The 72,089-nt window shown below is 37.4% G+C and overlaps 2 protein-coding genes across 2 annotated transcripts; both read left to right on the top strand.

Annotated features, from left to right (window-relative positions):
- Positions 1-49,188: 49,188 nt before the first annotated feature.
- LOC141700927 (uncharacterized) lies at positions 49,189-50,280 on the top strand. The gene has a single exon (XM_074504577.1). It carries the CDS (start codon positions 49,189-49,191, stop codon positions 50,278-50,280), a length of 1,092 nt encoding a protein of 363 aa, XP_074360678.1.
- A 3-nt stretch (positions 50,281-50,283) lies between these two features.
- On the top strand, positions 50,284-51,264 carry LOC141700924 (uncharacterized). The gene has a single exon (XM_074504573.1). It carries the CDS (start codon positions 50,284-50,286, stop codon positions 51,262-51,264), a length of 981 nt encoding a protein of 326 aa, XP_074360674.1.
- The last annotated feature ends 20,825 nt before the right edge of the window (positions 51,265-72,089 follow it).

The following is a 72,089-nucleotide window of genomic DNA, read 5'->3' as shown; positions in this document are numbered from 1 at the left end:
ATCCCAGCTCATTATGCTCCAAAAGGCCCTTTTGAGTATACTGAGCCTGAAAAAGAGAAAGTTTCCCTGGATAGTGGCTTGCAATTAATATTGATTGAGTCACTTGACAATTTGATGTACAATAACATTGTCAACTGTGACACTGCCAAGCAAATATGGGAAAAGATTGAGATACTCTGTGAGGGAACTGAGAAAGTTAGATCAAATCAGAGAAGGATACTGATTTCACAGTATAAGGGTTTTATGGCTAAGCCAAAGGAAAGTATTACTGAAGTGTTTGAAAGGTTTAACAAGCTGATAAATGACTTGCAACTTCATGATAAATATTATGAAGCTGAAGAAATGAACTTAAAGTTCTTGCTTACTCTCCCTGATCATTTGGAACAGAAAATCTCAGCAATCAGGGAATGAAGAGACTTGAGTAGGATAACACTGGAAGTTTTATATGGGATTCTTAAAACATATGAACTTGAAATGATTCAGAGAAAATCATTGAGATATGGCCAAGGACATGTTGAAGATGGTTCAAGTGCTTTAATTGTCAATGAAAGCCAAACATCTCCTGATGAGCCAAGATCTCAAATTTCAGTTGCCTCAACAAGTGAGCAAAGAACAAATGATTCACAGGAATAAGTCATTCTGGAATTGGAAGAAGATGAGTTCTACACTCTTGATGAACTGGATGAGCTAGATCATTCAATGGCTTATTTGGGTAGAAAATTCTCTAACATTAGAGTAAAGAAGCCAAGATTTTTCAAGGGTAAATGACAGTCTTTCAACAAAGATAACAGCTGGAAAGGAAAAGAGAAGTACACTTCTGATAGCAAGAATGGTTAAAAACTGGATCTGTTGACAAATCTAAAATAAGGTGCTACAACTGTGATGAGTTGGGCCATCTTACCATAGAATGCAGGAAACCCAAGAAAGAAAAGAAGGATAAATCTTATCTTGAATTGGAAGTAAAGTATGAAGCTTTTCTGAAGAAACAGTAAAGCAACGCTTATATTATAGAGGGTAAAAGTTGGGATGACTCTGAAAATGATGAAGATGAAGAATTTGGAAATTATGCACTCATGGCCTTGGAGCAAGGAGAATTATCCTTATCTAAATCACAGGTACCAACTCTTACCACCATTGATTAAAATGTGAGTCAATATAAGGAAACTGTAGAGAAGATGAGCACAGAAATGTTTCACATTCACACAAGCATGGTTGCTACTAATGAAGAAGTTTGCAGATTAACAAAGATAAATAAGAAGCTTGAAAGTGAGAAGCAAGAAACTGAATTGTTGTTGGTAGAGCTTGAAGCTATAAAGCAAGAGAATACTTATCTCAAGAACAAGCTCAAGTGTGCAAATGAAATTGAAGCAGTGCTAAGGGAGAAGCTGGAAAAGAATGAGGTGAAGTTGAAGTCTTTCAAGAACGCATCTGAATTAATTGGACAGTATCATGAGAAAAACAAACCATGTACAAACATTGCTATTGGTCTTGACATGATGCCTTGAACAACAAGAAGAAAGAGACAGGTGACAAAGGAAAAGCAACAATCAATGAAAATGTTCCAGCTATGTTGAAAAAGGTTGCATAATTTATGTTCAAGGAATGTAAAGTCAACTTCAGTGAAGAAAAATTAATTATCAAGCAAGAAATTGCTGATGAGGACAAAGCGAAGAAAACTGCAGAATCAACTCAATCTTCTAATACTGAAGAAAAGCTCATGGACAAGCAAAGTCCCAAGACACCTATCAAAGAGACAAAAAATGAAGATGCAAGAAAGAAAAAGAAAAATAGAAATGGAAAAATAGGGATAAACAAAAGCAACAATTTTTTTTATGTTGCAGATGCTCCAAGAAGGAAATGTGAAAAATGTGGCTCTGTGAATCACCTAACTCATCTTTGTAAAAAGGCAGTTAGCAAGCCAACTGAAGGATTCTATAAATACAATGAAGTAAATGCAAATGATCCCTACTCTTTATGTGACAAGTTTGACTGCATTCCTTGCAACCTAAAAGTGATGAAAAGTTGTCACAAACTGAGAGTAGACCTCAAAGAAACAAGAATTGGGTCTACAACAGAAAGGGAAAATGCTCAACAGTCAGTGAACTCTATTTTATCTGAAACTACTCATTCTACTTCTGCTAAATCAGTTAACAAGAAGAAAGTACCCAACACTGCTTGGGTTGCTAAACACACTTAAAACTCATTGTGTGCAGGGCAAAGTGAAGAAAGTCATCTGGATCATAGATAGTGGATGTTCCAGGCATATGACAGGTGATAAAGCCCTGCTATCACAGTTTGAGGAGAAATCTGGCCCTTTGGAGACAACAACAAAGGATTCAGAATGGGATATGGCAAGATTGTTTCTGAAAATGTTGTCATTGATGATGTAGCACTGTTAGCTGGTCTTGAAGTAAATCTTCTCAGTGTTAGCCAATTTGTAAACAAAGGCTTTAAAGTTTTATTCAACAAAGAAGAATACACTTTTATCAGCAAGAAAACTGGTGAAATTGCTCTGAAAGGAGCAAGGAAAGGAAGTTGTTTGTTGCAGACCTGGACTCAACAAATAAGGATGATATTTATTGCTTCTACACCAAGGCATCAGAAGAACAAAACAAGCTTTGGCATAAAAAGCCGTCTCACTTGAATTTCAAGGCAATTAACACCTTGGTCAAAAAGGAATTAGTAAGAGACATGCCTAAACTGGAGTTTTCTCAAGTTGAAGTCTGTGAAGCTTGTCAGAAAGAAAAAATGAAGAGATCAAGTCACAAGTCAAAAACTGTGAATTCTATAAGTGCACCATTACAACTTATTCACATGGACTTGTTTAGGCCAGTAAATGTCTTATCAATTTCAAGAAATAAATATACACTTGTGATGGTGGATGATTTCTCAAGATATACTTGGATAGAGTTCATGCACTCTAAAGATGAAACTCCACACATCATAATTAAGCACATCAAGAAGATAGAAAAACAGACTAAAGATTATAATTGTGTGAAAAGATTGAGAAGTGATAATGGAACATAATTCAGAAATGCAATATTAAGTGAATTTTGCAAAGGCAAATGCATTGTTCAAGAATTCTCAGCTGCTAGAACACCTCAACAAAATAGAATAGCTGAAAGAAAGAACAGAACAATAGTTGAAGCTGCTAGGACAATGCTGCAAGATGCCAAGTTGCCAACAAGTTCCTGGGAAGAGGCTGTTAACACTGCTCAATCATGTCTAAAAGGAAGCCTACTATAAAGCATCTTCATATGTTTGGAAGTAAGTGTTATATTTTGAAAGACAACTCTGAATATGTGGGAAAATTTGACTCAAAAGTCTTTGAAGCAATTTTTCTGGGATATTTATTGGAAAGAACAGCCTACAAAGTTTATGTGATTGATCAAAAGAAGATTATGGAAAGCACATATGTGACTTTTGTTGATGACAAGTGTCCAGGCTTGAAGTGCCTTGATGATAATGAAGCTGAAGCCCTTGCATTTGAAAACCTCAATATTGATAGTGATTCTGATGGAGAAAATGAAGTTGATGCATAACAGATGATAAATGAAGAGACTACTCAATAGGAAAATCATGGAAATGAAAGCTCATCTCAAACACCTGAATTTGATAGGACAAACTCAGGGGGTGAAAGAGAAGAAGGATCTAGTAGTCATACTAACAATGAGGAAAATGATGAAGGCACAAGTCAATAAACTCATATAAGGAAGTGGGATAGAAGTCACACTAGAGAAGCAAATATTGGTGATCCTACTGCTGGTGTGAGGACTAGAAGTGCAACTGCTAATGAGTGCCTACATGCATATTTTCTGTCTCAAGTAGAGCCTAAGAAAATTGATGAAGCTCTACTTGATCCTGATTGGATATCTGCCATGCAGGAAGAGATGAATTAGTTTGAAAGGAACAAGGTTTGGGAATTGGTTCCTGCACCAAAGATTAGAAGCATTATTGGAACAAAATGGGTGTTCAGGAACAAGATGGATGAAAATGGTATAGTCACCAGAAATAAAGTAAGGTTGGTTGCAAAAGGCTACTCACAAGAAGAAGAAATTGATTATGATGAAACTTTTACTCCAGTTGCAAGACTTGAAGTAATAAGGATTTTTCTAGCATTTGCTGCACACTCAAATTTCAAAGTGTATCAAATGGATGTCAAGAGTGACATCTGAATGGTGAGCTAGAATAAGAATTTTATGTGCAACAACCACCTGGCTTTGAAGATCCAGAATTTCCAAATTTTGTGTACAAGTTACTCAAGGCTCTATATGGACTAAAATAGGCACCTAGAGCTTGGTATGTCACACTGTTAGAATTCCTCCTGAAGTATGGTTTTACTAAAGGTACCATAGATAAGACTCTCTTTTATAAGAAATATGGTGAAGATATGATCCTAGTTCATATCAATGTGGATGATATCATCTTTGGTTCTACTAATGAGAAGCTTTGCCAAAGATTCTCTAAGCTTATGCAAAGTGAATATGAAATGAGTAGGATGGGGGAACTGAGTTACTTTCTTGGACTTCAAGTCAGTCAAAGAAGTGATGGTATCTTCATCAGCCAAACTAAGTATGTCAAGGATCTATTGAAAAAGTTTGGTATGGTTGATTGTTCACCTGCATCTACACCTATGTCTACTACAACAAAGTTGGATGAAGATAAGAAGGGCAAGAGTGTAGATATCTCAAGCTATAGAGGGATGATTGGATCATTTCTTTACTTAACTGCTAGAAAATCAGACATCATGTTTGCTACATGTCTGTGTGCAAGATTTCAAGCAAATCCAAAAGAATCACATTTGATGGTTGTAAAGAGGATTTTTAGATATTTGAAGGAACTCCAAACTTGGGATTATGGTATCCTAAGAGAACTGTTTTTGAAGCTGTTGGTTACACAGATGCAGATTTTACTTGATGCAGGGTTGATAGGAAGAGTACTAGTGGAAGTTGGTCAATTTCTTGGACAAAGACTTGTATCCTGGTATAGCAAGAAACAACAATTTGTATCAACTTCTACAGCTGAGGATGAATACATAGCTGCAGGAAGTTGTTATGCTCAAGTGCTTTGGATTAGAAATCAGCTAATGGATTATGGCCTAGTGTTACACAAAATTCCTATTATGTGTGACAATACTAGTGCTATATCTATAGTAGCTAATCTAGTTAACCATTCTAGAATAAAGCACATTGATGTAAGGTGCCATTTTATTAGAGAACATGCTACGAATGGTACCATTGAGCTCATTTTTGTTCCAACTGAAAAACAATTAGCTGACATTTTTACTAAACCTTTGGATGAAGCAACTTTCACTAGACTTGTTGGTGAAATTGGAATGCTTAAGTCTTCATCCTAAGGCAAAAACTCAGGTAATATTTTGCAGCAGATTAACTTCTAGTAAATCAAAATTAATTTGATTTAATTGGAAATTAACTGAAATATGAATTATAAATATTTCAGAAATCTATGAAGAATTTTTTCAAAATTCAAAATTCAACTTGGAATTTTTCAAATTCTAAGTAAATTGCTCAGTGTTAATTTACATTTTTAATCTGTAAAATTAACACAAGGCAGAATTAAAATGATCAAAAGTATATAGAGAATTGAGTTCTTGATAAGTATAATTGACTTCTCGACAAGTCATTTTAGGACTTCTCGAGTGAGTTCTCGATAAGTCAATATTTTGACTTCTCGAGTGACTTCTCGATAGGCTTAAATATGACTTATCGATAAGTCCTTATAGAGTTCTCTAATATTGTTAATTCACAAAGTTCTCTACAAGTATAATTTTTGACTTATCAATAACTCATAACTGAAATAATTTAATTTAATAAATTATTTTGGTAAAATACTTTTGGAAAATTTATTCTAATTTTATTTTGAATTTATTCAAATAAAAGGTGGAATTAATTCAGTCCATTTTTGGACAAACTGGGTTTTTATTTGAAATCTCGATAAGTCAACTTTTATTTCTCTATAAGACTAATTTAAAATGACTTCTCGATATGTACTTCATTTCTTAAAATGATTTCTCGATAGACGAATTTCAAACGTCTATTCTTGTGTTCTCGACAAGTCATTCACTTTTACTATAAATACCCAGACTTCTTGATACATATACATACTTACAATTTTCGAGATCTCAAGTGACCTAGCCTTTCAAGCAAAAACTGATTTCTCTCTCAGTTTCACTCATTTCTTAAAAATTCTTCTTTCCCATTCTTACTCACTAAACTACAATGGAACAAAACACTGTCAGAGAAACTATCCCAGAAAAAAGGAATAAACTATTTGGCTTTTACTGATGCTAACCAAGTCCCTGACAGTTTCAAGGGGTTTGTGAAATTTCTGTCTGAATCTTACATTGTAGGAGCCTTGACTGCTAATCCAGTGTTGTACCTGAATGTGTTGCATGCATTTTGGACTACAGCTGTGGCGAGGACTGTAATGAATGATAATTCTATATCAATGGTGGTGACTTGCTCGGTTGGAGGATAATAAATTGATTTTAATGAGCATAATATGAACCTAGCTTTGGGATTGCCCACTGCAAATCTGATGGAGGTGCCAACTCCTGATGAGTTGATTGAGTTTTTGGACTTCATCAACTATGGTGGAAGAATCAACTTATCAAGTCTGAACAGAACTAATCTAAGGAAGGAGTGGTCATTCATTTTTGATTCAGTGGTGAGAGCCTTCACATGCAGGAAGACAGGATATGACAACATTTCAAGTGTGGTGCAAAAGTTGGTGTATTCAATTGCCCACAACAAACACTTGAATGTTGGTCTCTTGATCCTGGAAGAACTTGCAACCAGGATAACTGTGCCCCTGTCAGCTAGAGGTAAGGAAATTTTCTTCCCTAGATTTATTATGTCCACTTTAAATAATAAAGTAGCAGACATACACTTATTGAATTGTATAGATAGTACTAAAATAGGCAATTGTAAGTAAGTGTCCAAAATAATATTTGGCTCACTTACTACAAAGAATAAGGTAAATATAGGTCTGAAAATCACTCCATTTATGTTGGAGAGGTTTAGGACTTACCCTTACCCTATGCCTGACATGAGATCTAATATACAATCTAGCACAACTATGATCCCTGAACCTGTGGAAGAACAAGCACAGGAACACCAACAGGGATCTTCCCAAGCTACAACCATTCTTTCAAAACCCTTAGAAGCTAGGGAACCAACCACATCATCTTCTCCAAAGGATGAGGTGAGTAAAAAGAAGAGAATGGGGGAAACCTTAACTGTGGTAACTAAAAGTTATGAGGAGATAGCTGAAAAAGAATCACCTCTGGTCAAAAGATCCAAAAAGAGTAAGCAAACTGAGCTGACCACTCTAGCCTCCTCTGATTCCTCCCAACAAGATGCAGTTGTAAAAGAAACCAGTAGTGAGTCTGCATAGCCTGCACAAGAAGCAATTCAAGTGTATGCTAGGAGAAATAAGGAATGCAAACACTGTGAGGACACATCACTTGAAGCTCCCTCATTAATTCAGGGGGAGCTGCCAATACTCACAACTGAGAAACAAATTCTTATGACTAAAATTTCTTCTATTCCAATTCCACTTGAATCCACTTCTCAAGTGCAAAAAAATTAAGTGACTTAGCTCAAGAAGCTTTGCTCATCACCCAGACACTACATTTAGATGGTGAGAGGCTATATGCTGGGGTAGACCTTGATGACACCATCAAAACCATGGGGGTTTCATCAGTTTTTACTAAAGAACCCATGGATATTTCTAATGCACCTTTATGTGCAAAATAGTCTTCACAGACTACAAGGTTTGAGGGTATTACTCCTGAGGAGGAGCTATCTAAACCCTCTCCAATTCAATTGGAGGTTCCTCATGTAGGGACAACTCCCCTCACAACCCTAGCATAAATTGCCTTGGCAGTTGAAGCTAGGAGTACAATTTCCCATGATCCTATCATAGGGGAGGCAAGTATAGCACATTCAAGTGCCAGTGTGTTGCAAGATATACAAGGGTTTGAGGCTGGTGTACATGACAGTAACCCAGTCAAATCCCCTCCAATTCTATTGGAGGTTCCCACCACAAGTGGAGGACAACACACTGTCAAAACCACAGAGTAATTTTTGAGTCAAACTGTGACTTCAGTCACAGGTGTTTCTGAACCTTCAACCTCACAACCTCAACAACCTCACATTCTCACCAACTGGCTGCAAGAATCTGTCTCTCAACCCACATCTGTAGATGATCTCTTAGTGGAGCAGATTTCTGGATTGGCAAACATCTCTCAACATCTACTCACTTCTGATATGAGCAATTAGGACTATCAAGCCATCATGCTCACCTACAATGAAGATGTGGAGAAACAGAAGGAGAAGATTATAAATGATGAAGAACATGATGGCAATGTGGATGCATGGCTATCTCAAGACTTTGTGTTGGAGATGGATCAAGTCTTGGCCAGATTCAGCAAAGAGTATGTGTTGAGTGGCATTTATGATACTTTATAATGCTCTAATAAGCTTTGGATTGGTGCATTTGTACTCAAGTTGCTAAGTGTTTTAACGTGTTTTTGAGTGTTTTTGCATTTCAGGCGATATATAGGTAATCAGGTGAATTAGCATTGTTTTGGTGCTAATATAGTGTCTAGGTGGTGTTGGAATAAAAGCTCGCGAAGACCGGCTCGAATCTGCAAGAAAAATGGAATAAGTCAGTTTTGGGAGAAAGCCAGCGCGCCCGCACTAAACAAGCATGCGGCCGTGCCGAAGTACAGAAAGCCAGCGCGCTCGCGCTGATGAAGCGCGCGGCCACGCCTGTCGGGATAATAAAATTCGGATTATATTACAATTCTATTTTCTGGACTCCTGGGTGGATTGGACTGCTATATATTGATAACTCAAGATCATTTTTTAAGAAGGGGACTTACCAGAGCATAAGGAGAAGACGACAAGAGACCTATAGCACAATTCAACAAAGGCGAAGACGATCTAGTTTATTCTTGTGAATCTTTATTTTGAGTTATAATCTTGGATGCTCGTTTCTTGTTTTGTTGAACCTATACTCTTGTTTGTACTTGGTTTTAATTATTCGTTATAAAGACTATATTTTATATACCATGCTTTCATCAGAACCCACATTGATGATGAGTCCGATTATGGGCTAATCGTTATTGTGGGGTTTTAGCAAATTTATTTATGGATTTCTTTAGTTAAATTGTTTGATGCCTTAGTATGTGGTGATTATATGATATCCTAGTATTGGTTGTGCGTATTCGTCTTATGAGCGTCGCGAACTTATAAGATAGTGTGTTAATTCTTAATGAAGCGAAAGTGAGTTTAAGGATTTAGAACTTGCCATGCTACCATAGGTTCATATATTATCATGCATGATTCGTAGGTAATTTTAACTATCTTACTTGCCCTGTGTAATCAAGATAGATAACTTGTGCTTAAACCGTTCTGTTGTAAAATTCTATAGACATATAGGGTCTCAATATGATAGGTGTCTATTCAGCTTCTATCTCTTTTGTGGATGTCTGGTAGTATGGTATTCGCGCAACAAAAGTTGGCGTTTATTCGTTTCGTGTTATCTGATTAGTGTCATCACCATTGCATGCTAAGGTTAAGAATAATAAGGCTATTGAATGAAGTATTTAATGAAGTTAGAATCCCATGTTTGTCATACTTATTAATTCAATCCATCTTATTCTCGTAATTATAATTATTAGGTTAATTCTTAGTTATAAACAACCTCACTTTGTTATCGTCTTAGCATTGAATAATAACCATACATTGTTGCTTAAGTGCGTGAATTAATTAGTTAACCAATACAGTCTCTGTGGGAATGAACTAGAAAAGATTCTATACTACTTGCGAACTCGTATACTTGCGTGTATTATTAGCGCGTGTTTAGCGACTAACATTACTATCCTTGGAAGCAATGCACAGGCCTTGACTCCACAAGAAATATATGATGCAGTCACAGAAGTGAACAAAGCTCAACTCAAGGCTTTTCACCTTTTTGGTAAAGCTCTTGAAGTCAAATTGACTGGTCATGAAGATAGGATCAGGAAGATGGTGAGGGAAAAGATGGATAAAATTATTGCCTCTCAAACTGAGATCAAAAATCAATTCAAACACTTCTCAGACCAAATGTCCAGATATGATCTCAGTGGTGTGGATAAAAGCATGACACAAATCAAGGACTCCTTTGTTGCCTTGCACAATCAAGTTCAAAATCATATCACCAACTCTAATGACACAAGGTTGAAGTTAGATCAGATGCACACTGCAAGATACACTCCTTCTCCTTTGGTCATGGATGAAATTCAGAAATTTGTGTAAGCTACATTTGAGTCATCTACTGCCGCCTCTACATCAAACTCTCATCAACCTGCATGTACTTCAACAAATCTACAGATTCAATCTCTACAAGGTCAAGTCACAACATTCCAAGACTTCAACTCTTCTCTCACTGCACAAGTCCAGGCCTTAACTTCTCTAGTCAAGAGTCAACAGACTGACATCCAGACCCTGGTAGACTCTCACAGGCGTCTTTAAATGCAAAACTCAGTTTCCTTGGGTGCCATCATGGGGAAGCTCAACATTGTACTGCCTGCCTTACCTGAACAGATTAGACCAGAAATTCCATCTCCTCTTCTCATGCCTGTTTCCAAGACAAAGGGGGAGATTGAGGCTAGGATTGCACAATCCAGGGATGCTACACAATCTTAAAAGTCTGTTCAGGAGGGATAAAGCTGACATACTCAGGTTGATGTTGGCAAATAAAGACTACTGAGAGCTGTAGAAGGACCTAATCAAGATCAGGAATTCAATGATCTTCTAGCAGCACTAAGACTATCTATCAAACAAAACTACATGAGTTGGAAGAAATCTTTAGGAAAGAATATAAATTTTGTAAGAGCAGTGGTGGTGAAGATTGACAATTTTCTACAGAAGAGAATTGTGATGAACATCAATGATGGTGGGGTAGACAGATGTCTTCAGTTTACTTTGGAATGCCTTCAGACATTGAGGGCATCTGAATTGGATGTTATGATTGACAAGGTCTGCCAAGTAATTCCTGAAGACACTCAACTTTTACATGAGCTTAAAAAGGCACATATAGCAGCTTTTCCAGAAGCATATCTATCTCCAAACAAGGGAATTGTTTATGTCTGCCCATCCACCAAGCAAGCTAATCATCTCTATATTCCTAAGCATTGTGTCAGATCAAATTTAAGGCTGCTCATGACTCTACAATCTGATTTGAAGATCAAGAAGAACAAGAAAGATAAAGATGTTATGATAAAAATCTTGGAAAGATACCTGAGAGATTATGACAACATATTGCCATCTACTAAGTACAATCTGAGAAAAGATGAGGATGATGATGAGCAGAATGATGATCAAAAACCTTATGGCTCAAATCCAAGTCAATACAAGGCAACTGACAGCGAGGTCAAGAAGCTGGAGGAGAAGAAGAATGATGAGAAGAAAAAGGGAAGTGAGAGTAGAACCAAAAAGGCTCATGATAGCTCAGAACCACATCAATCCCTAAAAATACAAGCACAATTAGCTCAAACCTCAGCTCAACCTTTAACACTAACTATCTCAAACATCAAACCACCTCCAATCTCAAAGCCAAAATTTCTGTACAAACAAACAGCCAACTCTTTCCTAAAAATCCCAATCACCACAAGCCAGACAAATCTCAAGAAAATCACAACCCTACCCTTAACCAAGCCTTCACTTAAAGTCAATCTCAAATCTGTTGGAAGAAAGCCTAAGAAAGTCAAGCCTACAAAGAAAGGAGAAGTCACTAAAAGGGCCATCTGGAATTGCTTCAAGCAATCTGACTTTCTACCTCAAAATTGGTGCATCTCAGATGAAGACCATTTTCAACAACTTGCTGAGGAAATAGTCAAAGTCTAGATTGTATCTCTTAGGGAAGTTAGAAATTTCTATGAAGATCGTTCATTCACCTTTCTTGGCAGCAAATTAATGGACTCTCTTTCAACCACATAAATTAAGAGAATAATAAGCTTGCTAAAGGACAAGAATACTGCTATAAGGGCATGGAGATCAGTTCTAGATGAATGGTTGATTGAAAGGGAGGAAACAAAGAAAAGAGATGAGGCTTAAACTGAAGAGAGAAGACGGAAATATTATGAAGAAATAGAGATGTACATAAAAATATCAGAAGAGCTAAAGGCCAAATGAATGAGCAGAATCTCTAAAGATGGGAAATTTCTAAACATTAAAGCTGGTGGATTCTCAAGGTTCAGAATAGATTTTCTAGGCAGTGGTTATCCCAAGGTAGCTAGACAAAAAATTGTAGAAGCTCTAAGTGGAACACCTATCATAGAAGAACATGAAATTCTAGATCACTTGAAGGATGCTCTTAGGGAAGAAGCAGGTACAAAAACTGTCTTTACTTGACACTTGTAACCATTGAACCTTGTAAATCTTATGTTGTACAAAATTTGTAATTCTATCAAGCTTTGTGTATTAATTTATTTTCCATCATTTTAAACTTGGGGTTAGTCTTGTTAACAGGCATGAATTTGTGTTAAACAATCTTCTCACAAATTGGGGGAGATTGTTGTATAAGACATGCCTGTACTTTAACAAGACTAAAACATTTTGTCAACCCTAAGTAAGTTGTATTGCTATCTTAATTTGTATTTTGTACTTGCAACTCTTAAAGTCTGTAAAAATGTCAAAGGAGCAGACTGGAGTCTTTTTCTATAAACAGTATCAAGCCTAAGAATTCTATCTGGAAGAAGATCAAGAAGATCATGCCTCAGAAGAATTATGAAGAAGCCTGGAGTTGAATAAATCGGTTTTAGGAAAAATATTCTAAGTCAAGATCTCTACAAGTCACATATTTAGTGTTACAGAGAAGTCATTCGAAAACTCAAAATGACTTATCGAGAAGTTAGGAAAGGCACTAGAGAACTCACAAAGATATCGACAAGCCAAATTGAAGACATGGAGTTTGGAGATATTGACAAGTCATTTCTTCACTAGAAAACTCAGAGTTATCGACAAGTCAACATTTATTAGAGAACTCTGAGTTATCGATAAGTTAAATTTCACTAGAGAACTCAGAGATATCGATAAACCAAAATTCACTAGAGAACTCTGAGTTGTCGATAAGTCAAATTTGACTAGAGAACTCTGAGTTATCGATAAGTCAGTAAACCATTAGAGAACTCAGAGATATCGATAAGTCAAAGTGAAGAAATGAAGACTAGAGATCTCTACAAGCCAAATTCTCTTATAGAGAACTCAGATACCTCTACAAGCCAAATTCCCTATGGAGTATTAGAGATCTCGATAAGCCAATATACTTATCGAGATATCAAGTTCCCTATAGACCAAATGGAGATCTCGAGGTAAAATCTCAAAGTACAAAATTGCAGATCAGTTCAATATCCAAGATTAACAATCAACAAACAATCCGAACAGCTGGATTGACAAGTCTACAAAAAGCAGCTTGAAGGTTGTGCAAGATCAACGGTGAAGATTAACTGATAAAGGAAGATCAAGATAATCACAGGATACTAAAGATATGCTAAGCCAGAAATATAAGATATACTTTTCTATAAATGAAAATGACAAGTGACAGTTTAGTAAAGTTAATAGCATGTCTTATTGTACACTGTGTAAACCAGTGGTTAACTGAGTTATAAAGTTAACGCTGGTCCTTTAGTTAGTTGTAACAATTTAGATAGAAAATCTTGTAACACTCTCAAGAAGAAGCTAAGCTCTTTATCAATAAAGAACCTAGGATTTTTTTAGCAAAACATTCTCAATTTTAATATAAAATTAAGTGAGTTTTGAAGATTTGTATTCTTTAGTTTCTGCAAGCTTAATTTCTGCATGAACACATTACTACAAGATTTAATTTACTTTGTTTAACCACAAAAGGTCAAGAATACCTCAAAAATAGTAAAACACATTCACCCCCATCTGTGTGTTATTCATTTCCTAACATTATACCTTCTTAGTTTCGCCAGGGCTTGTGACGATCGAGAATTTTGCGACGTAATTAAGTCAATAAAATATGATTTATGTGAAGTGATTATGATTATGTGATTAAGTGATGGTTAATTGTCGTTACTGTATATTAGAATCTAGGAGCGTAAGTAAAAGCATTCCAATTTAAAGAGTCAGCTTAGGAGTTAAGCTGTATTGTCGGGCCGTCAGGTAGAACGGAACCCGTCCTAATAAGGGTTTAAAGTATATAAAATGTGAACTATGTGTTATTATGTGAAATAAATTTGTAAGTAAAGGATTTCGTCCTAGTGACGTGTCGGTCGATAATGATATTGAGAAGCGTAATTGAAACACTGAGCGTCGGTCTGTCAGGCAGAACGTGACCCGGAACGCGTAAAAAGGGAATAATATTAAAAAGGACAATTTCTATGATCAGACATGAGTTTTGATGTGCTCGTATATGTGTTTGCTTGTCCGTATGCATGATTACGTGATCTGTCGATATTTTATGGATTTAAGGGAATTAATTCATTTAAATAAGGTGTATTTAACCTTCGCGTATTTTTATAAAATTATCTGAGTAAGATAACTGCATGAGATTTATTCTGTTATCTTCGTAATAATCCTGTAGACTTTCTAAAAATGATGGAGGGATTTATTTGGTGATCGTTGCATTTTAAATTGATTTTTATGGGATAAAATGTTATTATTAGCACAAACTTGTAAAAATCATATAAAATCAACCGTACGCTCAAAATCTTGTTATGAGTAATGGTTGGAAAGCTAATTTCGAGATCTATGTTTTAAAATTATCATTCATATCAAATTCATCTTTTCTGAGAGAGACATTTGCAAATCAAATTCGTTTTCTTTTAAGAATAAAAAGTGAATCAGAAATGAGATACCTAATTACCATACTACCCCTCCCTTGGTAGTATATAATCTCACCCACCTCCTCTTTTCTTTCTTTTTACCCGAGCTTCTCTCTTCTCTTTCTTTTTCTCTCATTTCTTCATTCCTCTCGGGATTTCTCTCTCTCTCTCTCTCTCTCTCTCTCTCTCTCTCTCTCTCTCTCTCTCTCTCTCTCTCTCTCTCTCTCTCTCTCTCTCTCACTCTCGGTACACTCTCTCTTCAATCTCTCACTTGTTCTTCACTCTATTTCGATTATAGAACCATGAATGTGTGAGATTTTGTGATATTTACCTATATACATACATGCATGTCACTATCTTCAAGTTTTTTAGAAAAACCAAAGTTGGATTTGGTGGTTTTGAATTCGATCTTCATGAAAACAAAAGGGTTTTGGTTCTTAAATGATTAAAGTGAAGATGAGTGCTTGCATGTGTGTAATCACTTGAGAAAATCGGTGGTTGAAGGTTGGAAACCCCCGGATGGGGGCACCACCGTGATGCCACCGCCACCGGTGATGAACTCCGGTGAACCGGTGGTGAGCAATGATGTTAAACACTGAGCTCTAGTATTTAATCAATTATTTTGTGTTTGCATGTGGTTTCTTTTGAAAGGCTGAATGGTTTTGTAGTTTACAAGTTGATGAGTTTATTCTTGTTGATTATGAATGTTAATCTAGCTTAATGTTAAGAGATTAGTGTGATTAAAGATGCAAAAGTTTGAAATTGAGTTTGCATGTGAGGATTCTTAGAAGAGGCCAAATGGTTCTTGTTTTTTTGGAAAATCATGTTGATTTGTTGGTGTAAATGATCTATTGATGATTGTTTTATAAATTGTAGAGTAATTAGAATGAGTTATAGTCCAAATTGATGCATGCATGTTGTGATTCTTGGAAATTTCGAATGTTTCTACTCGATTAAGTTGAATTAAGTGTTAAATTGAGTGATCATCCATGATTACGTTTGAATTATGAGTCTAAATGAGTTGTAAGAATGAAATTAAACTAGTTTGGGATGATATACTTGATGCATGTCAAATAAGGGCTTTGCATGTTTGATTCTTGATTGTGATAAGTGTTAAGGCCGAATAGGCCATAGGAAATAAAGGTCAAAACTTGATTTTTGGTAATTTAAAGAATGATTGAGTGTTTATATGTGAAAATCTTTGATTTTGCTTGTTGGATTGTTGTTTTGGTTCGAATTAAGGATAAAAGAAAAAGGGAAATTGAGTTGATTGATTTTAAAAGCTATAAGTGATAGCCATCGTCGTAAGTAATTAGCTATGAATGAAATTGTGTGTTCGTATGAGTTATAAATGTTTGATTTGGAGAATAGTCAAAATTTAGCGAGTATAAGTTGGTGATCGAGTATATATATATAGAGATATAAAGGCTATGAGAAAAGAATGTGTTATGTGCTATGTGCATGTATGTATATAAGCTATACTCGTATAGTTCGAGTCAGAAGTATAATCAAGCTATCATATTGAGTGAACGTTCCGGGAATGAGAGTTGTGAAACTAATTAAGGATTTGGTTTTGATTGTAGATTCGGAACGTGAGGGCATTCAGGCTAGGAAAGGGAAAGGTATACTAGGTGGCAGTAGTTCAACCTTTGTGAAACAGGAAAGCGAATTCAGGCAAGTAACTCTAATTACTTGTGTAAATGGTTATAGAGAGAATGTTGTTCATACCATGTAGAGTATTGAACTGTTAAAATGATGAACCCATGATATCGATTTGAGATACCCTGTCTTTGATCTTGTAAAACTGTTACTGATAAGCTTATTGATTCAACCCTTTGGTAACCTATCTTTTCTGTTCAACTTATTTGTTATGCCATGAACTGTTATAAACCCTATAATTAACTTTACGAACCCCTTGTAATGATTCCATATTCTTTGATCACCATATCCCCTATTGATCCTTGGAATAGTCTGAACTTAAGTACCTTGTTATCATTGATTCAAAACCCCTAGAATTTCATCTTGTTTATCCTTGATTCATTTCCTTAACTTTGAATTCTTGAAATTGAATCTAAGAATGCGTTTCGACTTGAAAGAATCCGAATGATTTCATATTCTTGGTAATGATAAAATGAATTTAGAAAACCTACTTTTTCCAACTCAAGGTTTTCCAAACGAATTCCTGACGGATTGATTGGACGTAAGAGGCTAGTGGGACTCGTCCAGTCATTGTAAGAGGCTAGCGGGGCTAGTCCAGTTTAAGGCTGAAATTATGTCGTATGGTACCCTAAAGACCGGATGGAGGTCGGTACGGGCTGATCACCCGTATTATAATGAAATGAAAAGATAAAGTGGTCCAATAAAGGGTTCTATATTGATTTTAAAAAGGAATTGAAACTTCCTACTCAGTAGTTGATTCTTTGAAAAAAAATGAAAATGGTTTATATTGCTTTGAAAAGAGTTGATTGTGATATTGTGAAGCTTAAAGCTCGTGAACCCTGATTTTAATCTGTTGATCATATAATTGGTTCCATATAGTGAAATATTGTTGCTTTCCTTTCTGAAAGATCTGTTTTGATCCTTTAATGATTTGTGATGAATGTCGGCTTTCACCCTGCTTCGAGCCTTGTTCCTTGAAAGCCCCACATTTTTCCTTCATAACCCTTTTATAACCCGAAAGATGGAAATCTGCCACCTAGAACAAATAAAGTAGAATGCCCTGAGATTGGTAAAATATATTGTGGATTTTATATCGTAGAACTGCTTTATGGTTACTTGCTGAGTTTTATACTCATATGTTTTATTTTAGTTTAACCATGGCAGTTAAGCAAGAAGATGGCCAGGCTTAGACGCACTGCTCGTAAGAGCGTACCTGGTGGTCCCTACCGTGTTGAGGGCTTCCGGTTGCCAGAGCAGGTAGTGGTGTTTTTTAGAGAGAAAGCGCTTAGCCAGATGGTTGTAAAGATACAATGGGTTATCTGTCGGTTTCAAGACGGAATCGATTATGTTTATTTAATATTATTTTGGGGTTGTAAGTTATATTTTATGGTTGGTAGTTGTAATCTTGTCTCATACTTTATCCTGTTTGATCCTGTTAGTAGTTAATCGGGGTTTATGCTTATTTAATTATTAGATTAAAGGTGTGTGGGTCCTCATTTCCTAACCCCGAGATTGAGGGCGTCACAATTTGGTATCAGAGCTACAGGATCTAGTCCCTGAGATAAGTTAGGATTAAAAAGGGGTATTTTGGGTATATTTATATCGCGAGAGAGTTCGACTCATACAGAGTTGAGTTAGACTATTAGGTATAGTCTAAGGAAAGTGTATATTAGTTAAAGTGGAAACCAAAGTTAGGGTGTGAGTTAGCTGGAAGCTTTATTTAACCCTAACGTTATTTCTTGGTTGCTGTTTTGTGTTTTCTCTCAGGATCCCAGTAGTGGTAGTGATTCAGATTCTGAGATTAGTTTGATCGGTACCCCAGTTGACCCCATTCCACCCTCTCCATAGGAGCCTGTGTATGTTAGTTCAGACCCAGAGGAGGATCCCTCTGAGACTAGTGAGATCCCTATGCAGATTTTACCCTTAAGGCCAGATTCAGAGACCCCTGCCCCTGAGCCAGAGTCTGAGATGCCTAAGACTGTACCTGTCAGTGTTGGTGGCAAGTTAGCCCATGACCGAGACTTTGTTTACTCCCGTATTCCTGAGTTGGGAGCTTTGGTGGATAGGCTAGCTCGAGAGACTAGGCAGAGCACTTCAGTTATGGATGATGAGTGGCGAGTTCGGGTTAAGATGGTGGAGCAGGTTGCCCAGAGGAGATTGGATGAGGGACCATCCATTAGTGATGCTGATGCTAAGGCCCAGAGGCTGCATAAGATCATTCGCTGGATGTTGGTTGTGTTGAGAGAGATTCTGGATGACTAGCTGTTAGGTGGGACTGTTGGTTGAGCCCGTAGTTGTTATTTTTTAGCGCCGGTAGGCTTTGGGATACTTGGTCAGATGCCAGGATCCCTTTTTCATTTGTTATGTTGTATTTCGGAACATTGTAGCAGTAGTTGTTAGAAGTTAGGGGTAGATAGGGGGTATTTTCCAGTTTTTCCTCTGTTTAACCCTGCTATATTATTGTACCTTATTTCAGAACTTGTGGTAACCAAACTTTTCTTTATGTACCATTTGTTTAAATAAATCCATTATCCTGTTTTCCATTGTGCACCCTAAATATCTCATAAACTGTTCTAAATATCATGTTTCCGTACAACCATGTTTAAAATTCGTAATACCCTATTCTGTGCCATGATAAAATAACATTAATATGAGAATTATGTAGTAATAGGATTGCATGTGCAAAACTGGGTAAAGCTTAAAACCCGCAAAAAGATTTCATAATAAAATGTAATTGTATATATGCCCTGTTATCGTATTGCTAAATAATTGCTCGATCAGTTTTGTAAGAAATGGCCAATTCACCAGATCACCAAGAAGAAGAAATACCAACCCAAGACCCAGAAGTAAACCCAGAAAGCACCATGATGAGCAGACTTGCTCAGCTTTTGCAACAACATGTGGCCGTTAAAGTTGGAAACTTTAAACACTTTCAATCTGTTCATCCCCCAGAATTCTTAGGTTTGTCAGACCCGATTAAAGCACAGTCGTGGTTAAGAGAAATGAAAAAAGCTTTTGAGTTAGCAGAAGTTAAAGACGACAAGAAAGCTCAGTATGCGAGTTATTACCTTAAAGATGAAGCAAGTTTCTGGTGGGAGTCTTCAAAAGCGTTGTTGGAAGGGAAGGACTTAACATGGGAGAAGTTCACTGAGATGTTTCTGGAGAAGTATTTGCCAAGTTATATGCAAGATCAGTTGGAGATGAAATTTCTGGACCTTAGGCAAGAAGATATGTCGGTAGCAGAGTATGAAGTAAAATTTTCAGAGCTGTCTAGGTTCGTACCTGAGTATGTAAATACGGAGACAAAGAAGGCTAAGAGGGTCCAACAGGGACTTAAGCCATGGATTAGGAGTCAAGTAGCATTGTTGGAGATCAAGAATTATGCTGCCTTGGTGCAAAAGGCAATGATAGTAGAAGGTGAGCGTGAAGCTGCGAGGAGAGAAAATGAAGGAAAGAAAAGAAAATTTGAAAGCTCAGAGCAAGAGCAAGGAAGTTCAAAGTTTAGAGGAAAGTTTGGCAAGAATGGTGGAGGTCAGAACCAAAAGTTTCAGAAGTTTAAACCCGGTAACGGAGCTCAGAAGAACCGTTTCCAGAAAGCAGGACAACCGGGGAAGGATAACAGACCTCAGATTCAAGAATGCAAGAATTATGGAAAGAGACACCCGGTAAGGTCTAATAAGTTGGATGTGACCTGTTTTAAGTGCAACCAAAAAGGGTATTATTCTTCAGAATGTCCGAATGGAGCAAGAAAGCCTGACTTGGCTTGTTTCAAGTGTGGAAAGGTGGGCCATATGGCCAGAAATTACAAGGAGCCTGTTCAAAAGGCCAATATTCTTAGGATTGCTGGACCGCCGTCTCTCCCAACACCATCAGCTCAACCCAGAGCTAGAACCTTTAATATGACAATGAAAGATGCGGTGCAAGATGTGGACGTGGTAGCAGGTATGCTTGTTATTAACTCAGTAGAAGTAAAAGTGTTGATGGATTCTGGAGCAACTAGATCTTTTATCTCTGAAAGTATTCTTGATAAGTTAAATTGTGTTGCGTACCCTCTGGAACCTAATTTGATTATAGAGGTAGCAAATCAAGAGAAAGTTATTGTTAATAAGATTTGTCCCGATTGTGATGTGACTATAGAAGGTCGACACTTTTCTGCTGACTTAATTCCCTTTAAGTTAGGAGAATTTGAGGTTATACTAGGAATGGATTGGTTGTCAAACCATGAGGCACAAATAGAATGTAAAAGTAAGAAGGTGAAGTTAAGGACCAAGGATGGTGAGGAAGTGATATTCAAAGGAAAGAGGCAAGAGAAGAAATTCCTAACGGCTATTGAGACAAGGAGATTATTACATCAAGGATGCAAAATTTATTTGGCTCATGTTGTGGATGTGGAGAGAGAATCCGTGAGGATTGAGGATATCCCAATAGTAAGAGATTTTCTAGATGTATTTTCTGATGAATTGCCTAGACTACCTCCAGATAGAGAGATCGAGTTTACGATTGATTTAGCTCCTGGAATGGAACTAGTATCGAAAGCTCCCTATCGTATGGCGTAAGTCGAGATGAAGGAATTGGCCACTCAGTTGCAAGAATTGTTGGATAAATGAGTAATTCGGCCGAGTGTATCCCCGTGGGGCGCACCAGTGTTGTTTGTAAAGAAAAAGGATGGAAGTATGAGGTTGTGCATTGATTATCGCGAATTGAATAAGTTGACGATTAAGAATAAGTACCCTCTACCGCAAATCGATGACTAGTTTGATCAGCTAAAAGGAGCTTCATTAATTTACTCTCTTTTTCTCTCTTTAATCTTCTTCCTTCTGCTCTTAACCATCTCCGGTTGCTTGCTTCTGGCCTAATTACGGTGAGCTGCCGCCCCGCGCTTGGCTTGGCTGTCTCGGTGATTCTGTAATATGCATATATATGTATATATATATACCTCTGTGTATATACGTGTACGATATGTGTAGTGTGTGTGTGTTGGTGTTTGTGTGTGTGTGATTGTACTTCCCGGCCATCCCTGTGTTTTTCTGATGGCTTTGCTGCGGTTCTGTGGTGGCGCGTTGCGCGTGTTGCCCTGTTTCGTTGACTGCGTTCGGTTTGATTGAGTGGATTAATTCGTATTATTTTATTAATTACAGGGAATTGTGAATACAATTCATGATATAAATAATTCCGTGCAATTGATTTTAATCGAATAAATTGGTGTAATTTATTTGGAAACCCGTATTATATCGGGCACCAATAAATTGTAGCGCCGACGGCCGATGGTGGACGGTGATGAATTTATTCTGAGTCCTAATTTTTCATAAAATAAATCAACTGATTCGTAAAATTATTTTTGAAATAAGAATTTGATTTTACATTAAGTCGAGTACGTAGTTTAATTGACGAATTGTGATTGGATTGATTGTTGGGTTAAACTGAGGATTGGAATTGTAGTTATTATGAATTGGATTATCGTTATTGAATTGACGTCGATTGATGTTTCAACGGGTAGTCCGATTAACAAAGGGGACGCTGCCCGATTTCCGGGAAAATTGAACTACGGAAATACGGGAGCGTATCTGAGGATTATCGGGACATCGAGCGAGTATAAGTAAATATATATACGTATGTTTTATACAGAACCTGATTGTATGTTGTGTTGTATGTTTTGACCAAAACACAGTAACCCTAATTTCGTAAAATGACGAGTATACGTATTTTCTGAAATTGAACACTGGATCAATTTCGAGAATGTGAACCCTAATTGTTGTCTGTGTTATTCTAATATGAATAATTACGAGTCAGGTTTGAATATCGTTGGGTAAGAATTAGTATCGAGGATATGTCAAGCATACCTAGACGTCTAACGTAGGATATTTCGACCCTGTAGGTTATAGTCGGGAACCTGAAAGTGGACGATGGACTAAAGATAACATAGTGGTCAGTCGACGAGCTCAGTAGAATTTCAACAGAAAGACCTGAGTGTCGAAGTCGAATCCAATGGGATCTAGTGGTTGAACGTTAGAACCTGAGCAGCAGAGTCGGCTCAGAGTTGACCAGTAATAGTTATAAAGCCTTGTAAGGCAAGTATTTCTGAACTTTTCTTCAAGATATATTACCAATGTTTTCGAACTGTTTCATAACATGTTACTATTATTAAACATAACTCCTGTTTTATAATGCATATGCTTCAAACTATTTACCCTTAAACCCCGATTCTTTCTTGATCTTGAGCCGTAAGCCTTATTATTTGCAAACCGTCCTTTGTTGATCCTCAAACACCAAACCATACAAATATAATACTACTCTTCAAAGATATAACTACCAAACACCAAACAATGAAAGAGAATGATTTGAAAACACAGAAACTTTTATACTCCAATCATTCTTAATAACATCAAAGAACCATATCCTGAAAAATCATTACTGGTCTGATACCTGACCCTTATACAAACTGAAAACCGTTTCTTATACATACCCTGATATACCCTTGAGATATCCATGAGTTTCCTTACGTTTTTATGCAAATTTTTAACCATCATTGATTATGATCTTGTTTTATTGAATCATATTGTTATCATATTGAACTGCTTTAGGATTGGATAGTTTTTATATATGTGGACCAGATTCGTGGTCAGACCATACCAATGGTCAAGTTAGGCCAATGTGTGCCTTGGATCCAGTAATTAGAGCAGTGTTGTGTGCTTTCTCGGGGTTAGTGCGTGACTGATCAGCATCCTAACCTTGGTTTTTAAAACTTAAAATGAATATCCAATTCTAATGATTAGTTAAAAAGAAACTTGATTCCTTTGAATCATCTCATTTGATCATTGTTTAACCTCTGTTATCACTATTATGACTTGATAAGCTAGTTAGCTCACCCTTGCGATTCTTTTATATATTTTACAGTTGAAAAGAATATGGATGATAGTGAAGTTCCTCAGTCCAAAGTGCGGGCTAAGGTTCCAGTTGAGTTGAATTGAGCTAGCAGAAGCTTCATGCGGTATAGAGATAGTCAGATTGTAAGAATGATTTTATTATCAATTGCAAGTTAAATTAGTTGGGATTTGGTACATTGTAATAAAGGTTAAGATTGTGGCTTGTTTTCATACTTTAACCTGTTGCGATCCGTGGTTTTGTGAAACAGGGTCATTGCAAATAATATTTCCTATACAGGTTTATATTGTGCATGTGTTGTGGACCCCAAACTTCTGACCCGGGTTTGGAGGGCGCCACAGGTTGGTATCAGAGCTATAGGTTATAAGTCACTGAAACAAGCCTAGATTGTCGGGATGGGGTAGAGGGTTAGGATTAGGAATAGGAAATAGAAAGATAAGACGTCGCGAGGATGAGTGCGATTATATAGTAGGCCTCCGACATAATTCGTATTGCGATTCAGGATTCTCAGCTTGCGACGTGATTTCCAGACAATGGCAATGACAGATCCTGATTTCCCGATGTCATTTGATCATTTGGAGCTTTCCGTTCGAGGATCGTCATCTTCTCTCAGATTGGATTTGCACCTTGTTCCTCTATCAGTATTAATGGCACTACCTTCCGTTATGTCAGTTGCACCTCTTCAAGCTATTCTACACTACTCTACTACCTTTTAATACGAGACTACCTATTCAAGAACCTCCCTCTGTTTAATTTTATTTTATTGGACATTCGGTTGTGAGTATATCTCTTTAGTTTACCCTATATCATGTTCTATACCCCCAGTTTAGAACTTGTCCTATGAAGCGATTGTACCTACGAGGATGGATTCGAGAGTTACTATAAATGGTGAGCACTTGAGATATAAATAAAGGTGAGAAAAAGTTTAGAGAGAAGATTTAAGTGTTTCAGAGGATAGCTATTATCGGGTTAAAAGAAGTCATTAGTGACTAAGCCACCTGTGAATAATTATGGGATGAATTAGATGAATTTTGAAAGAGTTAGAGAGAAATGTATAAATCTGGAATTTTTGGTGGAATTAAATGATGGTGCTATGATAAATGCGATATATAAAGTAGTGATGTGATGTGATATGGGTAAACTTTGTTCTATGAAATAGACTTGTGTACTATTGGATAGCCTGTTCTACTTAACTACTGCAACGATAATGTCGAGAGTATCACCAGTATGGGAGCCTTGATGTGAAACTATGAATAAGATAATGTGCGACAATAATTGAAGTTTCATCGATTAAGGAAGTGGACACGATGAAGAAGAAAAGGTAGATTGAAGCGAATGGACCTTTATATGATCGATCCATTAATTTGGTACCTTGTTATAGGTCGGAAGGACAACAAGCAACTCATATAGTAAGGACAACCAGGTTTGTGATTTTCCAAACTTTTTAAACAAGTTTTCGAAAAAGATTTTCTTTTACAAATTTCTAAAAGCCTTTTCGAATAAAATGATTTTTAAACATTGGTTGTCAAGTTACTACTTGAGTTTCTTGTTTGTTGGAAAGCCCGGATTACCTTGAAGGATGCTGTTTCAAACTTAGTATTGCTAATTTCAAGAACGAAGTAACCTATGATTATGAAGAAGTTGACTATTCTTAACAGTAAAGTGCAAGTATTGTTTGATAAAAACTTACAACAGAATCAGCGTACGGAGTAACTATACATTTAATTACTAGGACTATCAGAGTTCGAAGAATTCATTGATTTAACTAAAGCTGGAGCGTGATCGAAAGATTGGAAAAATTTCCAGACCTCTCTAAAAGCAGAATATTATGAACAAAAGGATCGTTATGTCGAATGGTACGTGGTTATTCTAAATTAAAAGAGGAATCTCGAAGTTACCAGGTAGGGACGCCATTATGATCGAATTGTTAAAGTATTATACGTGAAAGTGCGATGTTAAAGACGCAAAATTTAGCAAGTAAGAATTCATTATAATGCTTGGTTGCAAAGACATTTCAGCGGAATTTCTAAAGTTGTTATATGACGCAATTGGGATATGATCGAACAAGCTCGGAAGGTGAATACAAATGAAATATGGATGGTAACCAATGGTATCATTTTTGTCTTCAATATTACCGCGTATATTCCTTTTTAATTCCTAAAAATGTATGAACTTCTTTTCTTAATTCTTTATGATGATATCAAAAAGGAGGATATTCCATTCCTTTCAAATTTATTTGCTTTCCTCAAGTTTTTCTTTCTGGTTGGGACAAATAGTGTTATGGTGAGACACTTTGTCAGAATAACGAAGAGTCAGGTGGGACGCCACCTAATCATGTGTTGTATGCCATATGGTATGAAAGACTGGCCATCTTAAGTACCAGTATGGTTGTCTCATTCATATTCAAATCCTTACTTCTTCTTTTTTTCAACTCTAATTTTTGTTGAATTTTGAATCCTTCTAGTCGTTTCGTTGTACTGTCGTTCTTTGCAAGAGGTTTTCAAGCAGAAATCAACATATCCTGAATCAAGCGGACGAAGTTTCATCTACCTCTTATGCATAGAAAGGAAACACGGGTACATGATGAGGATTGCAAATCACTAGCCCCGGTGAAGGGTCCACTAAGAGTCAAGGGAATTTACTCCAATAAGAAATACGGTTCCAAGAATGATAGTTTATGAATTGTCTGTGAAATAGGTTATTCAAAATACGTATGCAGTGACGTGAATGATTATGGTGAATACCTTATGCGTTAAAGTATTAAAAGATGTGAGAGAAACTTAATTGTTTATCTCTCAAAGTTTGGTTGATAACATAAATTACCCTGTTGAATTGATAAGATTGTGATTAAAGGACTAGCAAGTCAAGAACGTGTAGTTGTTAAATAAGTGAATACCAATGGTGAAATTGAGATTCCTGGCAATAAGTTGCGCAAAATTGATATCCTGGAGGATAAGAGGATTTGAAATTGTTCTATGGAATGGATTGACTACTAAAGCGTGATGACCAGACAGACCGTCAAGATAATTCTGAGGATGCTAAATGAGAAGGTGAGGAGGTTCAGAAGATGAAAGAAGGTAAAGAATTTGTTAATGATGATTACGGTGATCAAGAAGTGAGCATTACGGTGAATATGAGATAAATAAAAGTTAGAAGCAAACAAAATTTGAAGATTTTATAACAATTAAGGAGTTTCAAGATATGTTTTAGATGAGTTATCAACATTTCTTCCCGATAGAGAAAGTAAGCTCGCGATTGACTTAGCGCCTGAGACGAAGCCAGTGACTACAGTCTTACCCAAAATGGCACCAGTTAAAATAAGGAAGCTAGCAAAGTAGACACAAGAGATATTCGAAGAAGAAGCGATTAGATACAGCATATCCTATAAGGTGCACCAGTACTAATTGTTAATAAGAAAATGGAAGTATGAGATGATGCGTCGACTAGCGAAAGCTCAACAAGTTTACTATCAAAAGCAAGTATCTATTACCCTGACCCAATGATTTGTTTGATCAAACGAAGGAAGCAAAGTACTTTTATAAGACTGATTTAAGACTTGGTATTTCACCAATTAAAGATTAAACCTATGGATGTATTAAAGATAATTTTCAGAACCAAGTACTGTTCTCGTATTGTCATTTGGATTAACCAATATACCAGTGATATGTGAACTTGATGGACAGAATCTTTAAGGAATATCTGGAGGAGCTGTACTTGTGATACTTAAAGTCAACGAAGGACTAGAAAAAGCATTTAATGATGATTGGAAAGTTAGAAAAGAAAGAAGTTGTATGAAGTATAGTTTTTAGCATAAATAGTCAGTGTGGAAAAGGTCAAAAGGGATTCAATAGAAATTAAAGTTACCATGAATGAAAAAAACCAGAAACACCAACAAAAGTAAGAAGTGTTATCATAAGCCGGTTATTATCGAAATTTTGTACAAGATTCCTTGGAAGTCTCCATATCTTGGACGAAGCTAACTAGGAGAAGCAAGAAGTTTATATGAAGTAGAGAAGGGTAAAGAAAGTTTTACGGAGATAAATGAAAGAATGGTTACAGCACCTGCTTTATCATTTTGAAAGTATTAAGGAGATTTGGTAGTTATAGTGATGCTTCTCATAAGGGAATAGGATGTGTATTGATGCAGCACAATAAAGTTATTGTATACGCACCTAGACAACCGAAACCTTATGAGCAGAAGTATCCTATTCTTAATTGGGACTAACAGTAATAATATTTGTTTTGAAAGATTGGAAAACATGATATGTATGGAGAAATGTGTAAGATTTATACAAACCATAAGAGTTTGAAGTATTCACGGTAAAAAGCGAATGTAGTGGCAAACGATAAGCAAAAAGGAGAGAACGAACATAGAGACTACACCAGAAGAATTAACTATAGAATCCTGGAGATTGGAATGGAAAGCTAAAGTTCATAATCCAAAAGGGATAAGGATGGACAGTATGACCTTGCAGTCGAGGTTGTTAAGGGAAAGATAAGGAGATGTTAAAAGAAGATAATGGATCACGATGTTAGCAGTTAGTAAGAGAAAATTTCCCCGGTTTTCTTCCAGCACTTGGATGCTACAAGTAGAAGAATTAAGAAATAAGATCCCACATGGAATTCACAATATTAAGTATTTAATTATCGAAGAGACGCCAAGATATACGGAAATTTAGAGAAAAATAGTGATAACCGGGTATAAGAAGCGGATTTCAAAATAGATTGAGAAGTGTTAGACATGCCAAATAATTAAAGCGAAGTATCGGAAGCCTAATAACCAAGGCAGACCAAGGAGTGGTTTTACAAGAAGTGAATTGTAAAATGTATCAGTAATGTTGTCGGAGAAAAGGAATAAAATTATGGGATTATGTACTGATTAGCGGGAGTTCAACGAATAAGAAAAAGTGAGACCCTATAAAGAATTGACTACTTACGAGACCTAATTCAAGAAGTATGTTATATCTCGGAAATTAACTTAAGATCCGACCCGAGAATATATCAGAGATTACCATTAAAGTGAGTTAAGAGCATTGCAAGCTCTGGTGATATTATGTGAAATAATAAGTGTATCAGGTGATTATAAGGAATTAAGGATCATGGTGTATAAGGAGTACTTAGATAAGCAAACTGTATTTATTGATAACATCCTCAGCTACTCAAAGAATAAGAAAGCCTGCGTGGGTTGCCCAAGAATTTTTCTCCAAAGATTAAAAGGAAAGCAACTATACATTGAGTTTTCAAGAATGAAGTACTGACTAAGGGTAACAAAAGATTCTGAATTGATCCACGAACAACTACCTAAGCAAAGCTGTAGGGTAACATATGCATTATGCCGACAGAGAAGATTGGATGTAATTAAGACCACCGAGAAATTAATAGACGAATAGGAAAGAGTGGAATCTGAAGTTTAAATACTTAAAGGTGATAATACGTGGATATATGAGACTACTTTTCAGCCTTAACTGATGAAAAAGAGTAAGAGATGTTTAAATGTTTAGAAACCAAGTTGAAAACGGGCACCGCCTAAGATCCTTATGCGAAGAGTCAAAGTACGGAAGTGATTTAGGAAATGTAAGATAGGATTGAGAGGTTGAGTTTTAAGGAAACACTGGAATGATCATTTATCATCGATATCAGCTTTAGAATGCCATTTAACAAGCTTCATGTGAACGCAAGTGTAGGTCCCCATTTTTTTTATTGAGATAAAGTGGGAAAAAGAAAATGTCAAAATTCTAAGCGGGGCTAGTCCAGTTTAAGGCTGAAATTATGCCGTATGGTACCTTAAAGACCGGATGGAGGTTGGTACGGGCTGATCACCTATAATGAAATGAAAAGATAAAGTGGTCCAATCAAAGGTTCTATATTGATTTTAAAAAGGAATTGAAACTTCCTACTCAGTAATTGATTCTTTGAAAAAAAATGAAAATGGTTTATATTGCTTTGAAAATAGTTTATTGTGATATTGTGAAGCTTAAAGCTCGTGAACCCTGATTTTAATCTATTGATCATATAATTGGTTCCATATAGTGAAATATTGTTGCTTTCCTTTCTGAAAGATTTATTTTGATCCTTTAATGATTTGTGATGAATGTCGGCTTTCACCCTACTTCGAGCCTTGTTCCTTAAAAGCCCTACATTTTTCCTTCATAACCCTTTTATAACCCAAAAGATGGAAATCTGCCACCTAGAACAAATAAAGTAGAATTCCCTGAGATTGGTAAAGTATATTGTGGAGTTAATATCGTAGAACTGCTTTATGGTTACTTGCTGAGTTTTATACTCATATGTTTTGTTTTAATCTAACCATGGCAGTTAAGCAAGAAGATGGCTAGGCTTAGGCGCACTGCTCGTAAGAGCGTACCTGGTGGTCCCTACCGTGTTGAGGGCTTACGGGTGCCAGAGCAGGTAGTGGGGTTTTTGAGTGCGAAAGCGCTTAGCCAGAAGGTTGTGAAGATACAATGGGTTATCTGTCGGTTCTAAGCCGGAATCGATTATGTTTATTTAATATTACTTTGGGGTTGTAAGTTATATTTTATGTTTGGTAGTTGTAATCTTGTCTCATACTTTATCCTGTTTGATCCTGTTACTAGTTAATCGGGGTTTATGCTTATTTAATTATTAGATTAAAGGTGTGTGGGTCCTCATTTCCTAACCCCGAGATTGAGGGCGTCACAGGGCTTCGTGCTGATAATGTGTTATAAAATACTGGTTATAGTAATAAAAGAGCTGCTAAAAGAACTACTATATTTGATCGGATAGAGGGCAAAATGAGAGGCAGAAGGGGCAGAGAAAGAATGCTCGGTGTATTGTTTCATTCAAAAATGCATTTTATTTATAGTAAAATAAAGGGAGCAAGTATTTAATGCAAGTTAACATTTTCTACACATCTATGCATAGCCTAACTATTGCAACATTGACTAACTATATGACAATCAATTTACAACAATTTTATTTATTTTAGTCACAATTCAATTATTTAAATAAATTTTTGTATTCGACCAAATACCAGATCCTCTTCATTATTTTTCATATATCTGAATAAATATTTATCTGAATCTATGACTTTTTATGTTCTTTTTTATTCAAATCTTACATTTCATTTCTTATTGCAATTATATGAGGTGTTTAGATGGGTACGTGTTAAAGGACCCAATAAATAGGAATACACTCTCCATTCCTTAACACTGTGTTTTTTTCCAATAAAGGGATGATTTTATTGTTTTAAATCATTACATAAAATAGAAAGGAAGTCCGGATGAACAGTATCCTTTCCCCACTTACGATCAGCTATAGAAGAGCTGTAACTCGCTAAGTAGTGAGCTACGCTATTCGCGGATCATTTAACAAATCTTAACATCACGTTTTGACTCTGTAAATCCAACAGAAGCTGCCTACACTATTCTACCAATCTGCCAATATATGATAGAGTAGTATACGAGCTACAAATCCATTGGACTAATGCCAGGAAATTTGTTTCGACCACTGCATCTTTTTTATTCTTCTGTTTCACCCAGCTAAGAGCTTCACGAATTCCCATTGCCTCTGCCACTTCTGGAGCCACGTTTCCCTGATAGCATTTGGACATTGCTTCAACTAAACTACTAGTGTGATCTCTTACGACTTGTGCATGACTAAACTTGTTCTGACCACTAAAAAGTGATGCATCAGTATTAATGTTAACTCTACCATTTGCTCGTGCCTGCCAAGTTGATCGACCATCCTTAAGAGACATAAACCCTAAGGAGTTATCGAAGCTTCTATCTTGGACAAAATTCCACTGTTAAAAACAGACATTGCCGATGTCACCACTTCTTGAACAGTCAGACATTTCTAGTTCCACACTAAATCATTTTGATTTTTCCAAAGCATCCAACAGACCATTACTGAAGTTAAGACTGATTCATTATTACCTTGGTTAAAAAGCATTTGTAACCAATCCCCAAAGGTCTGAACATTATCTACCAACACTGGAGCTGAGGCTAACTGTTATTCTCAAGGACCTAACAATGAGATTTACAGAAGGGGGTTGAATGTAAATCTCAAAACTTTTTAAAGTTTTGAACAGTTTCAAAGGCTAGATGTATAATGAACAGATGTGTGTGAATTGCTTTAAACAAGTGCAGACAGATGTATATTCAAAACACAAATGTAAAGAACACAGAAGCTTTTAAAACTTTTCGGGTGGATTTGTTGTTCCACCAGAGATGTGTAATTTCAGAAAATCTGTGATACAAAGAATTGTTCACAGCTGCTTCCTAGTACAAACTAGATGATTTTCTCTCTGAATTTTTCTAAACAGCTCTTGAAAATTCACACCTAATTACTAGCTGCAACTTGGTTTATATATCACCAAGTTTTTCAAGTGAAGACAAAGATAAAATACAATTATAAAATAGTCCTTCACATGTTTCTTATTCATTTCTCTATCCAATACAATCTAAGATAATCTGTGAATCTTTGAATACTTCCTTGTTTGCACCAGAATGGAAATGCTGCTTTTTCTTGATTCCTCCAAGAGGCTACCACATTCCAAATGTCTCTGTCAACCCATGTGCCTCTGTCAGCTTATGAATTGTCACTATCAACTGCTATGGAACTGAGCATCCATTGAAGCTTTCATCCGTTGGTGGCTTTATCCGTTGATGCTCTTATCCATTGATGCTTTAGCAGTTGAAGCTTTATCCGTTGATGCACTCATAAGTTGATGGATGTTATCCGTTGAAGCTTTAGAGACATCCGTTGAGGCTTTGTTTCTCATCCGTTGAAGGTCTTTAATTTACCAGTTGATACTACTTCATTTATACAAAATTACAAGGAATGAAATATTTACAATTAGCCCTCCTATTTGCATATCCACTAGTAGTCAACATGACTTATAATTTCCTACAACTTTTAAGAATTATAACTCATATACAAAGACTGAAATGTGCTACAATACTAAACTTATTTCTAAGTAAAGCTACTCCATCAACGGATAGCGAAAGTGGTCATATCCGTTGCGGCTACAAACACTAGTTTTCTACTTAAGTGTTTTGTTTAGCTTATCATCAAACTAGTACAAATATATTCCTAGCAATCTCCCCTATTTATGTCTACTAGAATTGTAGGCATAAATTCAAGGTTAACTTGATGATAACAAAACACTTAACAAATATATGAGTTAAAACTAAGTAGAAATTCAAAAGTGCTGCAAAAGTGTATGTACTGAGATAGAGTTGAAGATTTACAGTGTTTCTAAGGGTGCTCCTTTAGCATGAGCAAATCATTTCCTTTTCCTTTGTTCCCTTGTTTTCTTCCCTAGCCTCATGTCATTTTCCTCTACTTGGAGTTGGAGTTGTCTGTAGAATTCAGCTTCATCTTCATCACTGATATCCAACTTAGATTGCATGTCCTTGAGAGTTTCATTACTGGCAATCTTAAGCTGGTCTTCAAGTCTGAAAAATCTTCTGACTCCTTTATTGTCTCTGAACTCCATCAACCAATGAGGTGATTTATGAATTGTAGTTCCATGCTCTGGGATGAGTAATATTCTAGGCAAGGAATTTGACTCCCACCAAGTCTTCCTTATGCTGGCAATCTTGTTGAGAATCTCAGTCTTGGCAGTCCTGGTAAAACCAGTGTCCCTTTTTATAGCTGAGTAGACTCTAATCAAGGTAGAATAGCCCTCATTTAGAATTATTTGAAGAGGCCAAATCCTTTCCACACTTCCTTTATACTTGAACACTAGCCTTTCTGGTAGCTGTCCATAGGCATTTATTCCCCTTACTTCCTCCAGCTCATCCAGGTAGAGTTCAATATATGTATATTCTTTTATGTCACAAATGTGAACATAATCATCTTTTGAGGCTTGTGGCTTAGGCTTATGTTTATGTTTCTGAGTGAATTTACTTGAGGTTGGGGGAGGTGTGGATTTGGATTTTCTTTTCAGTTCCTTTGGTGGTGGAGAAGTAGTTAAGAAGGTAGGCAATTTGATGGTGTCCCAATCAATAGGTTCCTCTTTAGGGATGATTGGTTCACCATGGATATTTATACTGGGATCAGCAATAAAAGGTTCATGAATAGAAGGTTGTGGTTTGGATTTTAATTGAATTACTTCAGTGTCATCTTCACTCTTCCTTTTTGCCCTAACCTTCTTTCTGTTACCCTTCTGCCATTTCTTTCTTTCCTCACTTTCTTCTTCCACACTTTCACCAACCGTATTCCCCATATCCACATTTATGCTTTCAGTCTTGTTTCCTTCACTCTTGTCTTCGATCTTCTTCTTTTCTTCAATTAGACTTGACTTTAGCTATTTTTCAAGCTTTGCTTGTGCTCTTTTGTCAGCCTTCAGCTTTTTAGCTTCTTCCTTTGGCCTCATGGTCTCTTCCCTCTTGGCTATTGAGAATTTGGGATGTCCTTGAATCACACAGATACTCTTTCCCTCTCTATAGATGATAGCCATATTCATTCTTTCCACTACATCCTTGGTCTCTTTGTGCTTTATGATATTACCACCCAAAACTTTGTCTTCATCAGGCTTTGGAAGGGGAAAATCCACTTCTTTTAGCTGAGTAGGAGTTAGAGGGTTCTTTGTAGAGGCCTTGTTGAATCTAGTGGTTGGCCTGAGTACCATGGGCTTCAGGTTCCTTGAAGAGGTTTTTCCAACCTTATTCCTCCTTACTGGCTTGTGCTCCATAATGATTGGCTCAACTTTTGTGTTATGTTTCACATATATAGATTTTGCAGTTGTAGAACCAAACACTTGTTGCATCCTTTCATCAATTTTCCTCCTTTGCTCTTTCACCTTCATCTCAGCTGCTGCTAGCTGGATTAGATCAATTCCATCAAGCTTTCCTTTGATTTGAAGTGTCGGAGAAGTAGTGATGGCAGGAACTAGCACTTTGGATATTTGAATTTGTATAGATGGCTCCCCTTCCCCTTTATTCTCCCCTTTTTGTTATCATCAAGGAGAGGGGTTAAGCCCTGCGCTTTAGCCAGTTGCATTAGAAGACTAGTCTGAGACTATTAATTTTGAAGAATGGTCACCATAGAGTTCTCAATAATTTGAACTCTTTCCTCCAATTTGGCCATCTTCTTTTCAGCATCTGATTCTCTTCTCAGTCTCAGTAACAGTTCCTGTATAGTACCAAAGGGCATAACTGCATCCAGTTTCTCAGTAGTGTAAGACTTTAAGTCAGATATATCCTTTTTGAGTTCATCCATACTTAGATTTTGTCTTAATTGTTGGAGCTTCATGAGGTGTAAAGAATCTAAGTGTGCTTGGAGAATGGCCTTGGTACTAGCATTGGAAGTTTCCTGAATTGCCTTTTGGATAGCCATGACTTGTTTGATTAAGGATACATTGAAGTGCCCTGGTGTAGACTCCTTTGTCAATGCCCATTCAGGTAACTCTAGAATAGAGCTTGGGCCTTCATCTCCCCCTAAGCTCATGCTTTCATCAAAAGAACCAGAGTCATCATCATTAGAATTTACTCCAAATTCTTCAAATGGCTCTCCAGCCGTAGAAGTCATCATATTGACAGCAACTTTATCCCTTTGTAGAGATTCTGAAGTATGTACTAGGTTTAAAGTCTTTTCTGCCTCCTTATTACCCTGAGTAGCTAATAGTTGATAGGCTGACACAAGATATATAAAAGTGTCAGCATCCAAGAAAATGTTATCAATTTCAGCTCTGTAATGTTGCTGAAATTGTCTTTCCTTGTCAGCATCATCCACAATCATTGACTCACTTGCAATGGCTGAATCCACCCTTATATCTCCTGTACCTGCTTTTCTCTAAATTTCTCTCTTTTCTTGCATCAGGGGCTCCCCATGGCTCACACTCCTCACACCCTCACCTTCACCTACTAAGGTGGTACTCCTCTCACTTTCTTTTGCCATGCTGGAAGAAATAGCATGCATATTTATTCTCTCAAGCTCTCCTTTTGCCTAGGAGTAACCCAGCCTCTCACTCAAGTTTTCACTCCCTCTTCCCTCACCCCTAGAAGTGATCATACAGTAACCATGTCTTCTACACTTGGAGTTAATTCAGTTGTTTGTGTAGAGACCATCAACGGATAAAGAATATCCGTTGAAGTTGAAACTGATGGTATCAATGGATAATTGCTGTTAAGCTTATTCGTTGAAGGACAACCACTTGTCAATGGATGAGGGATATCCGTTGAAGAAGGAAAAGAAGTAGAAATTGAAAGTGACATAATTGTTGAATCTTTGTGGATTGATTTTAAATTAAATGACACAAATTCTGCAACTAGGTCTGAAAGAATTGGCTGATGATCCAACAAATCATATAAAAGATGATGATCACCAGTACTTGAGTGGGGCTCCTCCCTGAGTTGTAAAGAGGGAGAATCAGGAATTGATGTGAAAATCATGTCCACATCCAGAGATGGTGATGGAGAATTTGGTGGTTGGTGTGTGTCAATTTTGAGAGAATGGGGATGTGACTCCACATTTGTTGGAGTCACATCAAGCTGAATTTGTGAAGGCATAGATACAAGTGATTGTATCTGCGCAGTGTGTGCACCCAGTGTTGAAACTAGGGTTTTGACCTTCTTTCTTCTGGTGAAGGCTTTTACAGGTGAGTGTGTGGCTTCAGTGTCCCTCCCTCTTTTGTTCTGTGTCCCTGGTTGGGGACTATTTTCAATAGCTACACCCTTTTGGGAGGGTGCAACTAGGGATGAGTTTGAATCCTTTTCAACCACCACAGTCTTTTGAGAAACTGTGGCTTGGCTAGCTTGGGTACCACTCACCTCTCCTACCTTATTCTGGGGGTTTTCTTTATGTTCACCCCTCCCCTCACCACTAACACCCTGTTCACTCCCCTCAGGGTTTATGGTAGTTGTTACAACTGTTGTCTTTTGAGAGACAACAGAGGTGGCTTTCTTTGACTTGGGTTTTCAAATTTTAGGTTTGGTGGCCTTGGTAGGAATCTGTTGGGGCATTGACACAGATCCCATGGCCACACTTGAAGGCAAAGAAATGTTGGGGTTGGAAGTAGTAGGAGTTGAAGAAGTATTTATCTTACTTACCTGAGGTGCATCCATTATTGGTAAGTATACCAATGGCACCTTACTGTTGAGGTCAATCCTTAAAAGGCCTGCAAGGACCCTCTTCTCTTGTACCCAACACTTGAGCTTATTATTCTCATTATTTATGACCAAAACTTTAGCAACATGGTTAGCCAATAACATAAATAATCTAGCATAATAGATGTTATGAGTTCTATCAGCCTTGTTACCTAACCTAGTACCCAATTCTAGCATAACATAGTTGCTGAAATTATAGTACCTATCAGAAACCAGCATATAGAGCATATTAACAAGAGCTGAAGTTATTGCATCAAAATTACTAATTTTCCTAGAGAAAACCTTGATAAAGGCATCACTGAGAAAACTCCATTCTTTCCTAAGGCCTTTTCTCTTAATACTGCCTAAACTAGTAGAATCAAGGGAATAGCCTATGGAATCTAACATGCTAGATACATCATTATCAGTGTGTGGTGTCATGGCATTATTTTCAGGTAATTTAAAATAGAACTGTATATCATCAGAGTTAATATAGTAATCCTTACCTTTGAGAGAGAAAAAGATGGTCATATTAGTGGAGTTGAACTCAGTAGTTATCCAAATCTCCTCAACTACCTTACAGTAAATCATTGGGGCCTCCAGCATTGCATAGCTCAATTTGCAGTTCTTGATGAAATCCATCATCTTATGATAATCTGAGTGGGCTTCATTCTTTTCCACCAAATCTACGAAATTTTTTTTCTCATAGACAAACCCAGATTGGGACATTATCTTTACTACTGGTGCCATTGTTGTGGGTAGAAGTTACAGAGAAAAGTTGAGAGTTTTGGGAGAGAAATAGAGTAAAAGCTTTTGAAATTTCAAGAAAGCGTAAAGTGAAAATAAGAATTCAAAGGGACTTTTATACTTTCTCAAATTAAAACATAAAGACAATGATTAAACAATATTTTTAAGTAAATTACAGTCGTTTAAGAATAAAAGAAAAACTGTATGTATTCTAAAAACTGCCTTTAATACAAATACATACAACTGTATATATATATATGTATCAACGGTTAAGAAAATAGAATCAACGGCTATGATCCACTTGAATCAACTGATGTGATAGTTCAACGGATGAGGTAAACGGTCATCCGTTGAAGATTAACACAGTTTTATCCGTTGAAGGATAAAATTTCCAGAAATATATTTATCTTTCAACGGATAATGAACATCCGTTTATGGAACAACTTTGGCTTTCAACGGATAGAAAATATCCATTGATAGAATAAACTTTACTTAAAGCCAACTTTGCTCTTTCAACAAATTCATTTCAGGCTGCATTACAAATTACAATTTGGACATGAATTTAAGAAAAATTAAGCATACCTAGCTCACTTACCAAATTTGTGAATGTTGATTCATCAAGTGGCTTGGTAAAAATGTCTGCAATTTGTTTTTCACTTGGAACAAAATGAAGTTCCACTGTCACATGTTCCCTTATGAAGTGGTACTTGATGTCAATGTGCTTGGTTCTTGAATGTTGCACTGGATTTTCAGTAATGGCAATGGCACTTGTGTTGTCACAGAATATTGGAATTTTGTCAACATTTAGCCCATAGTCAAATAGTTGATTCCTCATCCATAATATCTGTGCACAACAACTACCAGCAACAATATACTCAGCCTCAGCTGTTGATGTAGAAACAAAATTTTGCTTCTTACTGAACCATGACACAAGCTTATTCCCCAGAAATTGACAGGTGTCAGTTGTACTTTTCCTGTCTATTTTGCAGCCTGTATAATCTGCATCTGAGTAGCCAATTAGATCAAAACCAGACTCTCTAGGGTACCAAATTCTTAGATTTGGAGTCCCTTTGAGATATCTGAAAATTCTTTTAATAGCAACTAAATGAGATTCTCTAGGAACAGCTTGAAATCTAGCACAAAGACATGTAGCAAACATTATATCAGGTCTACTAGCAGTTAAATATAGAAGTGAACCAACCATGCCTCTATATCTTATAATGTCCACAGACTTTTCAGCCTTGTTTATTTCAAGCTTAGTGGCAGTAACCATGGGAGTTTTTGCAGATGAACATTCCATTAAGTCAAACTTCTTTAAAAGATCATAAATATATTTAGTTTGACTAATGAAAATTCCACCACTAACTTGTTAAACTTGTAAACCAAGAAAATAAGTTAGCTCTCCCATCATGCTCATTTCATATTTACTTTGCATTAAATTAGCAAACCTTTTACAAAGTTTATCATCTGTAGAACCAAATATAATATCATCTACATAAATTTGAACAAGTATTGTAGAGCCATTAAAATTTCTAAAGAAAAGAGTTTTATCAACAGTAACTCTAGTGAAGTGATTATCTAGAAGAAATTTTGACAAAGTCTCATACCAGGCTATAGGTGCTTGCTTTAGTCCATAGAGTGCTTTCAACAAATAATACACATGGTCTGGAAAATTTGAATCTTCAAACCATGGAGGTTGACTCACATAGACTTCTTCCTCCAATTCTCTATTCAGAAATGCACTCTTGACATCCATTTGATAGACTTTGAAATTGGCATGGGCTGCATAGGCTAGAAAAATTCTGATGGCTTCAAGTCTTGCAACATGAGCAAATGTCTTATCAAAATCTATTCCCTCTTGTTGAGAGTAGCCGTTGACAACCAATCTAGCTTTATTCCTTATGACAATGCCATTTTCATCCATCTTGTTTCTGAATACCCATTTTGTGTCAATAGAACTCTTGTTCTTTGGCTTGGGTACCGGCTTCCATACTTTGTTCCTCTCAAATTGGTTTAGCTCCTCTTGCATAGCTACAATCCAATCTGGATCCAATAGAGCTTCTTCCACTCTCTTATGTTCCTCTTGTGATAGAAAACTACTATATAGACATTCATCTTGAGAAGCCCTTCTAGTTTGCACCTTAGATGTTGCATCACCAATTATTAGTTCAAAGGGATGATTCTTGGTCCATTTCCTTTGAGGTGGTAGATTAGCTCTAGATGAGGTGGCCTCAGTGTTGTCATGATGTGAGATAGAGTGTTGATTAGTTGAAACGCCCCCTGAGTTATTGGTCCTTTGCAAGGAACTGGAAGTTCTATCAACTGATGATGTAATTTGATTATCCGTTGATGAACTATGATCAACGGATGCTCCATTATGTACTTCAACAGATGATGTACTTTGTCTTTCAATGGATGCTGCATTACTTCTGTCAACGGATGCTGAGTTATGACTTTCAATCGATGCAGCATTTTGTGCATTATCCAAAGGCAAATTTTGAATCCTTTTTGAAGTGTCTTCTCCATCATTCTCATCTTCACTATCATCACAATATATCTCAATGTTGTCAAATTTGAGTCCTTCATGGTGTCCCTCATCTGTTAGTCCATTAATCTTTTTATCATCAAACACAACATGCACAGATTCCATAACAATGTTGGTTCTTAGATTGTAGACCCTATATGATTTTCCAGCAGAATACCCAACAAATATCCCTTCATCAGCCTTTGCATCAAACTTTCCTTTGTGATCAGGTTGGTTCCTTAGAATGTAGCATTTGCAACCAAAGACATGAAGGAAGTTTAAGGTTAGTTTTCTTCTCTTGAACAATTGATAGGGAGTCATGCCTTTTGCCTGATTAATTAGTAAAATATTCTGAGTGTAATATGCACAGTTAACAGCCTCAGCCTAAAAATATGTTGGGAGTTTTGACTCTTCAAGCATTGTTCTTGCAGCTTCAATTAGTGATCTGTTCTTCCTTTCCACCACACCATTTTATTGGGGAGTCCTTGGAGCTGAGAACTCATGCATGATCCCATTTTCTTCACAGAATAACCTCATGGTAGAATTCCTGAACTCAGTTCCATTGTCACTCCTGATATTCCTTACTTTGAAATCTGGATGGTTGTTGACTTGCCTGATATGATTGATAATGATTTCACTAGCTTCATCCTTTGAACCAAGAAAATAGGTCCATGAAAACTTTGAGAAATCATCTACAATCACTAGGTAATATCTTTTCCTTGAAATTGACAATACATTGACTGGTCCAAAAAGATTCATGTGTAGCAGTTGTAATGGTTCATCAATTGGTGATTCAAGCTTCTTACTGAATGATGCTCTCTTTTCCTTTCCTTTCTGATAAGCATCACACAGTCCATCCCTTGAGAATTCCACTAGAGGCATTCCTCTAACTAAGTCCTTTTTGACTAGATCATTCATTGTCTTGAAATTCAAATGGGACAGCTTCTTGTGCCATAGGCAACTTTCATCTTTACTTGCTTTGTTGAAAAGACAAGTGATTGATTCTGCATCTGTAGAGTTGAAGTCAGCCAAGTACACATTCCCTTTTCTAACTCCAGTTAGAACCACTTTGTTGTCCTTCTTACTGGTAACAACACATGCTTCAGAATTGAAGAAAACAGTATTCCCTCTGTCACATAGTTGACTGATGCTCAATAGATTGTGTTTGAGACCATCAGCTAGTGAAACTTCATCAATGATGACATTTTCCTTTGAAATCAAGCCATATCCTATAGTGAACCCTTTTCTGTCATCTCCAAAGGTTATGCTAGGGCCAGCTCTCTCCTTGAACTCTGTGAGCAGGGTGAAATCTCCTGTCATGTGCCTTGAACAACCACTGTCCAAGTACCATAGATTCCTTCTTTTTCCCTACACACAACAAAATCAAATCAAGTTGATTTTGGTACCCAAGTTTCCTTGGGTCCAGCCTTGTTAGTCTTTTTCCTAGACTTCACACTTCCTGCACCTTTTGACTTAGGTAACTTTGAGTCAACCTTGGTCTTAGATGTAGTTGGTTGAAGTGTAGGGTTAGTCACATAATCATTTAGCACATTTGGTTGAATTTGATAAGGCATAGATTGTGCAAACATGTTATTCCATATAGGCATGTTGTATGGCATTTGAGGCATACTAAATGCAGCAAAATAAGGATTATTAACACATGGCATGTTTGCAAAATGTGCATGAGGATTCTGTTGAGACAGAACAGGCATGGCATGCAATGGTGACATAGACATGTTAGGCATGGAAGGAGTTAAAGGCATGGGAGCATTCTTAACAGATTTGCAGTTAGCAGAAAGATGATTAACACTACTACAATGCACACAACTTTTCCTAGGGGCATACTTATCAGGTGTGTAATTATTATGTTTTTTAATCCCTACCTTCCCATTTCTATTGGATTTTCTTTTGCTTTCCTTTTTATCCTCAACCAATTTAAGCCTATTCTTCAACTGATCTAAAGTCATGTGTCCTAGATTCACCTTACTAGCATCTTTGGATGTGCTAGCTTCTTCTTTGACAAAGTTCTTGGAAGTTGAACCAAACTTCTTACTGAGATTTTTCAAATTATCCTTTTTAGAATCATTTGCCTGTTTCAACTGATGAGCCTTCAATGGATGCTCCTTTTCTTCCTTCAACAGATGACTTTCATCATCCGTTGATTCAACATCCGTTGATAGTCCATCAACCAATACCATTTCCTTTTTGTTTTTCTTCCAGGCATTCTCATAGAATGATTCAATTCCTTGAACTTTGATAATTTGAGCACTATCATCCCTAGATGTTTTCCAGGCCTTAATTACCTCTTGCTCACGTTCTAGTTGTTTAGAAAGAATTACTACTTTCTTAACAGACTCTTCTAGTTCACTCTCAACAGATAATCATTTGATTTTAATCTTTTCAAGCTCAACTACCTTACCCTCTAACATAGCATTCCTATCACTTAAGAACATATTATTCTCTTTAATTCTCATGTTCTCTTTAGTTAGTGATTTAAGGGAAACACGTAAATGATACAATTCAGTAGACATATCATTTATAGCTTCATTGCATTCATCTTTAGAAAGATGAGAGAGGTTAGTAGTGATTACCTGGTTGGTTGATGAACTAGTTTCATTCTCATTAGAATTAGCCATTAGGGCTAAGTTGACATACTCCATATCATCATCTTCATTGGCTCCATCAGCTGCCCAATCATTTTCCTGAGTCAGAAAAGCCCTTTCCTTTTGTTTGAGCAATTCAAAATATTTCTTTTTGTAATCCACTTGCTCAAATTTCTTCTTTTCAGAAGTTGGCTTTCTGCACTCACTTGCAAAGTGTCAACTTGTGCCACAGTTATAACACTTGAACTTAGACTTGTCTACCATGTTCTTGTTTGGCTTAGTGACTCTAGTGTTTTTCTTGAATATCTTCTGGACAGAAAGGCCAGATGTTCATCAACATCATCAGAGTCATCTTGACTGGAATTGTCTTCAACCTCAGCTGCTTGCTTCTTTCCCTTGCTTGATTCTGATTTGCTTGTGCCAATTTTGAGACTTGGCATTGTCTTTTCTTCATTCCTGGTTTCAGTTCTCTCATTTTCAGCTACAAGTGCAACTGATCCACCTTTTCTCTTTCCCTTCTCCAACAGCTCATCTTGCTCCATCTCAAGTTCATAGGTCTTCAAAATTCCATATAATCTTTCAAGTGTGAAGTCCTTATAATGAGAATTCCTTAGTGAAACAGTCATAGGCTTCCATTCCTTTGGTAGAGACCTTAGAAATTTTAAGTTGGAATCCTTGACTTGGTACACTCTATCATACAGCTTCAATCCATTCAACAGTTTCTGAAATCTATTGAAAGTGTCATTCAATGATTCTCCTTCTTCAGAATGAAAATATTCATATTGTTGAATGAGAAGCTGCATTTTGTTTTCTCTAACTTGCTCAGTACCTTCACAGATAACTTGTATAGTATCCCAAATTTCCTTAGCAGAGAGGCTGTTAATGACATTATCAAACATATCTTTATCTAGACCATTAAACAGAATGTTCATGGACTTCTTGTCCTTATGAACCTCTTCAATATTTTCAGGAGTTCATTCTGCTCTTGGCTTGGGAATAGACTATCCAACAGCAACTGTGGCAGTAGTAGCTGTGGCCACTTTATGAGGGATGTGAGGACCATTCTCAATGCAGTTTATGTAGCTTTTATCTTGAGAGAGAAGATGTAGATGCATCTTCACTTTCCAGTGATGATAATTATCTCTTTCCAGGATTGGAATCTTCACTCCAATATCCTTCTTACTCATGATGTTAGTAGAATAGATCTTTAAACTCTTTGTATGTCAAGAGCTTGCTCTGATACCAATTGTTATTCTCAAGAAACTAACAATGAGATTTACAAAAGGGGGTTGAATGTAAATCTCAAAACTTTTAAAGTGTTGAGCAGTTTCAAAGGCTAGATGTATAATGAACAGATGTGTGTGAATTGCTTTAAGCAAGTGCAAACAGATGTATATTCAAAACACAAATGTAAAGAACACAGAAGCTTTTAAAACTTTTCTGGTGGATTTATTGTTCCACCAGAGATGTGTTATTTCAGAAAATCTGTGATACAAAGAATTGTTCACAGCTGCTTCCTAGTACAAAATAGATGATTTTCTCTCTGAATTTTTCTAAACAGCTCTTGAAAATTCACACCTAATTACTAGCTGCAACTTGGTTTATATATCACCAAGTTTTTCAAGTGAAGACAAAGATAAAATACAATTATAAAATAGTCCTTCACATGTTTCTTCTTCATTTCTCTATCCAATGCAATCTAAGATAATCTGCGAATCTTTGAATACTTCCTTGTTTGCACCAGAATGGAAATGCTATTTTTTCTTGATTCCTCCAAGAGGCTACCACATTCCAAATGTCTCTGTCAACCCATGTGCCTCTGTCAGCTTATGAATTATCACTATCAACTACTATGGAACTGAGCATCCATTGAAGCTTTCATCCGTTGGTGGCTTTATCCGTTGATGCTCTTATCCGTTGATGCTTTAGCAGTTGAAGCTTTATCCGTTGATGCACTCATCCGTTGATGGATGTTATCCGTTGAAGCTTTAGAGACATCCGTTGAGGCTTTGTTTCTCATCTGTTGAAGGTCTTTAATTTACCAGTTGATACTACTTCATTTATACAAAATTACAAGGCATGAAATATTTACAATTAGCCCTCCTATTTGCATATCCACTAGTAGTCAACATGACTTATAATTTCCTACAACTTCTAAGAATTATAACTCATTTACAAAGACTGTAATGTGCTACAATACTAAACTTATTTCTAAGTAAAGCTACTCCATCAACGGATAGCCAAAGTGGTCTTATCCGTTGAGGCTACAAACACTAGTTTTCTACTTAAGTGTTTTATTTAGTTTATCATCAAACTAGTACACATATATTCCTAACACTAACTGCATACACGATGCTGCAAACGAACACCGAATGAGAGTATGCAAAATGGACTCTGGTGCTGCATTACAGATTGGGCAAATGTCATTAACTGCTAACTGTTTAATTCGAAGGAGATCTTTAGTAGGCAGACAATTATTTTCAGCTTTCCATAAAAAGTTTTTAACTTTTTGGGGGATCTTATGATGCCACATTTTTCTCCAGAAGCCTGAGTTGTTTGCCTGAGGGTTTCTTCTGTTATTCTGCAGCATAACATAAGCCGTTTTGACTGAATAAACACCAAGCTTCTCATGCCTCCAATACCAATTATCTTCAAGTTCCACACCCAACGGGTTGGATAAAATAAGATTTGCATCTCTGTCACTGAACATATCCTGGATTAAGTCTATATCCCAACTTCTCTCACCATTTATCATAAGCGAAGAAACGTTTGGTTTATAAATGCTGCACTGCTAGACTGGACATAAGGGTCTTGTTCATCTGGTAACCAAGGCACATCCTTTATAGAGATTGATTGACCACCACCTATACGACAAGAACAGCCTTGTTTCAGCATATTTTGTGCTTCGAGAATACTTCTCCAAACATATGATGGATTACTGCCAATTGTAGCTGTTAATAATGTTCCATACGAGTAATATCTGGCCTTAAAGATACAACACACTAATTTATCCAGATGTACTAACAGTCTCCACGCCTACTTATCTAGTAAAGCGACATTGAAGCTTCTAACATTTCGAAATCCCATTCCTCCATCGCTCTTCCCCAGACTTAATCTTTCCCATGACATCCAATGGATAGACCGTGTTCCAGATGAAGCTATATTCCACTAGAATTTACATATTACACTCTCTAGTTCCCTGCAAATTTCCATTGGCAACAAGAAAACACTCATGGTATAATTGGGAGGGGTCTGAGGCACTGATTTGATAAAGATTTCCTTACCACCTTTGGATAATTTTTTCTTGTCCCAACCATGTAATTTCTCTGGAAATTTATCCTTGATATAACCAAACGCAACTGATTTTTTCTTTTGTAAAAAACTAGGTAACCCCAGATACATGTTATTGGCCCCTGCTTCAGTGAATCCTAACTGTTGACACAGTTCTTCCTTTAAAGAGTTACACACATTCCTGCTGAAAATTACAGATGAATTTTCTACATAAATTTGTTGTCCTGAAGCCCTTTCAAAAACACGTAACAGCTCTTGCACATGATTAGCACAGTCTACGTTTGCTTTGAAGAATATATAACAATCATCCGTAAAAAACATATATGAAATTTGTGGTGCTGTGCGTGCTACCTTGATTCCTTACAACAATCCCAATCTTTCATAATTTTTAATAAGGCCTGTAAATCCTTCTGTGCAAATTAAGAATAAATATGACGAAAGGGGGTCGCCTTACCTTATACCACGAGTAGGTGTAATGGAGCCAAAAATTCTGCCAGCGTGAGCAATCTGGTAGTTCACAGATGAAATGCAGGCCATATACAATTTCACAACTCATCGATCAAAACCCATTTTTTCTAAAATAGCTTCTAAGAATCCCCAATCAACGCGGTCATATGCTTTGCTCATATCCACTTTAAGTGCCATCCAACCCTGCTTACCATTCATTTTTCTCTTGATAAAAGGCATGAGTTCATGAGCAATCCTAACATTGTCAGTGATGAGCCTTCCGGGAATGAAAGCGCTTTGGCTATGAAAAATCAGAGAATCAATAAAACTATTAATTCTGTTAGACAACACCTTGGAAATAACTTTGTAAATTACATTACAAAGAAAAATTAGACGCAGCTCTGTCATAAGTTGAGGGTTTCATTTTTTAGGGATCAAGGCAATATTAATGCTCACATGGTGTTTATCTACTTCATCTGTCTCGAAGAAAAGCCTCACTACGTTCACCATGTTTGTTTTGATCACGTTCCAAAATTTTTGGTAGAACCTTGGAGATATTCCATCTGGGCCTTCACCCTTATCAGGGTGTATATGGAATAATGAACTCTTAACTTCGATTTCTGTCACAGGTCGTAGAAGACGTTCGTTCTGCTCTGTAGTGACCTTGCTTTCAATACAGCCTACAACATCGTTCCAGCCTGTGACTGATGCCTTAAACAGAGTTGAGAAGTATTCTGTTATCACATTCTCCAAACCAATATTCCAGTTCACTATTCGTCCTTCACTGTTTATGAGACTGCTGATTTGGTTGAAGGCTCGCCTGTTCTTTATTATAGCATGAAAGTATTTACTATTTTGGTCCCCTTCTCTGAGCCACAACTGCTTGGAACATTGGCGCCAGAATACTTCCTGTTGTGTGTAAATTTCTGACAGATTCTTTTGCTCATTTTTCAGTTCTTTTAATGAGTTATCATCACGCCTTCCTTTTAGTAACTTTATAGCTCTCTTACATTGCTGAATCCTCTGTTTGAAGTATCCTGTAATTTCACATCCCCAGTTAAAAAGAATCTCTGAACATTCTTCTAATTTACCATAAAACGATCGACTCATGCCACTACTCCACACTTCCTCCACTATCTGTTGACACACTAGCTCCCGTAGCCAGGCATTTTCGAATCTGAATTTTTTAACTTGAACTACAGAGTGTTGTTTCTTCATTTCCAGCAAAATAGGACAGTGATCAGATGTTGAAATTTCAAGGTTAAATAGCTTAGATTCTGAAAATAAGTTCAGAAAGTTGCAAGAAACCAAATCTCGGTCTAACCTCACTTCTATTATGTCTGCTATACCAGTTCCACACTCCCATGTAAAAGGGTAGCCAAGAAAATCTAAGTCTGTTAAACTGCAGTCTTCTAAGGTGTCATGAAAACCTTGAATAAGCCAGTGAGGATATGGTCTACCACCCTGCTTATCTGATTGAGCTAACACATTGTTCATGTCTCCAATCAAGCACCAAGGCATGGAGTTATTGTTTGCTAGTACACGGATCAACTCCCATGTTTCTCCTTTTTTTCATTGATCAGGCTCACCATACATACCAGTCAACCTAAACTCATCACCGTCCCTGTTCTTTACAAAAACGTCTATGTGATTTTTATTATATGATTTTAAGACTACCTCTTTCTAGTATCTCCAAAGTATGGCAATTCCCCCACTATGCCCTTGAGTTTCCACAACCATACTTCCTTCAAAGTCTATAGCATTTTGAAACTTTTCAACAGTTATTTCCTTACACAAGATCTCACTAACAAAAACAAAATCCGGCCTCTTTTAGAGCACAACCTCCTTTAGGAATTGGAAAGCCCATGGAAATTCCAGCTTAAAATACTCATGATGATAGGCGAGCACCCCTTGGGCACTCGCCACATATACGTTTTTTGGCCCGGCATGATTTTCACCTGTCTCGCTTTGCTCCTCGGGTAGTATTTCATCTTCTGAGTCCATCAAAACATCCTTGTTGTTGGACCAAGACAAGATGGCCCAAAGAAATCATAGTTAGGATAATTATGAAATATTATGTAAAGCCCAAGAAGGCCCAATTTGTAAGATAAAGCCCATTTGGGACTTGGTATAAATAAAAGACAACAACCCCATTGAAAGGGGTTGGCTAATTAAGCAAAGAAGATCATCTCCTAAAACTATAGTCTAATAATAATAATATTAGTGGCACATCATTTGGCGCTAGAAGGAGCTTTGCTTTAACAAGATCCAACCAAAAGATGATTGTAGAAGAGCTTGATCCGGGAACCGCCGGACCGACTCAGGTAAAGGAGTTGACGGCAGAAGTTGCCACCGACCCCTCGACCCACGGCGATCGCGAGCTTCCTAAACAACCGGCATTGAAGCCGAAGTGTTGGTTCCCTCCGCCTGAGGCTCCTCCAGAAGATCAATTTCTAGGATTGAAGGACTCACTCCAAAGGGACGAAAAAAGAAAAACTGTGTCAGATCAGCGTTTTAGAGTTCAAACATCTAAAGGAAAAAAAGTTCTCTCGAGCGACGTTCGGCTGCATTTGGAAAAGAAAGAAAGGCTAAAAGCCCAGAACCAAGAAAATCCAAAAGATTCACTTGATTCAGATGAAGAACTCGAGTTTCTAGAGTGCGAAGCTCAGAGATTGCAGGCTAAACTTGAGCGAAAACGTGAGATTCACCGTCTCCGTCGAGAGCTCCAACAAACTACAATTCAAAATGAAGGACAAAACGATGAATTTTATGACGAGGATGATGCGGAGTATGAATATGAACCGTCGGCGGAGTCGACATATTCGCAACCTCGCGAACGTCGACAGAGGACAGTGTCATCTGCCGATGTCTCGCATCAGACAGAATCCACCGAATCTATATCTCACGAGGAGTTCGCTAAAATACAGAGGAAATTGCCCAGATGCGTACCTTGATGAGAAATCAGGCAAGGTTTGAAACCGTTTCCGAGAGCCCCCTATCATTAGTGCTTGAGAAGGCGCGCATCGACTAACATTGAAAACGCCTGCTCTCGATCATTTCGATGGATCCTCGGACCCGTTAGCATTTCTAAATACATTTGATGGTCGCATGGCTTTCTTCGGCCACTCAAAGATCGCTAGGTGTCAGTTCTTCTCCACTTGCCTTCAAGGCACGGCTCTCCGATGGTACAGTAACTTGCCACCTCGGTCAATCGACTCGTGGACAACTCTAAAAAGCAAGTTTCAAGCCCGATTTTCCAGCAACTACAAAGGAATCAAAGTTACTGCATCCTTGATGACAATGCATCAACGCTGCGGCGAAAGTCTCAGGAGTTTTCTAACCCGGTTCAGAGAAGAGATAGCAGAAATTCCAGACTTAATAGAACAGATGGCAGTCAATTTCCTGACAGCGGGCATCGATAAGTCTAGGCATGGCCTCCTTTTAGAAGAGATCTTTGAAAAAAGGCCGAAAACCCTACAGGTCGCGTTCCAGATTATAGAACACCGCATGATGCTTCAAGAAGCGGTAAGCTGTATACAATCTCCACGGAGGTCATCAAAATATGAACGACGCCGAAGCTACAGTCCACGATCCCCTGCTAGGGAAAGGCGCCGAGAGCGTCGTAGGTCGCCACCGCCTCACACATCGGACCTTCCTCCGAGGGATAGAAGAGAAAGAGATTGGCAGCCCCACAATCGATCTGAAAAAGAGTTCACTAAACTCAACACCGAAAAAATGACAATTTTGGCGGTGTTAAAAACAGAACCGGATTATCGCCCTCCAAGACCCATGAAACCAGGAAGACCCCCAAGCTCCAGATATTATGAATATCATGAAGATACTGGCCATACAACAGAGCAATGTTTTCAACTTAGCAATCTCATCGAAGGAAAAATTCGTCGAGGACAACTAGTCCACTATGTGCAGCACGATGATGAACCCAGACGTCACCATCGAGGCGAGGATGATCGTGTAATCGACATTATTTTTGGTGGTATAGCAGCCGGGAGCCTCTCCCACAGCTCTCGCAAGATTTATGCTCGAGAAGTCTTTAATGTCAATCCCTCGGCAGCTAAACGCCCTCGAGCGAATCCCTCCCCAGTCATCTCTTTCTCCGATGATGATTATCGTCCTGGTCTCATCGAAGGCCATCAAGATGCTCTCGTCATCACAACACGTGTGGGAAACAACACGGTTTAGAAAATGTTGGTCAATAATGGTAGCTCTGTCGACGTGTTATATCACCATGCTTTTTCCCGAATGGACATAGGGGATCGAAGACTCGAGAACTCCCGAACCCCGTTATACGGGTTTACAGGCAATGAGGTTCATGTGGTAGGAACCATCGACATGCCAGTGCTTTTCGGTTCCCCACCCTGTCAAATTTGGAAAATGGTCAAATTCCATGTGATTAGTGCTTCCTCAAGCTTCAACGCTATTTTAGGACGAACAACGATCACCGCACTCCGAGCTATAACATCTATCTCCCACTTGAAAATGAAATTTCCCACGGATTTCGGCGTGGGAGAAATGATTGGCGATCAAGTAACAGCAAGACAATGTTACCTAACCACTGTATCTCCAAGAAAAAAGGTTGACGAAGAATTTGATGTTAATCAGGTGCTTGACATCGACCCCAGAGACCTTGTGGAACCACCCACTAGCAATTCTTACTCTCCCGCCGAAGAAACTGAAGAAATAGAAGTGATCGAAGGAAATCCTGAGAAAACCACAAGGCTCGGCAAGAATCTCCATGATCAATTAAAGAAAGATATCACGTGCCTTATCCGTGAGTTTTCTGATATTTTCACCTGGGATCCAAAAGATATGCCTGGGATTCCCGAGGTTGTCATTCGACACTCTTTGCACATCAGTAAAAACATCAAGCCGGTTAGGCAAAAACATCGTACATTCTCTGCTGAAAAAAGGGCAGCCATCGACCTGGAGATCAATAGATTGCTCGAGGCCGGTTTCATCGAACCAGTACAATTCCCCACTTGGATCTCGAATGTGGTCCTAGTCAAGAAAAGTAGCGGGAAGTGGAGAATGTGCATCGATTACTCAGATGTTAATAAGGCATGCCCCAAAGACTTTTATCCACTCCCGAACATCGATCAACTTATTGATGCGACAGCTGGAAATGAACTTCTCTCTTTCATGGATGCCTTTTCGGGGTACAATTAGATTAAAATGGACTCGCAAGACTGGCAGCAAACCGCATTCATCACGCACCGGGGAGTCTTCAGATACCGAGTGATGCCTTTTGGTTTAATCAACGCCGGAGCTACTTTTCGACAAACAATGGTTAAAATATTCGGCACACAAATTGGGAGAAACATGCTAATATATGTCGACGACATGATCATGAAGTCGAAGGTTGCCTCTGACCATGTCATAGACCTACGCGAAACGTTTGAAAATGCGAGAAAAAATAATATGCGGTTAAACCCAGCTAAATGCTCGTTCGGTCTTACTGCCGGAAAATTCCTTGGGTTTTTGGTTACACAAAGAGGTATCGAGGCAGATCCATCCCAAACAAGAGCGATCTTAGAAATGGAAAATCCAAAATCAGTAAAAGATTTGCAAAAGTTAACCAGTTGCATCGCCGCACTTCGGAGGTTTATCCCCCAATCGTCAAAAAGATGTCTCCCTTTTTTCTCAGCAATAAAGGCAGCTTCCAAATCGTCACACTTTGAGTGGAACGAGGAGTGCAAGAAAAATTTCTCCGAGCTAAAGGTATTCCTTACAAATTGTAACACCCCCAAATCCGGGGTCGGGGATCCGGGTTGTCACGAGTTCCATTTCCCTTAATAACACCCAATCTTAATAATTAATCAACTACTCTGTACTGTGATCCCACAATAAACACACACACCACACGTTATAGTCTCAGAGATGAACATCCAAAAATAATCACAAGTCATTTTATTCCACAATTATCTGCCAATACACCTTAAAAGGTTTTCTGAATAAATTTACATTTTCTTTGCCATTATTACAATTCATAAGTATACATAAATCTGGTACATCAAAAGTTGAAGCCTAGTCTATTGGTAGTTCCCACCTTAGCTACAGCGACTTCAATGCTTATAGGAAGCTGCAGAACGTTTCCTATCCGCTCGCGAATTGGGAGCTTGGTCCTGTTCATCTTGTCTATCTGATGTTGTGTGATGAAAGAAGAAAGCAAGGGTGAGCAGCAAGCCCACCAAAATAATATGTATAATAATTTACAATATATGAGCCTTCTCATAGTACTCATGAAAGTCTTGGTCAAAAGAAATGAACCAAGTTTGATATCTTAATGCGATGAAGTCGCAAAATATTCAGTATATATACATATATACTTTTCAAAATCTTGGAAGCCCTCTTCCATGCATAATATACACAGAGTTCCAGTTTATAACTGTATAAAAATATCGTTGCAAGGTGATCTCATATATCTACCCTTGTCTGAACGTTTTTTTCTGAAAATCTTTGATATGCATAAGATAATCATTAACTAGATATAAGTTGAAAATATGAAGTTACAAGATACCCAAATATACTTATATCTTTTCCAAATATTACTTGAACTACCACCGTTCAAGTTATAATCAGTTCAAAAGTTCATCACATAGATGAGACTACAAGACAAGATTTGAATAGATTCAATCTTTGAATATCATTATAAATAATGAAGTTACGAGATACTTCATTAAATCCCGATATATATATACACCTATATATATATTTCATACACTCCTTAAAAACCTCTGTTATGAAAATTATAAACAGAGTTGCAATATCCAATGAATTTGGAAAGGAGAAAACCTTGGCATAAACCTGATATCTTGCTGATCAGGCAAAGATACCAATAAGTAACCTTTTCTACTAGTAGATGGACGAATTCTCCACTGGTCATCACCCTGGCCGCAATAGGACCTTATGCTGGACTGCCACTCAGCCACTTACGTATTTGATGGACTCCCACTGAGCCACTTACACTTTCATGGACGCCCACTGAGCCCATGTTGCTTATGCCGACTCAAATAGATGAACTTACTTCCCGAACGATGGGCAAGTAATCAAGATATTTTCTCAAAACAGCAACCTCGTTGCGAATGTAAAAGACACCACTGAGCCGGATCCCTCAAGTTTTGAACGAGTATTTAAATCCCCTTTAAAAGGAAGATCTTAAATATAAAAATGAGTTTTCGGATCCGCTCTAACTTTTAAAAATAATTTTGAAGACTCGAAAACACTTTAAAGAGTGTTTGGAGTAGTGCTGATTTAATGAAATAAATCAGTCCCAATATATTAGAAAATATCTGAATATTATTATTTAAATAATATTCCCATAAAGAATAATCTTTATAAAAATAATTGAAGTAGAAGTTTTAAAACTTATACTTGAAATGAGTATTAAATAACCAAAGATATACTTATACGAAAGTACTATCTTTATTTTAATAATCAAAGATAAGTTTGATTATCGACACCTTATTCTTTAATAAAATAAAGAACATATCTCAGCAAATAATCGGAGTCATAGATCCTCAAATGAATATTCAAATAATATTTATTAAATAATATAAACTGAGTCATAAGCCCTCGAATGAATATTCAAATAATATTCAATAAATAATATAAAAGAGTCATAAGCCCTCGAATGAATATTCAAATAATATTCAAATAATAAAATAAAAGGAGTCATAAGTCCTCGAATGAATATTCAAAATAATATTCATTTAATAAAATAAAGAAGTCATAAGCCCTCGAATGAATATTCGTAATAATATTCATTAAATAAAATAAAGGAGTCATAAGCCCTCGAATGAATATTCGTAATAATATTCATTAAATAAAATAAAGGAGTCATAAGCCCTCGAATGAATATTCGTAATAATATTCATTAAATAAAATAAAGTTATCGAATAAACCTTATTCGATTAATAGTTTTAAAAACTATATCAATATATATATATAAATATATATATTATACTCGGGAGCCTCGCCTCCCGGTTTTAGAAAAAGTTCACCTTTTGATCCCCTATACTAAGGGTATACGCAAATACCGCTTATCTCTAGCATAGGTATTATGCAACGAATAAGCATTTGAACCAACAGATATATAAATCAAGAATACGAAACATGCATGCATATATACCATATCACATGCTACAATATATCGCAAGAATTTGCTAATAACAAATATGCATTTATCACAAGATCATGCATATACACATACACATCACAACAAAAGTATAACGGGTAGAAAACTTGTCTGAGTGCTCCCGGATAGACTTAAGCTTAGAGTGGGTCCGATAACCTATGAACAACAACATAAGTCAGAATTAAACCCCGATCGCTTAAGAAACTAGACTTTAACCATTTAGAGTCCTAACGCTCGCTTTCGCGCTTAACAATTCGCTTAAGTTGCTCGAGTACCCTCGGCTCCATTATTTTTAATAAATTAACCATTAAGGGTTTTAAGGCGATTCTTTCGCGAGTGTCTTACCAACTGCCTAACACACTTTACATAAATGTTCCATACTCCAATTAGTCTTTAAGGTCTTTAACCAAGGTTCCAAAGTAAGGCGAGGGGAAATGTTTCGTTCGCGAAACGCCGTTACTTAAAACGGTCGTTTCTCCTAAACCGTACATCAGAATCGAACGAACTACATATCAAAACGAAGCTCGTAACATGAACTACCTAAACATGGCAATGGTCAAAATCTAGCAGGGGGTTCTCGGGTCCTAATGTTAGGAAAAAAAGCAGTCTAAAGTAAATCGGACATTACGACGGCTATGTTTATGCGATTTCCCAAATTTAAACCAATTCAAACAACCACAATTTCAACTCCAATTCACAACCCAATCAAACCTCCATCTAAACTACATTACAACAGCCCCAAATCAACTCATTATAATCAATTTACTTAATCCCAAAACTTGAATTTAAACTATACTACATTCTTTAACCAACTCTTAAGATTTCAACAAATCAACCACCACCATTCCAACCCAAACTCTTAAACAAACAAGTTTCAAGCTACTCTTTACCCTCACAACCATAATCAACCTAATATACAAATTAAAGCTAGGGTTTGGAGATGATATACCTTCCTTGAAGTGGTGGGAGTAGCTATGAAGCCTTAAGAAGCCTTGAGGAGTCTTAGGAATGCTTGGATCTTAAAGGAAAAGTAAGAAAATCAAGTTAAAAACTTTGAAATCACTATTCATTATCTTCTTCATTGATTTATTGGAGAAGATTGAGAATGAATTAGAGGCTTAAAATCATAAGGTAGCCATAACTATGCATAAGGAAGACTAGAGAATTAACTCACCAATTTAGGAAGCTTGGATCTTGGATTTTTGAAATTCTTCTCTTTGAAAACAAGAAAAGCCGAGAGCAAAGGCTTGAAGAAGATGAAATGATTTTTGTGTTTTGCTTTTGGTTGGTTGTTTTTGTTTAGATTTTGGTTAATTACTTTATTAACCTTGCAAATTGTGTGGTTAATAGCCAACCACACCTCCTTCCCTCCTATGTCATGCTTATGTCATCATGTGGTGTCATCCTTCCCTCTTTGTCCTCTTCCCATTGGTTGGATGACATCATCCCCTCTAATCTCTTTGATTAACTTCCTAATTGTTTGCCTAATGATCGCTGATCTGTTATACGGTTCGCTTAACTTTCGTTTTCGTTTATCGTTTGAGGGATCATACCCGGGATCTTATTACTTAGGTTCCCTTAACTTTTCTCAATATATTATATTACTTTTATGATCCTCTCTTATAATCCTTTAATTTAAATCCTTCTTATCTTGTTACCTTATACTCAATTCTTTTCGTATCTAGTGGATTTCCGGGAAAAATCAAAGTGTTCGGAATTGGATTCTGACGATCTTTACATACACTTATATACCATATAGAGTACTAATAAAATCTCAGAATATCCATAACAGAACCCCTACATAGTGTGGCATGAAAAGTTTTCTCATTCAGCAAAAACACTATTCATAAGGGTTTCAAAATTTTCCAAAAATTGGGGTTATTACAGTCTCCCCTCCTTAAAAGGAGTCCGTCCCGGAATCAGATAGAAAATGAATAGGGATACTCTCATAGCATTGCACTTTCTAACTCTCGAGTAAATTTTCCCACATTGTGGTCCTACCACCATACTCTGCCTAGTTTGATAATTCTTCTCCTAAGCACTTGTTCCTTTTCACTCTATAACCCTTCCTGGTTGCTCCATATAGGTTACGTCGGGTTACATATTTATGCGCTCATATGCCCCTATTTATCTGGCATCTGAATTACACTTCCTTAACATTGATACGTGAAACACGTTACGACCTGCTACATGTTCGGGGTTAGGGCTAGCTCATATGCTATCCTCCCAATACGTCTTAATATATCCAAGGGTCCAACAATTCGTGGACTTAGCTTTCATTTCTTTCCGAACCTCATCCTTCCTTTCCAAGGGAATACCTATAACAACACTAGGTCCCCTACTTCCTATTCCTTGTCCTTTTGTGTCAAATCAACATGCTTCTTATGTCCATCTTGGGCTACTACCAGCCGTCCTCCGATTAGGTCTATTATATCCTTGGTCCTTTGGACTACTGCGGGTCCGAGCATTTTGCGCTCTACAACTTCATCCTAACATAAGGGGAATCGACATTGTCTTCCCTCAAAAATCTCATATAGCGATATCTCAATACTGACATATGATCTATTGTCGTGAGAAAACTCAATCCGCGTTATGTGATCATTCCAATTTCTTGCAAGTCTATTGCACAGACTTTCATTATAGCTTTTAGCATTAGAGCTTTTGCTTCTCAATACCCATTCTTTTCCAGTTCGTAATCGCTACTACCTTCCGTTCCTAATATTATACTGGTTATACTTTTGCTCGTTAGCGTTCTATAACCTTTTAATAACCACGTCAACCTTAGTATCACGAATGTGTTTCCATTCCGAATACTACCACAACTTTATTACTCCTTTTTCAGCTGTTTCTATTTCCCAAAGTTTGATCAATCATATAGAAGTAAAAGAATTCATTGAGAGATCACTATGATCATGAACACTTGTTATATCGCATAGTTAGTACAGAAGGTGGCCAGCCTTAAGTACTTGACAAGCAATTAAACAATAGCTGGTATCCTACTCGGCTTCTATCACACAGATAGATAGTCATTCGGCAATACCTCCCCTTCTGGAAGGGTTGTTCTTCTCAGTTTATATGAAATGAAAAGAAGAGAAAAGAACAAATTGAAGAGAATTGTATATATGAAAAAAATATAGTGCCACAAAATATCTGGCGTGGAACCTACCTCTGAACTATAGAGGTTTGTCATAGGAGAACAAAACATATGTGTATTTATATCAACATCAAGTATTATAGCATCGTATTTCACATGCCTAAATATTTGCTATTCCGTCCATCATTCTATGGACCCAGGCTCTTCCTCGAGCTTATACACAATCACCTTTGAAACTCTCTCGATATCGAAAATCGAATCTGGGATCTCATTCTAGACATCATCGTTACTAGAATTCTATGCTTGCACCGCAACCTTCCTCGTATAATAATATGACTCTCTATTGATAAGAAAGAATAAATATTCAATAGGTAGATACTCTACTTAATTAGTCTATCAATGATAACTTATACACTACCACGACCCGATTAGTGGTACTCAATCTCAACACCCATTCCAATACAACTCTCACGGTTGTAATCAGCTCATTACTCGCAGAATCATTGCTGCCTTACTATGGTCCACCACTGACCTACTGTGGTCATTCATTTTCCATGAAGTCTTAATAGCTAACCATACGGAGTCCATACATGTCGTATCAAATCCTTCTAAGGAGGTAACATAATCACCATTCATGATTCATGAAGAACACTCCTGATCCTGACATACATACATGACATGAAGCAGATAAAATTACAGAAGAGTTTCAATGAAAGCAATGATAGCAGGTTAATACCATTCTTAATCATATGCCTTCAATAGAAGACTTAACTCAAAGGTTTGTTTAGTCCTTTTTTTTTTGAAACATGGTCCAGGCTCATTCTCAAGATAGTATCTCCTGAGATAGATAGCCCGCTCATGGCGATTACACGAATTAAACCTTTACCAACTACTATTACGGTTGGGTATTGCACAGTCATCAGAAGGAATGTCAATCTTCCAAACCATAATACAACCTTCATAGCTTTAACCATCATCACTGTATTCCTTTGGCACAAGCGCCTATAATTATCCTCTTACCTTTAAAGTGTCGGCCACCTCTTTGGCCTTTCCTGATAGTAAAATTTCCTTACAGTCAATGTCATTTTAGCCACCTCCAAATAAATTTTCTACCTTATTTCAATCACAGCTTATGTGAAAAATGCTTTTCTTTAATATCTGATGAGTAAATAAAAAAAAATCACCATTTTTCCATAAGTTATTGCCTCAATCTTTAGAGGTTAATCACTGTCACGACTGACTCTCAATCATAATTAGAACATCTTTTTATCTTAAGTCCTAATTGCCCTGAACAATTTCGACCATTACTGGTTCGATCCATACTTTCTCGTGGTTTAACACGTGCCCCACTTGGCATCATTATAATTATGTCATATTTTCTTTATCAACATTTTTATTCTTGAGAATTTCGAATATTTCCTTTCTCCTTGTAAAACCTCTAAGGTTATCCTTCAATTGTTCCTCCTGTATTCCCTATATACAGGGCATATCAAAATACCATTTACTAATACTAGAACCATTGTCTATATACTTCTGAAAAATTTCTCCATTGATTCTTAAAGGTTATTATTACCTTAATCCTTTCCAATTCATACTGTCAAAACTCATACTATCCCTATTAAAGGTGAAATGCCAACCTTTATGCATTCCCCTAGGATTCGTTTTAAGTTACCGATGTTTTATCCTTAATTCCACCTTTAAAAAGGTACAAGCATCCTTCCATGGATAAATAAAGTCATATATCCCTGATAAGGGTATCTTATTCAATCATTTCCACCTCGATAGTCTATACCGAATTTCACAATAACATCCGTATTCAAACTGAGGTCAATCAATTATGGCCTTCAAAAGATAATAACGGTTATCTGCTTTTCTTTCCTAATTTGGTAATGACAACAGGGATGTTCTGGAAGATATTGGTCGTGTTCAACGTGAACTTCTTCTTAATAATTCCGTATTTACTTTTGTTATTTATCTCAACAGTCACCTCAATGTTGGGATATCTTTCATACATGGCGTCTCCCTTTCTGGGTATCAAGCCACCGGTCTTACACTTCACATTCTTGAAGGTCACTTCCTTCATCCAATTTTTCCTAATTTTTTTACTTTCTTGTCTCCTCAGTCTATCCTCGTCTCATTATTTATCCTTCGAACTATCTCAAGGTTTCCTCGAATCCTCCCAACTTACAGGGGATAAAATATATGTAACTCTTATACCTTCAACCATCAATTTAACTCATGGTGAATCACCCTCATCCGGACGATTACATACTTTTCTATTTCTATTACTACGAGTCTTTAGGGTTTCCTCATACCCAACTCCCTTATCATTCCTCAAACTCTCTTGCCTTTATATTCCTTTCCACTTCAATTCCTTTTTATTTTTCTTTCTCTTATCCTTATTTCATGAACCAACACAACATAAGTATTGATTTCAAACATCCCGTCATTCTGGATTCGTGTCCTCAGAACGAATCTTGACAACTTTTACAACTTAGATTCATAATTCATCATACTCATCTGCTTTTGTTCTAGCTCTAAAGCTTTTACATTATCTCCATAACCTTGGGAAGTACTTTCCTAAAAACAATTGACTGAACTTAAATCAGTTTATTATAATCTCTTGCTCCGTGCTTTCCTTGGCCTTTCACCAGCGGGTGGTCTCTCTCTTAGGAGGGTAAGTGACAAAAATAGTCTTTTGTGATTCGTCAATCATTCAGAATCTCAAATGATTTTTCTATTTCCTTTAGCCAGGCTCTTGCCTCGACTAGGTCAACCTGTTCCTTAGAACTCTGAGAGCTTAGAGACTTAAAGGTCCTAAAAGAATTTCCTACCGCATTGTTTCCTCAAGGTGGTGGTTGGGGATAATAGTCTAAGTTCTGTCTAGACAGGTCCATAAATTGCCGTATAGGAGTACCGTCTCGGGTCTCCTTTCCTTACTCGACTTTCTGTTTACTTAGTATGAAATGTTTCAACCTTCTCCCATAATCGGGGTTATCTTATACATTTAAAAAAATTGTTTTCCACTATATTATGTTATGGGTTCTTTCTTTCTTGATGGCAACCTCCCTGACTATCACATTCAGGGTTTGCTCTAAATCTTATTCCTCAAACTAGCTTTCATCTAAGATTTCATCTTTAAGCTCTTGAACGTTTGGAACTCAAATTCTGTAGGAATACCTCATTATTCCCTTATCATTTTTCTCGATATTAATCTTTTATCTAATTGTTGGCTCTCTGCCTTCATTCATCACTTTTTCTGACACAATATGTTCTTTCCCAAAAATTCGGTCTGTATTGCAATCTCAAACAGCTTTTCGGTACCGGTTCCGGTTACCTTCACTTCTATTTCCATTTTCTCAAAATCTCTTATAAACTCTCCCAAAGACATTATTATCTTGAGTCTCTCCTTTTTACTAAGGGCATCAGCCACCACATTGGCTTTCCCTGAATGATAAAGAATCTCCCAATCATAATTCTTGATTAGCTCTAACCACCTCATTTGGCGCATGTTGAGCTCTTTCTGCGTGAAAATGTACTAGAGCTCCTATGGTTTGTGTAAATCTTGTACTTCTCTCCGTACAAGTAGTGCCTCTAATCTTTAGGGCAAAACTATTGCCACGAGCCCAAGCTCATGGGTGGGGATATTAAATTTTATATTCCCTTAATTGTCTTAACGCGTACGCGATTACCTTGCTGTGCTGTATATGAAGCACCCTAATTCCTTATGCGAAGCGTCACTACACATCACAAAATATCATTTTCCATCTGGCAACGCCAACATAGGGAACGTCACCAACCTTTGCTTCGGTTCTTAAAAGTTGTTCTCGCATTTCTCTGTCCATTCGAACTTCTCAGTCTTACGAGTAAGCTGCGTTAAAGGGGCTACTATCTTTACAAACTTGAACGAACCTCCGGTAGTGACCGGCCAATCCTACCTCTGGTAGTTTCCCTAACCATGGTCATCAATTCCTCAGTGGTCCTTTATTCATTCTTGTCAGGATCCTCCACGGGATCCTCCTCAGCAACAATCCCTTCTAGGACAACATCCTCAACCGCTACATCCTCAATATGAACATCATCCGGTCCTGCGTTAGGACGCTCTATCGGATCCACAATCCGATCTCCAATTAGTAATAAAACATCATCGCGTTGTTGCTCCTCAACCTCAGGGTTCGGAGTCCCGCTACCATTTACGATAACGAACTACTCTTCTATCACGATATTTATAAGGGTTCCCATAAAGGTTTTAACTGTCAGTACTACGTTATGTAGCCCGACTATGAACTTGGCAAGAGTTCTTATTATCTTAGTTATTATCTTAACGTCACATCATCTCTGAGGTTTAGAACGCTTAGCTCTGATACCACTTCTGTAACACCCCCAAATCCGGGGTCGGGGATCCGGGTTGTCACGAGTTCCATTTCCCTTAATAACACCCAATCTTAATAATTAATCAACTACTCTGTACTGTGATCCCACAATAAACACACACACCACACGTTATAGTCTCAGAGATGAACATCCAAAAATAATCACAAGTCATTTTATTCCACAATTATCTGCCAATACACCTTAAAAGGTTTTCTGAATAAATTTACATTTTCTTTGCCATTATTACAATTCATAAGTATACATAAATCTGGTACATCAAAAGTTGAAGCCTAGTCTATTGGTAGTTCCCACCTTAGCTACAGCGACTTTAATGCTTATAGGAAGCTGCAGAACGTTTCCTATCCGCTCGCGAATTGGGAGCTTGGTCCTGTTCATCTTGTCTATCTGATGTTGTGTGATGAAAGAAGAAAGCAAGGGTGAGCAGCAAGCCCACCAAAATAATATGTATAATAATTTACAATATATAAGCCTTCTCATAGTACTCATGAAAGTCTTGGTCAAAATAAATGAACCAAGTTTGATATCTTAATGCGATGAAGTCGCAAAATATTCAGTATATATACATATATACTTTTCAAAACCTTGGAAGTCCTCTTCCATGCATAATATACACAGAGTTCCAGTTTATAACTGTATAAAAATATCGTTGCAAGGTGATCTCATATATCTACCCTTGTCTCAACGTTTTTTTTCTGAAAATCTTTGATATGCATAAGATAATCATTAACTAGATATAAGTTGAAAATATGAAGTTACAAGATACCCCAATATACTTATATCTTTTCCAAATATTACTTGAACTACCACCGTTCAAGTTATAATCAGTTCAAAAGTACATCACATAGATGAGACTACAAGACAAGATTTGAATAGATTCAATCTTTGAATATCATTATAAATAATGAAGTTACGAGATACTTCATTAAATCCCGATATATATATACACTTATATATATATATTTCATACACTCCTTGAAAACCTCTGTTATGAAAATTATAAACAGAGTTGCAATATCCAATGAATTTGGAAAGGAGAAAACCTTGGCATAAACCTGATATCTTGCTGATCAGGCAAAGATACCAATAAGTAACCTTTTCTACTAGTAGATGGACGAATTCCCCACTGGTCATCACCCTGGCCGCAATAGGACCTTATGCTGGACTGCCACTCAGCCACTTACGCATTTGATGGACTCCCACTGAGCCACTTACACTTTCATGGACGCCCACTGAGCCCATGTTGCTTATGCCGACTCAAATAGATGAACTTACTTCCCGAACGATGGGCAAGTAATCAAGATGTTTTCTCAAAACAGCAACCTCGTTGCGAATGTAAAAGACACCACTGAGCCGGATCCCTCAAGTTTTGAACGAGTATTTAAATCCCCTTTAAAAGGAAGATCTTAAATATAAAAATGAGTTTTCGGATCCGCTCTAACTTTTAAAAATCATTTTAAAGACTCGAAAACACTTTAAAGAGTGTTTGGAGTAGTGCTGATTTAATGAAATAAATCAGTCCCAATATATTAGAAAATATCTGAATATTATTATTTAAATAATATTCCCATAAAGAATAATCTTTATAAAAATAATTGAAGTAGAAGTTTTAAAACTTATACTTGAAATGAGTATTAAATAACCAAAGATATACTTATACGAAAGTACTATCTTTATTTTAATAATCAAAGATAAGTTTGATTATCGACACCTTATTCTTTAATAAAATAAAGAACATATCTCAGCAAATAATCGGAGTCATAGATCCTCAAATGAATATTCAAATAATATTCATTAAATAATATAAACTGAGTCATAAGCCCTCGAATGAATATTCAAATAATATTCAATAAATAATATAAAAGAGTCATAAGCCCTCGAATGAATATTCAAATAATATTCAAATAATAAAATAAAAGGAGTCATAAGTCCTCGAATGAATATTTAAAATAATATTCATTTAATAAAATAAAGAAGTCATAAGCCCTCGAATGAATATTCGTAATAATATTCATTAAATAAAATAAAGGAGTCATAAGCCCTCGAATGAATATTCGTAATAATATTCATTAAATAAAATAAAGGAGTCATAAGCCCTCGAATGAATATTCGTAATAATATTCATTAAATAAAATAAAGTTATCGAATAAACCTTATTCGATTAATAGTTTTAAAAACTATATCAATATATATATATATATATATAAATATATATATTATACTCGGGAGCCTCGCCTCCCGGTTTTAGAAAAAGTTCACCTTTTGATCCCCTATACTAAGGGTATACGCAAATACCGCTTATCTCTAGCATAGGTATTATGCAACGAATAAGAATTTGAACCAACAGATATATAAATCAAGAATACGAAACAGGCATGCATATATACCATATCACATGCTACAATATATCGCAAGAATTTGCTAATAACAAATATGCATTTATCACAAGATCATGCATATACACATATACATCACAACAACAGTATAACGGGTAGAAAACTTGCCTGAGTGCTCCCGGATAGACTTAAGCTTAGAGTGGGTCCGATAACCTATGAACAACAACATAAGTCAGAATTAAACCTCGATCGCTTAAGAAACTAGACTTTAACCATTTAGAGTCCTAACGCTCGCTTTCGCGCTTAACGATTCGCTTAAGTTGCTCGAGTACCCTCGGCTCCACCATTTTTAATAAATTAACCATTAAGGATTTTAAGGCGATTATTTCGCGAGTGTCTTACAAACTCTTAACACACTTTACATAAATGTTCCATACTCCAATTAGTCCTTTAAGGTCTTTAACCAAGGTTCCAAAGTAAGGCGAGGGGAAATGTTTCGTTCGCGAAACGCCGTTACTTAAAACGGTCGTTTCTCCTAAACCGTACATCGGAATCAAACGAACTACATATCAAAACGAAGCTCGTAACATGAACTACCTAAACATGGCAATGGTCAAAATCTAGCAGGGGGTTCTCGGGTCCTAATGTTAGGAACAAAAGCAGTCTAAAGTAAATCGGACATTACGACGGCTATGTTTACGCGATTTCCCAAATTTAAACCAATTCAAACAACCACAATTTCAACTCCAATTCACAACCCAATCAAACCTCCATCTAAACTACATTACAACAGCCCCAAATCAACTCATTATAATCAATTTACTTAATCCCAAAACTTGAATTTAAACTATACTACATTCTTTAACCAACTCTTAAGATTTCAACAAATCAACCACCACCATTCCAACCCAAACTCTTAAACAAACAAGTTTCAAGCTACTCTTTACCCTCACAACCATAATCAACCTAATATAAAAATTAAAGCTAGGGTTTGGAGATGATATACCTTCCTTGAAGTGGTGGGAGTAGCTATGAAGCCTTAAGAAGCCTTGAGGAGTCTTAGGAATGCTTGGATCTTAAAGGAAAAGTAAGAAAATCAAGTTAAAAACTTTGAAATCACTATTCATTGTCTTCTTCATTGATTTATTGGAGAAGATTGAGAATGAATTAGAGGCTTAAAATCATAAGGTAGCCATAACTATGCATAAGGAAGACTAGAGAATTAACTCACCAATTTAGGAAGCTTGGATCTTGGATTTTTGAAATTCTTCTCTTTGAAAATAAGAAAAGCCGAGAGCAAAGGCTTGAAGAAGATGAAATGATTTTTGTGTTTTGATTTTGGTTGGTTGTTTTTGTTTAGATTTTGGTTAATTACTTTATTAACCTTGCAAATTGTGTGGTTAATAGCCAACCACACCTCCTTCCCTCCTATGTCATGCTTATGTCATCATGTGGTGTCATCCTTCCCTCTTTGTCCTCTTCCCATTGGTTGGATGACATCATCCCCTCTAATCTCTTTGATTAACTTCCTAATTGTTTGCCTAATGACCGCTGATCTGTTATACGGTTCGCTTAACTTTCGTTTTCGTTTATCGTTTGAGGGATCATACCCGGGATCTTATTACTTAGGTTCCCTTAACTTTTCTCAATATATTATATTTCTTTTATGATCCTCTCTTATAATCCTTTAATTTAAATCCTTCTTATCTTGTTACCTTATACTCAATTCTTTTCATATCTAGTGGATTTCCGGGAAAAATCAAAGTGTTCGGAATTGGATTCTGACGATCTTTACATACACTTATATACCATATAGAGTACTAATAAAATCTCAGAATATCCATAACAGAACCCCTACATAGTGTGGCATGAAAAGTTTTCTCATTCAGCAAAAACACTATTCATAAGGGTTTCAAAATTTTCCAAAAATTGGGGTTGTTACACAAATCCTCCCATCCTCACTCGGCCCTTGCCAAATGAGCCTCTGAAAGTATATCTCTCTGCATCCGATGAAATGGTCGCGGCCGTTCTGATTCAAGTCAATGAAGGAAAAGAAATCCCGGTGTATTACATTAGCCACTCTCTTCGAGATGCCGAAGTCAGATACCCGCAAGTAGAAAAATTGGTCTACACCTTGGTTGTCGCAAGCCGAAAGCTTAGACATTATTTCCAGGGAAGGGAGATGCATGTGCTTACAAATCAACCCCTGAAGAGGATTCTACACAAACCCGACATGACGAGTAGACTTACCGCATGGACGATAGAGTTAAGTCAATTCTATATTGAGTATAAGCCTCAAACTGCGATAAAGGCCCAAGTTCTTTCGGACTTTGTTGCTGAGTGTCAGTTTCAGACCAAAGCCCAGAGTTTCGACGAAAATCACTTAAGACCATGGTTGCTGTTTATCGACGAATCCTCGACGGCTGACTCCGCAGGGGCAGGAATTATTTTAATAAGTCTGGGGGGATTCAAAATCCAGCAAGCTCTAAAGTTTGAATTTCTGGCAACAAACAATGTCGCCGAGTACGAGGCACTCATCGCAGGCTTAAAACTGGCTATGGATCTCGAAGCTGAAAATATTGACATATTTGGAGATTCTCAGTTAGTCTCCAAGCAAATAAGCGGGGAATTCAAGGCACATAATGAGAAAATGGCTCAATACTTGGTGAAAACACAAGAGCTACTCAAGAAATTCTCCTCATGGAAACTTTCTAATGTCGACAGAGAAGAAAATCAATGGGCTGATCATTTGGCCAAGTTAGCCTCCTCGAGTCTTCCAATCAGTCCCAATCCGGTGTACGTCGATGTCCTAGCTACTCCCGCCATCGATGAGCTTTCTATCAACCAAATCCAGAACAACTCTGACTGGCGAAAACCGTTTCTTGAGTTCATTATCGACAATAAACTCCCGAGTGAGAAACGCGAAGCTCGCTCACTTATGTTCAAGGCAAGAAATTACTGTGTAATTGGGTCGTCGCTGTACCGGCACGCCCTATCTGAACCATTGCTCCGATGTCTAACGTTAGAGGAAGCCCATCTAGTGATGATCGAGGTTCACACAGGAATCTGTGGAGATCATCTCGGAGGAAAGAACTTGGCTCTCAAAATAATCAGGCAAGGTCTATATTGGCCCACAATTCGGAAAGACTGCGAAGAATATGTCAGAAAATGCCAAGCATGCCAGCTACACGGCAACGTGGATCACCGACCCATGACCAATCTCAATTCTGTCCTCGCACCATGCCCTTTCTTCCAATGGGGCATCGATATCGTAGGACCCTTTCCAAAATCTAAGAATCAGTGCCAATACATAGTGGTAGCGATGGATTACGCTACGAAATGGGTCGAGGCGAAACCACTTTCAAAGATCAGAGAGAAAGAAATGATTGAATTCTTCATGGAATACGTGGTATTCCGCTTTGGAGTTCCGCGAATCCTAGTTTCAGATAATGGAACACAGTTTGTGGGGGCTCAGTTTGAGAAAACTTTAGAGGAGCTAAAAATACGACACATCAAGGCATCAGTGGCGTATCTGCAAGCCAATGGGTTAGCAGAGGTAACAAATAGAACCATCCTACAAGGGTTAAAGAAGAGAATTGAAGAGGTCCCCCGCTGCTGGGTCGACGAACTGCCAAATGTGCTGTGGTCATACAGGACAACCCCTCGCAGCTCGACAGGAGAGACCCCTTTTCGCCTGGCGTATGGCGTCGAAGCGGTTTTGCCAGTTGAAATAAGCCTAATTTCCCCAAGGGTCGAAGTTTTTGATCCCTCACTCGCTCTCGAGGGTGTGCGGTTTCACAATGATTTGCTAGAGGAAACAAGAGAGGAATCCCGTCTACGCATGATCGCGCAACAAGAGAAAACTGCAAATTATTTCAACAAGAAGGTCAGGAACAAACTCTTCAAAGTGGGAGACCTCGTCCTCCGGGACTCCGCGGCATCCCAGCCCACTATCACGGGAAAGTTTAAAACAATATGGGAAGGCCCATACAGGATTTCGAAGGTCGTTAGCACGGGAACCTATGAGCTCTCGTACCTCGAGGGTCAGCCTATCAAGAATGCCTGGAACGGCATTCACCTCAAGAAATTTTATCAGTGACACACTCTTATATGTAAATTGTTGAAACTCTAAAGCTATGACTACGCTATAAAAGTTAACCCTCGATGCAAAGAGGGTCATTATGAGATCCCCATCGAGGGAATTTAAGTTATGAAAACTTTAGCTTATTTCGATATCTTGCCTGTACCTTTAAAAAAAACAGAGAGAGTGACGAACAACGACGGTCGACATACCAGAAGCTAACCCACATCGAGGGGCTTTAAATTATAAAAATTTCAACTTCCCAAGAGCTTAGCTACATAAGGTAAACAATATAACACAATTCTTTCAAGTATGTGCACTAAGCGACACGAAGTTTGTTAAACACATTCTCAATGATTTCAAAACAGATATACGAAACAACTAAAAACGGGAAATGAAGGCGATAACGAGGAACAAAAAGCGTAGATATAATAAATTAAAATACTTCAAGGAAAAATCCCAAGGAAAACCAGATCGTTGTAGGATCCAAACAAAGCACGGAGAATAAAGGTAGCCAACAATAAATAGGAAACAAAAGTCTTCAAGAATAAATTTAAAAATACATCACTCACGGGGCATTCCCCGCCTTCAAGAGCCTCCAGCTGGATCATCAGGTTGCGAGGCAGCAAGATCACGGATATAGTCCTCGAAGGAATGTCCTGTCGTATCGAGTCCTGCATTTTGCATGCGGACAACACACCGCCCGTAACCATCCCCAAGAGCACTAGCAATATCCTCCACAGCCTTCTCCACTTCTGCCTTTAGACTAGTATTCTCCTCAGCAATTAAATGATAAGAGGAATTCATCCCCTCAACATGACGCTCCAAGCCCTCGCACTTTCCCTTCAACTCATCCTGCTCCTTCTCCACTTCAGAAAGCCTCCTCTCGAGCTCCGAGACCGTGGCATTCAATGACTGCTTCCCAACTTCCATCTCACCCAATTTCTTCGACAATGCGGTATTATCCGCCGTCAAATCTGACGATCTCTTTTCCAATTCTGAATAACCTGCCATGAGTTTCTTTCTCTCGACCCTGAGGGAACTCACCTCCGCTTCTAATATCCTACAAGCAGCATCATTGCCGTCAGTGCGAAATTCCTCTACAATATGCATAAAATCTGCGAGGAACTGCCACAAACCACAATTCAAAGTAAGGAATATGATAAAAAAAACAAAACAAAAAACAAAACAACAAAAATTAGATAGCATACCCTTCCAGCACAGCTCATGCAACGATCAGCTAAATCCTCTCGACGACGCCCATCAAAAGCAACCGCATCTTGAGGGAGATGAAAAAGATCAAAAACCCTCAACGGCACAGTTGTCCCACCTGTCCAGCGTTCATGAGGTTGAATATCAACCCTTACAACTCCTTTTTTCTGTCGGGGGTCGATGGTAGGGGCCATTGTCGCCCTGTTACCAACCAGTGTAAGGGTCTTATTCACCCCACCAACCGATGCATCCCCTTCAACAGTCCCACCATCTCCATAATTCTCCCCCTCGACCTCTCGATGACCCCTCTTGTGAGGATTTAAAGCAGTCGGCTCCACGTCTGGCATATCCTTCTCAACATCTTCCACGATTCTATTTCCTTGGTCATCCAGTAGCTCAATTGAAACAGAATGCCCAACCCTCGAGGGACCAGAGGGAGCTCCATCATCACCTTTCTTCGAGGCTCTCTTAATAAGTAGCATCATTGCCTTGTCCATCTCTCCTTTGACCCCACTGTTCAATATCTTCTCTAAAGAGGCTCCAGCCACTGACGCAAAACAAGCCAAAACAAAAATTTAGCACGAGCAATATTAACACAAGAAATAACGATAAAAAGAAAAACAGAGTAGTCGATGATTATTCAAATGCTTAGCATCGTACTTCTCGAGATTATTCAAGTAGTCGATGGTAAGCTGACTCACTTTCCCACATGGCTTTACAAACTCTAAATCCGGCCCCCCGAAATACAGCCACTTAGAATGATACCCTGAATTAGAAGACCTAACGCTGACAATCTTAACCCTTTTGTAAGGACAGTCAAAGTAAACCTGCCCGTCATGATACCTAACTGCGTAAATCGAGAAGAAAAGCTTAAATGTAGGAATCAAATTCCTATCACAACAAAGAGCAACAAACCCACTAAGCTGTGCAAGGGAATTGGGCGTCAATTGACTAACCCCGCATCCGATAGCCTCGAACATCGCTAAGAAAAACGGGTGCATAGGTAACCGAAGCCCGAAGTGAAAAAGGATTAGCGGAATCCCGTGCATCCCGTACTCCGGCATCATCCATACCCTTTCATCGGCCGTCGGTACTCGATAGCGATAACCATTCGCCAAGTCCACGTATGATTCCAACTTACTCACCGGGGGGTCCTTGGTAATATAATAACTCAAATAATTCAAACTCGACCTGTCCCCGAACTCTTCCGTACCAACACGAAGACTATCCTCAACAATCCGACGCCTTCTATCTAAGGTTCGAGGGCTCAAAGGAGGCGAAGGAAGAGGCCCGATAGGGACACTCCCCAAGATCTCGTCCTCGTTCATGAAATCGAAGGACCCACACTGCTCTAGGTCTGGAATCTCTAGGTCATTCAAGTTTAGAGAGGACTCGTGATCACCCTCCTCGAGGGGTCGCTTACCAGGATCCCGATCAGATACAGTACGGATAGATGATGAACTAGACTGATCCATTAAATGATTATAATTGAATAAACTAAATCAAGAGAGGCAAGATACAAAGGAGAAAGTAGCAAAAGTTAATGTAGAGGATGGAAAATAACTTACAGGCAGTTATAGCAGAGGTCGAGGGTTTAGGATGAGATAAGTGCTGATCCGGCCAGCCACCTCCCCCTTTTTGTTAACAGAAGCAGAAGTCGAACAGCCAAGCTCCAATGCCCAAGCAGTAATCCCCAGAAAATAAAAACGAAAATACTTATACATTTCAAAAAAAAAAAGAAAGAAGAGAGAGAAAGGAGGAGAGAAAGTAAAAATAAAATAAAATAATAATAATAATAAATAAAATTCAGATTTAACGATATACACAACACAGCACTCCCATCTCAATATTCTTGTCTTTTTATTCTTACTTTTTATTTTTATTCTTATTTTTATTTCACTAACATTTAATCAGCCCACTGTCTTATTTTGCTCTATTTTCTTTTTATTGCATCTTCCACATCTCAGTAATTCTCAAGTTCTGAAGTAAAAAGCGCAAATCTAAAGATAATTGCTTACACTAGGAGGGGGACAAATGTTGGACCAAGACAAGATGGCCTAAAGGAATCATAGTTAGGATAATTATGAAATATTATGTAAAGCCCAAGAAGGCCCAATTTGTAAGATAAAGCCCATTTGGGACTTGATATAAATAAAAGACAACAACCCCATTGAAAGGGGTTGGCTAATTAAGCAAAGAAGATCATCTCCTAAAACTATAGTCTAATAATAATAATATTAGTGGCACATCACTTGTCTAAGACCACATAATTATCCTTATCTAGCCCATCATCTGTTCTCCTTTTTTAAAATAAGTAATCTTTCATTAAACTTGCAAGCCAACTGTATTTATTTTGAATCTCAGGGAGGGATCAACTTCCCTATAAACACAATCATCTAATAAAATAAGATTCTCGTATTTCAGTATAAGCGACCTTTTTTTTCCAAATCGTCAAAAAACATAATAAAAATAGATTTTTAAATTCTATGGGTACTCGAATTCCAACCTAAATCCCGAGTTTCAAAAACTCATACCCAACTTACTTTTCACCGGTCTACTTTTTTGTCTTAATCTTCGATCATTTTTTTTACCTCTTTTTGCGTAATTTTCATCATTTGTATGAGTTAATAAGTTATACGAATTTGTTTATTCTTGTTCGTTAAATTAAAGTAAATATTTCTATATCTCAAAATGGGGCACGAATTTTTTTGATTAAATGTCCAACTGAATATATTATTTTTA

The sequence above is a fragment of the Apium graveolens genome, chromosome 2 (assembly GCF_009905375.1).
Source record: "Apium graveolens cultivar Ventura chromosome 2, ASM990537v1, whole genome shotgun sequence".
Taxonomy (NCBI): domain Eukaryota; kingdom Viridiplantae; phylum Streptophyta; class Magnoliopsida; order Apiales; family Apiaceae; genus Apium; species Apium graveolens.
Note: the sequence above shows the minus strand (reverse complement) of the source record. Positions and strands in the feature narration are given on the sequence as shown.

What these genes read in the sequence shown, in the direction of transcription:
- LOC141700927 (XM_074504577.1), top strand. Translation starts at nt 49,189, where the DNA reads ATGGCTTTCTTCGGCCACTCAAAGATCGCTAGGTGTCAGTTCTTCTCC.
- LOC141700924 (XM_074504573.1), top strand. Translation starts at nt 50,284, where the DNA reads ATGTTGGTCAATAATGGTAGCTCTGTCGACGTGTTATATCACCATGCT.